This window comes from Rhinoderma darwinii, chromosome 2 (genome assembly GCF_050947455.1).
Source record: "Rhinoderma darwinii isolate aRhiDar2 chromosome 2, aRhiDar2.hap1, whole genome shotgun sequence".
NCBI classification, from domain to species: Eukaryota; Metazoa; Chordata; class Amphibia; order Anura; family Rhinodermatidae; genus Rhinoderma; species Rhinoderma darwinii.
Genome location: NC_134688.1, coordinates 77,837,291 through 77,909,379, shown reverse-complemented (window position 1 = coordinate 77,909,379; position 72,089 = coordinate 77,837,291). Strand labels below are relative to the sequence as shown.

General features: G+C 45.9%; 4 long non-coding RNA genes across 4 annotated transcripts; all 4 read left to right on the top strand.

Moving 5' to 3' along the window:
- Positions 1-9,301: 9,301 nt before the first annotated feature.
- On the top strand, positions 9,302-13,574 carry LOC142740647 (uncharacterized). Its single transcript, XR_012880834.1, has 6 exons — positions 9,302-9,348; positions 10,621-10,687; positions 11,504-11,568; positions 12,017-12,148; positions 12,981-13,047; positions 13,244-13,574. It is a non-coding gene; the product is annotated as an uncharacterized LOC142740647 (long non-coding RNA).
- An 11,850-nt stretch (positions 13,575-25,424) lies between these two features.
- On the top strand, positions 25,425-29,702 carry LOC142740646 (uncharacterized). The gene is made up of 6 exons (XR_012880833.1): positions 25,425-25,471; positions 26,746-26,812; positions 27,629-27,693; positions 28,145-28,276; positions 29,109-29,175; positions 29,372-29,702. It is a non-coding gene; the product is annotated as an uncharacterized LOC142740646 (long non-coding RNA).
- A 19,232-nt stretch (positions 29,703-48,934) lies between these two features.
- Positions 48,935-53,206, top strand: LOC142740645 (uncharacterized). Its single transcript, XR_012880832.1, has 6 exons — positions 48,935-48,981; positions 50,254-50,320; positions 51,137-51,201; positions 51,649-51,780; positions 52,613-52,679; positions 52,876-53,206. It is a non-coding gene; the product is annotated as an uncharacterized LOC142740645 (long non-coding RNA).
- An 11,851-nt stretch (positions 53,207-65,057) lies between these two features.
- Positions 65,058-69,335, top strand: LOC142740643 (uncharacterized). Its single transcript, XR_012880831.1, has 6 exons — positions 65,058-65,104; positions 66,379-66,445; positions 67,262-67,326; positions 67,778-67,909; positions 68,742-68,808; positions 69,005-69,335. It is a non-coding gene; the product is annotated as an uncharacterized LOC142740643 (long non-coding RNA).
- Positions 69,336-72,089: the final 2,754 nt, after the last annotated feature.

Genomic DNA, 72,089 nt, shown 5'->3' with positions numbered 1-72,089 from the left:
TTGCCTCATAATGCATCCTGGACATGGCCATACGGTACATTGGGGGTATGGTATAAGATGTCCATGCTCCAGTAGGTCCTAATGGATGGCTTTTTCAGAAGCCCCATGTTCAAGTGAAGTCCCCAGAACTTGCCCAACTCTGCTACATCTACAGGGGTCCACCTGTAGGATTGGGCATAAAATGATGTAGGGTTCTTAGTAATATACTGTTGGACATATAAATTTGTCTGGGAGACCATAAGATCTATAAAGTCATCAGTGAAGAAGAACTTGAAAAAGCCCATTTCACTGAGCCCTGCCGTATTAAATTTTAACTCTGGGATTTTGGGCTCATAAATGTCTGGTGTGGGGGTCCAAATGGGGGCTTGAACTGCGGCGGGGTCATTTCGCTCGGGGGCTTCAACTGCACTGGTGGTCAAGGGGCATCTCCTAGGAGGTTCCTCTTCTTCATCACTGGATGAGGAGGTGGATAAATAAAACAGAGTCTCACGATCCGACGACTCTGTGTCGGAGGCAAGAAATGAATATGCCTCTTCGGCACTAAATGTCCGTTGGGACATGTTTGATTGCTTTCCTAACTAGGAGCAATAGGCTGCTACCTAAACCAGCTCAAAAAATTGGTGTTTTTATAGAACGAGTGGGCTTCCCTGAGACTAAACCTAACAAGGGCGACGGTTCCTAACACTAAACCTAACTAGATTTTATTTGAACTTCCCTGAGACTAAATCTAACTACGGCGACTATTCTCTGACACTAAACCTAACTAGATTATTCTGAGCTTCCCTAACACTAAACCTAACTACGGTGACGGGTGCCTGACACTAAACCTATCTAGATTATTCCGAGCTTCCCTGACGCTAAACCTAACTACTGTGATGGACCCCTAACGCTAGATCCAACTATGGTGATGGATTCCTGACGCTATACCTAACTATGCTTTTTGACGGTTCCCTGACACTAACTAACACTAATACTAAACTAACTAGATAAATTGTCTAAATTAACAGGTTTTTTTTTTCGTTTTTTTTTTTTTTTAATATATATTTTTATTTTATATGTTTTATAAAGAAAAAAATAATCCCCAGGGACCAAGAAATTGGTCCTGAAGACTAAGAAGTGGTCAGTGATAGGAGATCACTGACCAAAAATGTGGGGGGAACACAAGGAGGAAGGGTAAAGGACTGGGTAGTGGATTGGGGAGGTGGGAAGCAGAAAAAAGTTTTCTTTTCTTTTCTTTTTTTCACTCTTTTTCTTCTCTCCCTCTACTCACAACCGCTCTGAACGCCTCGCTATCTCCATCTCAGGGCGGGTGCGGCAGGATGTGATGTCAGGGAGAGGAAGTGAAGAGACCGATCGCCACTATTGGACAGTTACTCACTGACTGACCAATAGTGGCGATTGTGGAGGCGGGACCATCGCAATAGGTCCCGGCGTATTGAGCTGTGATAGCCTGCTGTCGGAAACAGCAGCTGTCAAAGCTCGTGCACGCGCCGGTGGAAAATGGCGATGCATTTACCCTGCGACATAATATTCCGTCGCTGAGCGCGAACGGGGCGGTCAGCGCCACGGAATATTACGTTGCTGAGCTCGAAGGGGTTAAATACATTGAATACACAGTGTCAAGAAACTTTAATTTCACTTTTTCAATAGTTTTTAGTGACTTAAGTGATAAATTATCACGCTGCAGCAAGTTATCAGAGTCAGGATAAGGATTGCTATATCTGTACATGACTCCAAACAAAGAAACAAGAAGTTCATCTGCTCACCAGGCCGTCCATGTGTCCAATAAACTCTCGGTGGGCGGATAATTGTCCGGTAACTTTATCCATTAAAATGGAGACGATCCAGAACTTAGGCTACATTCACACGACAGTGAAAAAAAATGGCCATTAAAAACTGATCAACTGTCAGTTTTTCATGGCCGTTTTGCATCATTGTGTCTGCAAATTTTTATACACTTCCAGTCCGTCTGTCCGTTTTTAATGGCCGTTTGACATCCATTTTGCATCCGTTTTTCATGGCCGTTAAAAAAACTGATGAATTTCATTTGTCTGGCTTCTTTTGTCCCAACCCCCTGAAAACACCCAAACAAAGGTCATTGTCATGATTGTTTCACAGCCCCCCTGTAGATGATGCCACACAGCCCCCCTGTAGATGATGGCACACGGACCCCCTGTATATGATGCCACACAGACCCCCTGTAGATGATGAAACACAGACCCCCTGTAGATGATGGCACACAGACCCCCTGTAGATGATGGCACACAGACCCCCTGTAGATGATGGCACACAGACCCCCTGTAGATGATGGCTCACAGCCTCCCTGTAGATGATGTCACACAGCCCCCCTGTAGATGATGGCACACAGCCCCCCTGTAGATGATGGCACACAGCCCCCCTGTAGATGATGGCACACCGCCCCATGTAGATGATGGCACACAGCCCCCTTGCAGACGATGGCACACAGCCCCCTGTAGACGATGGCACACAGCCCCTGTAAAGGATCTGCCAGGCACTACGTCTGTGGAGACTCCCAGGGTTAATCAGTCGACACCTGAGGCCAGACCTCTTAGACTGACACCGGCTCCCACCAATCAGGGTGGCAGGCTCAGGAGTGGGAGAGCCTATCGCGGCCTGGTCAGTCAGAGTTAGCTCCGCCCCCTGTCCATTTATACCTGCAGTTTTCTCTTCCTCATTGCTTGTTATTCTTTTGGATTCCTGGCCCCACTGCTGCTTGCTCCAGCCTGCTTCTGCCGTGCTTCTGCCTTGCTGCAGTTCGACTTGACTTGACTTGCTTTGCTTTGCTTTGCCCCTGGCTTGCTTCTGTCTCCGTGCCCGCTCGGGTTACTCACTTCGTCCTGGTCCTGACTGTTCGTTCGCCGCTCCGTTTCCTCGTGGCGCTCCGTGGCTACTGCCCCTTCCCTTGCGTGTTCCCTGTTTGTTTTCCTGTGCACTTAGACAGCGTAGGGACCGCCGCCCAGTTGTACCTCGTCGCCTAGGGCGGGTCGTTGCAAGTAGGCAGGGACAGGGCGGTGGGTAGATTAGGGCTCACTTTCCCTTCACCTCCTTCCTGCCATCACAGAATAACAAGCCCTTACCTAGTCTACCATTTCTCCTACGCTGTCGCTATCATGGACCCCCTTGAGACCCTGACCCAGCAGATGCAGGGCCTCTCCCTACAGGTCCAGGCCCTGGCCCAAAGGGTTGGGCGCACCACCTCACCTCTAGAACCCGACCTCAAGTTACCTGACCGGTTTTCAGGGGACCGTAAGACGTTTCTCTCCTTCCGGGAGAGTTGCAGACTATATTTCCGCCTTAAGCCCCACTCCTCAGGTTCCGAGAACCAGCGGGTGGGTATCATCATATCCCGACTCCAGGAAGGGCCCCAAGAGTGGGCCTTCTCCTTGGCTCCTGACGCCCCTGAACTTTCCTCTGTTGATCGTTTTTTCTCTGCCCTCGGACTCATTTACGACGAGACTGACAGGACTGCTTTAGCCGAGAGTCAGTTGGTGACCTTACGTCAGGGTAGGAGACCGGTTGAGGAATACTGTTCTGATTTTAGGAAGTGGTGCGTAGCTTCTCAGTGGAACGATCCGGCCCTAAGGTGCCAGTTTAGGTTAGGATTATCTGACGCCCTGAAGGATCTGCTGGTTAGCTACCCCTCGTCTGACTCTCTTGACCAGGTTATGGCCCTAGCAGTACGACTTGACCGACGTCTCAGGGAACGTCAGCTAGAACGCTTCAGTGTGCTCCCCTCTGACTTTTCTGCGATCCCCCCCGAGGTCCCGCCTCCTCGCCCCTCCACGGAGGACTCGGAGGTACCTATGCAACTCGGGGCCTCCATGTCCCCTCGACAACGTAGGGAGTTTCGCAGAATGAACGGTCTCTGCTTCTACTGTGGGGACGACAAGCATCTACTGAACACCTGTCCCAGGCGCAAGAATAAGAAGCCGGAAAACTTCCGCGCCTAAGTGATCATCGGGGAGGTCACTTGGGCGCACAGGTATTTCCCGTTAATGTGAAACGCAATAAAATTTTGCTTCCCTTTCAGGTCTCGTTTGCTGGCCGGTCTGCCACGGGCAGTGCTTTCGTGGATTCTGGCTCATCTGCTAATATCATGTCTGTTGAATTTGCTATGTCTCTAAAGATGCCTTGTATTGATTTACCTTATCCTATCCCTGTAGTAGGAATCGACTCTACTCCCCTTGCTAATGGTTATTTTACTCAGCATACTCCTGTTTTTGAACTCCTGGTTGGCTCCATGCATTTTGAGCAGTGCTCTGTACTGGTAATGCAGGGATTATCGTCTGATCTGGTTTTAGGCCTTCCCTGGTTGCAGTTGCATAATCCCACGTTTGATTGGAATACTGGGGATCTCACCAAATGGGGTAATGAATGTCTTATGTCATGTCTTTCTGTTAACTCTATTTCTCCCCGGGAGGAGGTAAACACGCTTCCTGAGTTCGTTCAGGACTTCGCCGATGTGTTTTCTAAGGAGGCCTCCGAGGTGTTGCCCCCCCATAGAGATTACGATTGCGCTATCGATTTGGTGCCTGGTGCCAAGCTTCCTAAAGGTAGGATATTTAATCTTTCATGTCCTGAACGTGAAGCCATGAGGGTGTATATCCAGGAATGCCTGGCCAAGGGTTTCATTCGCCCCTCGACTTCTCCTGTAGGTGCTGGCTTCTTCTTCGTGGGGAAGAAGGATGGTGGTCTTAGGCCGTGCATTGATTATCGTAACCTGAATAAGGTCACTGTAAGGAACCAGTACCCACTTCCTTTGATTCCGGATCTTTTTAATCAGGTTCAGGGAGCCCAATGGTTTTCTAAGTTCGATCTACGGGGGGCATATAACCTTATCCGCATCAAAGAGGGGGATGAGTGGAAAACTGCGTTCAACACACCCGAGGGTCATTTCGAATACCTGGTCATGCCCTTTGGGTTGTGTAACGCCCCTGCTGTCTTCCAGAATTTTATTAATGAAATCCTGAGAGAGTACCTGGGTAATTTTCTTGTTGTGTACCTTGATGACATACTGGTGTTTTCCAAGGACTGGTCCTCTCACGTGGAGCATGTCAGGAAGGTGCTCCAGGTCCTTCGGGAGAATAATCTGTTTGCTAAGACTGAAAAATGTGTCTTTGGGGTACAGGAGATACCATTTTTAGGGCAAATCCTCACTCCTCATGAATTCCGCATGGACCCTGCCAAGGTTCAAGCTGTGGCGGAATGGGTCCAACCTGCCTCCCTTAAGGCGTTACAGTGTTTTTTAGGGTTCGCCAACTATTACAGGAGATTTATTGCCAACTTCTCGGTCGTCGCTAAGCCTCTTACGGACCTTACCCGCAAGGGTGCTGATGTCCTCCATTGGCCCCCTGAGGCCGTCCAGGCCTTTGAGACTCTCAAGAAGTGCTTTATCTCGGCCCCCGTGCTGATTCAGCCCAACCAAGAGGAGCCATTTATTGTGGAGGTTGACGCTTCCGAGGTGGGAGTGGGGGCCGTCTTGTCCCAGGGTACCAGCTCCCTCACCCATCTCCGCCCCTGTGCTTACTTCTCTAGGAAGTTTTCGCCCACGGAGAGTAACTATGATATTGGCAACCGCGAACTTCTAGCCATTAAATGGGCTTTTGAGGAGTGGCGGCACTTCCTGGAGGGGGCCAGACACCAGGTAACGGTCCTTACGGATCACAAGAATCTGGTTTTCCTAGAATCGGCCCGGAGGCTTAATCCTAGACAAGCTCGGTGGGCACTATTCTTTACCAGATTTAATTTCTTGGTTACCTATAGGGCTGGGTCCAAGAATATTAAGGCTGATGCTCTGTCACGTAGTTTCATGGCCAATCCTCCTTCCGAGAAGGATCCCGCTTGTATTTTACCCCCTGGTATAATCGTCTCTGCCACGGATTCTGATTTAGCTTCTGATATCGCGGCTGATCAGGGTGCAGCTCCCGGGAACGTCCCTGGGGACAAACTGTTTGTTCCCCTGCAATACCGGCTGAGGGTACTCAGGGAAAACCATGACTCCGCTCTATCTGGTCATCCTGGCATCTTGGGCACCAAACACCTCATTACCAGAAACTATTGGTGGCCTGGGTTGCCTAAAGATGTTAGGGCTTACGTCGCCGCTTGTGAGGTTTGCGCTAGGTCCAAAACCCCTAGGTCCCGACCTGCGGGCCTACTACGTCCCTTGCCCATTCCCCAGAGACCTTGGACCCATATCTCCATGGATTTTATCACCGATTTGCCTCCATCTCAGGGCAAGTCGGTGGTGTGGGTGGTAGTCGACCGCTTCAGCAAGATGTGCCACTTTGTGCCCCTTAAGAAGCTACCTAACGCCAAGACGTTAGCTTCTTTGTTTGTGAAACACATCCTGCGTCTCCATGGGGCCCCAGTCAATATCGTTTCGGACAGAGGGGTACAATTTGTTTCCTTATTTTGGAGAGCCTTTTGTAAAAAGTTGGAGATTGATCTGTCCTTCTCCTCCGCCTTCCATCCCGAAACTAACGGCCAAACGGAAAGGACCAACCAATCCCTGGAACAATATTTAAGGTGTTTCATCTCTGACTGTCAATTCGATTGGGTCTCATTCCTTCCCCTTGCTGAATTTTCCCTGAATAACCGGGTCAGTAACTCGTCAGGGGTCTCCCCGTTTTTCTGTAATTTCGGGTTTAACCCAAGGTTCTCCTCCGTCTCCCCTGGTTGTTCCAATAATCCTGAGGTAGAGGATGTTCATCGGGAACTGTGCACTGTCTGGGCCCAGGTTCAGAAGAACCTAGAGGCGTCCCAGAGCGCACAAAAGATTCAGGCGGATAGTAGACGTTCTGCTAACCCCCGGTTTGTCGTCGGGGATTTGGTCTGGTTGTCGTCCAGGAACTTGCGCCTTAAGGTCCCGTCCAGTAAGTTTGCTCCCCGATTTATTGGGCCTTATAAGGTCATTGAAGTCCTCAACCCTGTATCCTTCCGTCTGGAGCTGCCCCCATCCTTCCGCATACACGACGTCTTTCATGCTTCCCTCCTTAAACGCTGCTCCCCGTCCTGGTCCCCCTCTAGGAAACCTCCTGTTCCCGTTCTCACCCCTGAGGGGGTGGAATTCGAGGTGGCCAAGATTGTGGACAGTAGGATGATCCAGGGCTCCCTCCAGTACCTGGTCCATTGGAGAGGATACGGGCCGGAGGAGAGGACTTGGGTACCTGCTCGAGATGTTCACGCTGGGGTATTGGTCAGGAGGTTCCACCTTCTCTTCCCCACTAAACCGGGTCCTCTTAGTAAGGGTCCGGTGGCCCCTCATAAAAGGGGGAGTACTGTAAAGGATCTGCCAGGCACTACGTCTGTGGAGACTCCCAGGGTTAATCAGTCGACACCTGAGGCCAGACCTCTTAGACTGACACCGGCTCCCACCAATCAGGGTGGCAGGCTCAGGAGTGGGAGAGCCTATCGCGGCCTGGTCAGTCAGAGTTAGCTCCGCCCCCTGTCCATTTATACCTGCAGTTTTCTCTTCCTCATTGCTTGTTATTCTTTTGGATTCCTGGCCCCACTGCTGCTTGCTCCAGCCTGCTTCTGCCGTGCTTCTGCCTTGCTGCAGTTCGACTTGACTTGACTTGCTTTGCTTTGCTTTGCCCCTGGCTTGCTTCTGTCTCCGTGCCCGCTCGGGTTACTCACTTCGTCCTGGTCCTGACTGTTCGTTCGCCGCTCCGTTTCCTCGTGGCGTTCCGTGGCTACTGCCCCTTCCCTTGCGTGTTCCCTGTTTGTTTTCCTGTGCACTTAGACAGCGTAGGGACCGCCGCCCAGTTGTACCTCGTCGCCTAGGGCGGGTCGTTGCAAGTAGGCAGGGACAGGGCGGTGGGTAGATTAGGGCTCACTTTCCCTTCACCTCCTTCCTGCCATCACAGCCCCCCTGTAGATGATGACACAGACACCTCTCCGGAGAAAGCACCACACCCCCCCTCCCTGTGGTAATCTTTCGGGACTCTCTCTGTAAATTCAGGACCGTGCCGAAAAATTTGCTACAGTAGACAACAATGTCCCCTGTACTAGCGCCATGCTACCATAGTAGTGAGCGCAACAATATCCGTAATTTTTGTCCGCCTGAATGCCCTACATACTCACCGATGCATGACCGTCTACGTCACGAGTGATCTCTAGTCTCACTGGTTCTGCGAAGGCGACGCGAGGACGTCATCTCGTCACCTTCGCAGAACCCATGAGACTAGAGACCACACCTGTAGAGGACGGCGCTGCATCGGTGAGTATGTGTCATTGTGCCGCCGATTACCAGCAAGGGAGCCAATAGTTCCCTTGGCTCTTGAATCCCCAAATCACAGAACCGTTTTTAACGGCTGTTACATGTATTGACGGCCGTTAAAAAATGATCCATTGACTTCTATGGGGGCCGTCTGGCCGTGAAAGCGGCCAAAAATAGGACATGTTCTATTTTTTGACGGCCAATATTCACGGGTGGTTAAAAAAAGGCCGTGTGAATATACCCATAGAACATCATTGTTCTGAAAGCGGACGTTTTTTACTGTTGTGTGAATTTAGCCTAAAACGAAATTCAATAAAATGTATCCTTTATTAGTTCAGATGTTGCCGTCTTTACCTTCACTTTTAACGCATTAAATAAACAATCCCTTATCTTGACTTTTTCAATGGCTTTTGTTGTGTGATATCACGCTGCAACAAATGATATTTTATTTCACATATAGCGAAAAGTAGTAATCCAAAAATAGGTTTTTAACGTTTCGGTCTATACATTCAACCTTCTTTAGACACGGATATGCGGCGCTTGTGACCTCGGTCGCTGTTGGGTAATGGCGCCATTATTTTTGGATTACTACTTTTCGCTATATGTGAAATCAAATATCACTTATTGCATAATACCTTGGAGTGCTGAGTTCCCATTTTTTACACATTGGTGTGGAAGCCTACTCACGCACACTTGAAACACGGAGTGCTGCGGGATCAAGAAAGTATCACGCTGCAACAAGTTATCAGAGTCAAGTTAAAGATGGCTACATCTGTATTACAGTATAAAATCCATCTAGTAACAGATTACATGTTTCATACATTACATGTTCTTAGTCGTAGCCCCTATAACCACACATGTATCTTTCTTCCATGTTTATAAACAGCAGTCCCATGTAACGCCTATATCCAGTGTATGCACAGACAGTCTATCCAGGCAGTAGGAGATAATTAGATGATGTAACAGATACTGCAGCCGCTTATGATATCACTGATGATGTCATAGACAGTACTAGCCATTAGGTTCTCTGTGCAGCTGGATTACATATTTTTTACAATTTCTGCCAATGACGTCTGGACCGGGACTGTGATAGACTGTGTGATTGACAGGTAAGATGCAGCATTTTATCATTAATTCTACATGTTACTGGACACATGAAATATATATTGGACATTACTGCAGCAATTTCTAACCACACCAACAACTCACCACAACTATATGATTGTAGAAGGATTTTTTTCTGGTGATTGTCGGGGGTTGTTTTTTTTTTTTTAGACAAACAGTTCAAGTTCCAGTAAAATGTTTCTATTAATGCAAGTAACAACTGAACATTTTACATTCAGATTTCAATGTTTCATATTTTCTCATTAAAGTTACAACTCAGTACAACAGAGTATGTTCACACAGCCTATTTTCAGCGGTTTTCCTGGCCGTAAACACCCCGAAAAACAGCCGAAAATACGGAGGCTGGACACCTCCAAACATCTGCCCATTGATTTCAATGGGAAAAACTTTTTTTTTCCGATGGTGCATTTTACGTGGGCGTTTGATAAAGCGGCGCATAAAAAACACCCTGTAAAAAGAAGTGCATTTCACTCCTTCGGCCGTTTTTGGAGCCGTTTTTCATTGTCTCAATAGAAAAACAGCTCCAAGAACGTTGGTAAAAATGCCTTAAAAAACGTTTGTGGTTTAAAAAATGGCTGAAAATCAGAGGCTGTTTTCCCTTGAAAAGAGCTCTGTATTTTAGAGAAGTTTTTTAGTTAAGTGTGTGAACATACCCTTACCATTGTCTGAGAATTGCAGCTGTCAGTAATGTGGAATGTGACTTCTCAGTCGTTTTCAATATGATGTCTAATTTAATTTAATTAAATAGTCTTAAAAAGCTACCGTATATTATCCTAATAAGGCTCAGCAGTAGCCAGGGCCGGCCTTAGGGGTGTGCGACCTGTGCCATTACATAGGGCGCATCCCTCCAGCAGGTGGAACGGGGCGCTGCGCTGGCTCCCTTCCATTGCTTGTGTTTTAGAAGCGGCCGGGCAACTCAGCAGCTGCCTTTCTGCCTGGGTGCTTCTCTCACTGACATCGCGTTTCTAGCAGCGAAAATCGGGATTCCTCTAGGAGATGGGGGCATTGGGGATTGGCATTTGTAAATTGCCCACATTGTGACCCCCCCTAATGTCAGTCATGGACACCTGGGCCTGGGTGTGACTGCAACCTCTTCACCCCTATAGTTATGTTCCCTGGGTTTACACTAACATTACAAAATGTTTTCAATGTCTGACTCGTCCTGTGATAGAAAATGAAAGGTGTGAAAGTAAATATATTATTATTCATTCTAGATATGGGGTTATTTTATGTTTATTCCATTATGTATTTTACAGACATTTATGACATCTGAATATGTGGCACCAGTGACAGCCGACATGCTAGGACATACACTGTATATATGTAAGTATTATAGCAAATGACAACCTATAGAAATTCTATAATCTGATGTCATCCAGAATGTTCCTATAGAGACACATGACAAGACTGTGGGAACAAATTCCCCAATGTTGTTCATCCAGGGCCTGTCTTAGGGGTGTGCGACCTGTGCGGTTACACTGGGTGCATCACCTGTCACTAATGAATGGGGCGCCACTGGTCTTGATGTCTGGGGCACCCATTGCTTGAACACTCAATCCCACTCTTCATGTAAAAAAAGTAAAGGGCACTGCTCAGGATGCAGATACAATTCCTTGATAATGGATTACATTACAGTGTGGCAGACAATACTTGTCTGGCAGTGTTATTTGGACACTGTATGATTGCAGTATTTGAGTACTATATTCTACGCCATAAAGCTGAATTCAGACGCTGCAGATTTGCTGCGCGGCAAAATTCACGAGTGTTACAGGTGAATAGTTACAGTCTCAAAAACTCATCCACATGTAGCAAAAGTAAACGCTGGGAATTTTGCTGCAGCTTTATATTATTATTATTATAGAAATGCTCCATAAAGAAGATATTATGGTATTAGTAATATATAAGGGACTTGTTATTTATGTAATTTCCTAATACACATTTGGCTTATGGGGGAGCACACAGCGCACACAGAGTGTCTACATTACCAGTACTGCAGTCTATGCGCCACCATACAGGTCCGTCCACATGAAGTTGCTGTGTACATGAGCCCTAATGTACATTTCCTTCATTGTTGGGTGGTCTATACTGAGCACACGTCTGTCTGGAGAAATAAAACTACACAATTATTGTTTTTTCCAGAACACCTTAAGATCAGCTGCCTGCTGCCAGGGGGACTCTCTGAAGCAACATTTCATCTATGCAAGGTGCGTCTCTTATTAGTTACTATATGCAGTATCCACCAATACCCTCCACAGTTAGAATGACACTTTTTGTATGTCCTGGGTCAGAATGCCCCTTTTGTATGTCCCCACAGTAATGAAGCCCCCTTTTCTAAGCCCTGACTCAGTCCTTTTATCCCCCATATTAATAGTGTGCCCCCTTTGCTCCTATAAAATAAAAAATTATACTCACCTAATAGACGACCAACTGGGTCAGACATTTCGCTTCCTCCCTGCGCCGTTATTGTTTGTCCAATTTCAGGGGCGTATGGAGCCCCAGAGCTGTGGGCTACCCCAAATCCCTGGACCCCAGCCGGTCATCCTATTTACCCCTTTGGTAATTTTACACTGGTTGGGGACTGGACTCTGTTCTAGATAGAAATGTTGCCATTGATTGAGATTTGTCCTAATACATTGTCTTTCTTTCTCCTAGAATTAATTCCTCATAAGAGTTAATGATAACCACACGTCCCAGGAGGGCAGATCAAAGATTAAGCAGAGCCCTCCACCTCACATCACATAACGTTCTACATTCAGTCGGATGTATTCAGTAGGAGAGTCCAAGGTCAGTGTATTTTATTAACTGCATCTCTAAATGATCACATAGTGTGTATTACTGGTCAATACTGAAGAGGGCACTACCACCATAGATGGCCTGGGCACCCTCAACTTACACTGCCGATCCGGCATTTAGGGCCCAAACCTATAATATAAAAAAACAGAAAGATACAATCCCTAGTTTATTGACTGGGTGATGTTATTTGGGCACTGTATGATTAAATTATTTGGACACTACATGGTGCATCATAAGGGGGAGGACGTCACAGATACTGCACATGTCACCAATAAACCTAAGGCCGGCCCTGGATGTGACACAATAGCTGCCACGTGACATGCCATCCACACGGACATGACCGCTGTGGCCTAGCAACTAAAGACAACAGAACCACCAGCGCAGGAGCCACAGGGAATTTAAAAAATGAGTAGGGACAATTTGTTATTTTTAGCCATATGCGGCTTAGACTAAGGTTTATGAAACTGTCAGAAAACCCCTTTAATAATTATTTTGTCTGTTGAATCCAGAAATCCAATTTACCATTTTTTACTCTCTCTACTCCAGTCCAAAAGACTCCACAAAAGACAAATTTGCAGTTTTCCATTAAGGATAAGATTATATAGAAGAATAACAATAAGCTCCTGGTCCCTGATACAAAATCTATACCAGGGTCCTCCAACTGTTATGTGCCATTATACTGCTGGTGTTATTTGTGTGGCAGAGGGGCATTGGACTCGCCCTGTGATAGAAAATGAAATGTGTGAAAGTAAATATATTATTATTCATTATAGATATGGGGTTATTTTATGTATGTGCATTAAACCCATTATGTATTTTACAGACATTTATAACATCTGAATATGTGGCACCAGTGACAGCCGACATGCTGGAAGATCCACTGGATATATGTAAGTATTATAGCAAATAACAACCTATAGAAATTCTATAATGTGATGTCATCCAGAATGTTCCTATAGACACATGACAAGACTGTGGGAACAAATTCTCCAAGGTTATCAATAGGCAGATCATATATTTGTTGATATGATGAACCATACTAAGCGCACGTCATAATATCTTCACAGTTTATACTTTTTGTTCCAGAATTTCTTGAGATCGGCTGCCTGCTGCCAGGGGGACTCTCTGAAGTAATATTTCATCTATATGCGGTATGTCCATCATTAGTTACTATATACAGTATCCACCAGTAGCTCTGTACATTGAAAAAGTAATGAGCGGGCAAAATGCCAAGAAAGGCGTAGCAGTGGGGAACCTTGGATAGTTGGTAGGAATAGGCATAATGTAAGTTAGGGGTATCTTTGTCCAAAATGCTGGCCACATGGCTCGGTTTGGGACTGAACGTATGTGTAAGGTAATTGGGTGAGGGAGTGTAGGGGGATTTTAGACAGCTTTGGTCTGCCAAGAACATTTGTGATGTGTCAAGGCCTGGATGCAATAGACAAGGACTTAAGTGAGTTTCATTACACAGTCATAATCTGCAGGCATAGGTGATAATGGACACTGGCAGAATGTTTTTATATTTACAGCACTCAAGCGGAAAGCAATGGAAGGTGCCAGGATATTGCCACGTATAGAGCCCCCACAAGTCATGCAGCACAAGGACCTGGACTTGGGGTGTACTGGATTGTTTGGAGCAAATGGCATCAAGGAAGCAAGGCAGGTATCCTCAATGGTATCATTCTAGCAAAAATTTGAGGGAACATGGCACGATGATGGGCCAAGTGCCAGGATCCTTGCGCAGGGATCCAGCGTCGATGAAGGCAGCAATATCCCAGTAAGGCCTCATAATCTCAACATGGGAGAGGGACACCTTGAGGTTGCCAAAATGTTTAGAACACGGGGTACTGGCACAATGTTTGGAATTACAGGAGCAGCGCATCTGGATGTAAAGAGAAGCAGAAGAAGGCAACAGTAGCTGGTTGAGTCTGATTCTGATCTGTCAGATGATAATAAGTGGTCTAATGTTGGGAATAGATGGGCTAATGGGCAAGACGTTTAAGATGCTGAAAAAAATGTTTACGCAGGATAAAGTAAAAAGGTAAAAGCGAGGAGGCGTGATACCGAAAGCCAATCCTTTACTGGAAAGAGGGGGTAAAGTTTGGGGCCAGGAAACATGTTTGTTGATTTCTACCTACACACACTTGTCCCAGGAAATGTTGGGAAACATAAGGGAGGAAAGGCTTGTCTAGTTTTTGTGATGTCTATGGAAGATTTTGTTTAGTATTGCAGTGTAATGGTGGTGGAGCAAGGACCCCCTTATTGATCAGGTGCCAATAAGGGATGGTGCCTGTGAAGCAGGCTGGTAAGTATAAAAAAAATACATCTGTCGCATCTAAAAGAGGCATCAGTAAACGATGAAATAGACAAGGAGTTGAGTGAGTTGCATCATTAAAGCAGAATCTACAGGCACGGATGACAATGGATACTTGCAGAATGTTTTTTGTGCCTACAGGACTCAAGTGAGAAGCAGTGGAAAGGACACGGATATCGCCACGGATAGGGCGTCCACGAGTCATGCAGCACAAGGAACTGGACTTCTGATGTAATTGACTGTTTGGAGGAGATGGCGTACATTTGCGAAGAATGTAGTTGGCTTTCGAAGCGCGTAAGCAGTCTTGTATCATCACTTCAACATGCCGTGTGGTTTATAAAATGTTTTTCTAATAAAGTCATCACATTGTCATGAGGATTGCTGGACCGTATTTTCTTCTGTTTACTTTATATTTATTGGACAGTGCTAACACCATACAGCCCTCCCTGTAGAGAACGCCATACAGCCCTCCTGTAGAGAACGCCATACAGTCCCCCTGCAGAGAACGCCATACAGCCCCCCCTGTAGAGAACTCCATACAGCCCCCCCTGTAGAGAACGCCATACAGCCCCCCCTGTAGGGAACGCCATACATCCCCCCCTGTAGAGAACGCCATAGAGCCCCCCCCCCTGTAGGGAACGCCATACAGCCCCCCCCTGTAGGGAACACCATACAGCTCCCCCCTGTAGGGAACGCCATACAGCGTCTCCCCCCCCTGTAGGGAACGCCATACAGCGTCCCCCCTCCCAAAAAAATGCGACCTACAGTGTGTCCTACAAAATACATGTATCCCCTATCCACAGGATAGGGGATACATGTGTGATCGCTGGCAGCGAAAGCTGCTTCTATCCTCTCCTCAGGGTCCCCGGCAGTCACTGACAGCCGGAGACCCGATATTCAGCAGCCCGATCGCGCGGGCAGTAAGTTAAAACCGGAGTCGTAAAAAGTCTATGGTTCGGGTTTTAAGGACCCTGACCGCTGGCCGTAAAAATACAGCCAGCGGTCGGGAACCAGTTAATGGCAGAGCGGGGAGATACCTCCCTGCTCTGCCGTACTGTTCAGTGGCGTCCCGCTGTAGCAGCCATAGCGGCTGCCAGCGGAGCCTCCGGCCATGGTGGAGGCCCGTGCCGGCGGGCGACACGGGCCCCCTCATGCCGCGGGCCCCGTAGCAGCCGCTACGGCTGCTACGGCGGTAGTTACGCCACTGCTCAGTACATATATACAACACCCAAAAAAATCTCAGTGTTATGACTGCGGACCTCTGTCGCTCCCCCTGTGATGAACGACCACGACCGCAACTTCCTGGCCAACTCCCCAGAGACCACGGCTGGCGCGGCCTTCCCTTCCTGGATTGTGCGAGGAGTGCCTTAAAGGGCCAGCGTGCGCACTTCCTAAAAGTTTTCTATCCTACCCCAGTGCACCCTGGATTATAAAAAGGTCTCTGCCCTTCCACTCCTTGCTTGAGCGTTGTTTGTACTTTTCCCATGTTTGTATTGCAAAGGGTCCCTTAGTATTTTCCTGCTTAATCCCAGAGTTCCCGTTCCCTGCATCCTATTTCCTGTATCCCTTGCTGTTTCCTAACTGTGCCTGCCTTTTATCAGAGTCGTGTGGTACCGCCGGCCGGATATGCCACGTCTGTGTGTCATCTACCATTCCTGGTGCCATCCGCTTCCACTGGCACAACCTGCCACACCTAGCCCTATCTGAGCCGGAGCCCACGGCCTAGTGGGTCCACATACGGATGTAGCCATCTTTAACTTGACTCTGATAACTTGTTGCAGCGTGATATCACACAAAAATAACCATTGAGAAGTCATTGAAAAGGTCAAGATAAGGGATCTTTCCACTGTGTATTTAATGCGTTATTAGTCAAGCTAAAGTCAGCTACATATGTTCCCTAGATTGTGACAGTACGCTCAGGCCATGGAACCCGCTGGCCAGCCTAAGACCACAGTTCAGGTCATACAGACGGATATGCGTGACCTATATGCACGTCAGCAATTACTAAGGGGTGGACCCCAATAGTATATATTGTGTCTATATGCACGTCAGGAACAACTCGTCGTGGCTGTAAACTCCATCATCGCCCGACTGGATCAACTCCCTGTTCCTTCCCCAGAGACTGCTGCCGATCCACTGCCTAATACTCCTACTATCTGTTTTCCGGATCCACAGTTGCACTGCCTCTTTTTCCTCGCTATGACTGCGTGCTCACCATTTCTCCTCTGATGAGGCCAAGGTAGCGTTCATTATTTCCCTCCTCGCTGGCAAGTCCCTCGCATGGGCGAACCCCATCCTGGAATGACAGGGGCCCAAATTTTCGGACTTAGCCCTGTTCTTACAGACTTTTTGTGACGTGTTCAAGAAGCCGGGTCGAACATCCTTAGCAGCAGCCACTCTGCTAACCCTCAAGCAAGGGGGTCCACAGCAGGAGAGTATGCCATCTCCTTCCGTACCCTGGCAGCAGAGTTGTCATGGAACAATGAAGCATTGGTGGCGACCTATGGCATGGACTGTCCTCACACACCATGGACGAGCTGGCAGCCCGCGACCTCCCACCTACCTTGGATGCCCATATCCTGTTGGCTACCCGGGTCAACATGAGGATCCAGGAACGCGATGAGGAGGTTCGGTGGAGAGACGTTTTCACAGATTAGCACCATCGTTCCAGAGACCACTACTGCCCCCTCTTGTTGCTCTACCTGAGGAACCAATGCAGGTAGACAGAGTCAAGTTGTCCGAGCAGGAGAAACAGCGCTGACGCTCTTCAGGTCTGTGTTTGTATTGCGGCCTTAAAGGCCCTTTCGTGCGCCAATGTCCACAAAAGCCGGGAAACTCCAGTTCCTAGAGAGGCAACTCTAGGTGGGATGATGCCAAACATCAAAACCTCTTCCAAATTATCTATTCCTGTGACCATCATCTCGGGAGAGACATCACACTTCTCCTCTGCCTATTTTGACTCCAGGGCAGCTGCAGATTTCATCCAGCAGGATTTAGTAGACCGACTACATCTACCCACAGTTCTTCTAGAGAGATCCCTTGCTGTTGCTTCTGTAAATGGACTACCATTGCCCGATCCTATTGTGGCTATCATGAAACCACTTACGTTACAAATCGGAGTCCTTCACTCAGAACAGATCAACTTCCTCGTCCTGCCTAAAGCCATCAACCCGGTTCTGCTGGGTCTGCCTTGGCTTCGTCTACACGCCCAGGTCCTTCACTGGAGTTCTGGAGAGGTCCCCCAATGGGGGCCAAGATGCCTTAGCCGCTGCCTGCAACAGGTCCGCCCTGTTTTGCCTCCACTGCCTCAGTCACTCTCCGATCTACCATCTCATTAAGCCAGTTTTGAGGACATCTTCAGTAAGAGCAGGTAGATAAAAACAGTGGGAACCAGGTGGGATCCACTGTAAAAAAGAGACACCATACAGGCGCAATACTTTTTTGAGAAAAAATATATATATAATTAATTGTCTAAAACAATAGATCATAATAAAACATACATAAAAAAGAGAGATAGAGGGTCTCTTGAGGTACAACGCGTTTAGTGGAAAGAGAACCACTTTATCAAGTAAACATGAGACCATAAAGTTTTTTCCAGAGAACCCCTTTAATGACCACCGTGAAAAGGCGTATTGTCATTAAGGGGTTAAATTCGCAGTGTTGGACGGTCATCTCCAGTTTACTGTTGTATCATTATTATACCGAAATTTATATTATATAATATAATATAATAATATATTATATAATATATATATTATTATATTATACCTGTTAGGAGATGATGTCACCCCCAGATGAAGGCTGTGCCGAAACGTGCGTCGTGGTTGGCGCCATCCCGGTTGTGTCATATAGATGGGTATATATTGAGGCATGTTATTTCATATGCTGTACTCTTTTGAACATGTGTTGCACCTATCCTAGGACCATCACTACTTGTATTTAGCTTCTTGTCCATGTCCTTGTCCATCCTGCAGTATTGTAAAGACAATTTATATTATATATGGTATATATATCCTTATTTCATATATTGCTTAGCACTATACACTTTATAAATAAGATGTATCCATATTGTTATGGGCATGTGTTCACCCTGTGTATTTCACTCCGGAGATGTTGCTATATCTATTGTGTGACACTTTTTATTCATTTGTCCTCTATATTTAATAACGTTTTTTGATATTTTTCAAAAGCATCACTATTGGTGCTTGGTGCCATTATTGTTTAGGTCAGGTTTGCCCCCTGCCGCTAGGGGCTGTGGGGTAACACAGCAGGAGGCGTGTGCAGATGCCTGAGGGACTCAGTGGTGTGCCTGCTGAACATGGTGGGCGGTTCCCTGGTGAAGGGTGCGGGTCCATCCCAGGTTTTCGCGTGGGCGGTCCTGTAAAACATTTTCCCTTGTTAACCCTCTTCCGGTGAGTTATGAGGTGGTTGCGGTCTCAGTCCAGACTGAGACACCTAATTAGGTAAACAGGGATAACTTGGCTGTGTATGTCTGCTTCGAGGGATCGGTGCCCATCTTAAGCAGGAGGTCAGGAAACAAATAGGAGAAGTTCTATCTGGATCAGGGGAAGAGGGGTTAGAGCATAAAAGAAGGAGGAGGAGAAAAGGCGTTATCTCCTGATTCCGCAAATGTTTACCAATAGGTTAATATGGTGAACGTTTTCATTTCGATTCTAGCTAGAGTGATTTGCGAAAAGACCCCGGAGCACTGCTCGGCCCTTTTATGTTTTATGGATTCTATTGGGGAAGCATATAGGGTGTATAAGGGCCTGGTATGGCTCCGTTATGATAAAGAAGTCACAGTACAGCTGACACTAAGCTTTATGCAGAACATAATGGAATGTCAAAAACAGCAAAAAAAATCAAGAGAATCAAAAGAAATATAATAAAACAACACCAGTCCCAAGTGAATATAATTCGTAATGTTGTAGGGGGGTAAGGGAATGATAATGCTGGGAACTCTCTCTGTTATACTCTACTTAAACCCTATACACACACAAGAAACAGAGTATAGAGCCAAGTATATATGAAAAGAATAACAAATTTTATTAAATACATATAAAAACATACATGTTAAAAAGGTACATGAGTGGAGAGACTCTATATGATATGAACACAGGTAAGTAGGAAAACCAAGTGTATGGTGTGTTTAAAGTCCTTATATTAAGGACATATGAATAGGGCAGTGTGCTATCGTATATAACGTTAGTTGTTTGAGTGTGAGCTGTTTTGTTAAGGACAGAAGTGTCCAAAGGGTGTTTTCTAGAGTAAAATACTCCCAACATTAATAACTCAGATAGCCTTACCCATAATAGTAGTCCTGGTAGCCTGGATACCTGTGTGTAGAACAATAAGATGTAATTTTTTATCAAAATTTCTTATTTTCACAGGAAACAAAATACCCCATTTTGTTGCCCAATTTGTCCTTGGTGCGGCAATACCCCATTTGTGGTGATAAACTGCCGTTTGGGCCCATGGGAGGGCTCAGAAGGAAAGGACCACCATTTGGCCTACTGGAGTTTTTCTGGTGCTAAGTCATGTATGCAGAAGCCCCTGAGGTACCAGTACAGTTGGAAACACTGAGAAGTGACCCCATTTTAAAAACTACACCCCTTAAGACATTCATCTAGAGGTGTAGTGAGCCTTTTGACCCCACAGGTACTGTGTAAAAGATAATGCGCAGCAGATGGGGCAGAGTGAGATTTGCAATTTTCTATATAAATATGGCATGTCCGTGCCCAATATAGTGTGCCCAGCATGTGCCACTGGAGATATACACACCATAAGATGTAATGTGGGTTCTCCCGGGTACGGCAATACCCTACATGTGGCTGTTATTAGCTGCCTGGGCACACGGCAGGGCTCAGAAGGGAAAGATGAGGGGCATAAGCTGTGCGGAGTGTATCAGGGTAAATTAAAAATTAAGGGATGTATGATAAATTCGAAAACAATCTTTCATACAGAGCCCTGGTTTTTCGGGACACGTGTCGCATTCGTATATTGTTTACCTCCTTATCCCCCTCTTTGAGCAGACTCTGCACCTCTTTTGACTTTTTCCCTTCTTGCCAGTTTGGGGAACTTCTCCTGGAAAGTGTTGCCCTGGTACGATGCGTGTGGCCTCGCTTCCGGAAGTACTGGATGCTCCCTATTCTTGGTCCTAAAGATTAGGTTCTTGATAATCACCTCTTGAAATTCCAGGAAAGTTCCCCTCTGGCCTGCACATCGACGTAGCACATACGCATTGCACAATGCCATCTGTATGATGTGCACGGCCAGCTTCTTATACCACACCCTCGATTTCCGCATGGCGCTGTAGGGCTTCAGGACTTGATCTGACAAGTCAACCCCTCCCATGTACCTATTGTAGTCCAGGATGCAGTCTGGTTTGGGGGTCTCTATACTGGTACCTCATACAGGTACATGGGTACTGGTGTGGCCATGTATTGTTGTTAATACAAGGACATCTCTCTTGTACTTGACACACAATATGTTCCTGCTAGATTGTGCCCTGCTCTCACCCCTTCTGAGTGTTTGCCCAAGCAGAATCTTAGGAAGGCCTCTCAGATTTTTTCTAGCAGTGCCGCATGCCGCATGCCGCAGGACTTCTGGAAGCGAGGCACTTGAAGAGTGGGACGATGGTATAAAAATTATCCAAGTAGAGGTGGTAACCCTGGTCCAGCAGTGGGTGCACCAAATCCCACACAATTTTTGCATTAATTCCCAGTAAGGGGGGGGGGGCATTCTGGGGGCTGAATACTGCTGTCCTTCCCTTCATACAGCCTAAATTTGTAGGTATACCCTGATGCACTCTCGCACAGCTTATACATCTTTACGCCATACCTTGCCCTCTTACTCGGCAGGTACTGGCGGAATTGAAGCCTCCCTTTAAAATGTACCAGGGACTCATCAATAGAAATACACTTCTCGGGGGTGTATGCTTGGGAAAACCGAGCACTGAAATGGTCTAATAGGGGTCTCAGTTTGTACAAACGGTCAAAACTGGGGTCATCTCGGGGTGGGCACTGCTCATTATCCTTATAATTTAAGAAGCGAAATATTGCCTCATAATGCATCCTGGACATGGCCATACGGTACATTGGGGGTATGGTATAAGATGTCCATGCTCCAGTAGGTCCTAATGGATGGCTTTTTCAGAAGCCCCATGTTCAAGTGAAGTCCCCAGAACTTGCCCAACTCTGCTACATCTACAGGGGTCCACCTGTAGGATTGGGCATAAAATGATGTAGGGTTCTTAGTAATATACTGTTGGACATATAAATTTGTCTGGGAGACCATAAGATCTATAAAATCATCAGTGAAGAAGAACTTGAAAAAGCCCATTTCACTGAGCCCTGCCGTATTAAATTTTAACTCTGGAATTTTGGGCTCATAAATGTCTGGTGTGGGGGTCCAAATGGGGGCTTGAACTGCGGCGGGGTCATTTCGCTCGGGGGCTTCAACTGCACTGGTGGTCAAGGGGCATCTCCTAGGAGGTTCCTCTTCTTCATCACTGGATGAGGAGGTGGATAAATAAAACAGAGTCTCACCATCCGACGACTCTGTGTCGGAGGCAAGAAATGAATATGCCTCTTCGGCACTAAATGTCCGTTGGGACATGTTTGATTGCTTTCCTAACTAGGAGCAATAGGCTGCTACCTAAACCAGCTCAAAAAATTGGTGTTTTTATAGAACGAGTGGGCTTCCCTGAGACTAAACCTAACAAGGGCGACGATTCCTAACACTAAACCTAACTAGATTTTATTTGAACTTCCCTGAGACTAAATCTAACTACGGCGACTATTCTCTGACACTAAACCTAACTAGATTATTCTGAGCTTCCCTAACACTAAACCTAACTACGGTGACGGGTGCCTGACACTAAACCTATCTAGATTATTCCGAGCTTCCCTGACGCTAAACCTAACTACTGTGATGGACCCCTAACGCTAGATCCAACTATGGTGATGGATTCCTGACGCTATACCTAACTATGCTTTTTGACGGTTCCCTGACACTAACTAACACTAATACTAAACTAACTAGATAAATTGTCTAAATTAACAGGTTTTTTTTTTCGTTTTTTTTTTTTTTTTATATATATTTTTATTTTATATGTTTTATAAAGAAAAAAATAATCCCCAGGGACCAAGAAATTGGTCCTGAAGACTAAGAAGTGGTCAGTGATAGGAGATCACTGACCAAAAATGTGGGGGGAACACAAGGAGGAAGGGTAAAGGACTGGGTAGTGGATTGGGGAGGTGGGAAGCAGAAAAAAGTTTTCTTTTTTTCACTCTTTTTCTTCTCTCCCTCTACTCACAACCGCTCTGAACGCCTCGCTATCTCCATCTCAGGGCGGGTGCGGCAGGATGTGATGTCAGGGAGAGGAAGTGAAGAGACCGATCGCCACTATTGGACAGTTACTCACTGACTGACCAATAGTGGCGATTGTGGAGGTGGGACCATCGCAATAGGTCCCGGCGTATTGAGCTGTGATAGCCTGCTGTCGGAAACAGCAGCTGTCAAAGCTCGTGCACGCGCCGGTGGAAAATGGCGATGCATTTACCCTGCGACATAATATTCCGTCGCTGAGCGCGAACGGGGCGGTCAGCGCCACGGAATATTACGTTGCTGAGCTCGAAGGGGTTAAATACATTGAATACACAGTGTCAAGAAACTTTAATTTCACTTTTTCAATAGTTTTTAGTGACTTAAGTGATAAATTATCACGCTGCAGCAAGTTATCAGAGTCAGGATAAGGATTGCTATATCTGTACATGACCCCAAACAAAGAAACAAGAAGTTCATCTGCTCACCAGGCCGTCCATGTGTCCAATAAACTCTCGGTGGGCGGATAATTGTCCGGTAACTTTATCCATTAAAATGGAGACGATCCAGAACTTAGGCTACATTCACACGACAGTGAAAAAAAATGGCCATTAAAAACTGATCAACTGTCAGTTTTTCATGGCCGTTTTGCATCATTGTGTCTGCAAATTTTTATACACTTCCAGTCCGTCTGTCCGTTTTTAATGGCCGTTTGACATCCATTTTGCATCCGTTTTTCATGGCCGTTAAAAAAACTGATGAATTTCATTTGTCTGGCTTCTTTTGTCCCAACCCCCTGAAAACACCCAAACAAAGGTCATTGTCATGATTGTTTCACAGCCCCCCTGTAGATGATGCCACACAGCCCCCCTGTAGATGATGGCACACGGACCCCCTGTATATGATGCCACACAGACCCCCTGTAGATGATGAAACACAGACCCCCTGTAGATGATGGCACACAGACCCCCTGTAGATGATGGCACACAGACCCCCTGTAGATGATGGCACACAGACCCCCTGTAGATGATGGCTCACAGCCTCCCTGTAGATGATGTCACACAGCCCCCCTGTAGATGATGGCACACAGCCCCCCTGTAGATGATGGCACACAGCCCCCCTGTAGATGATGGCACACCGCCCCATGTAGATGATGGCACACAGCCCCCTTGCAGACGATGGCACACAGCCCCCTGTAGACGATGGCACACAGCCCCCCTGTAGATGATGACACAGACACCTCTCCGGAGAAAGCACCACACCCCCCCTCCCTGTGGTAATCTTTCGGGACTCTCTCTGTAAATTCAGGACCGTGCCGAAAAATTTGCTACAGTAGACAACAATGTCCCCTGTACTAGCGCCTTGCTACCATAGTAGTGAGCGCAACAATATCCGTAATTTTTGTCCGCCTGAATGCCCTACATACTCACCGATGCATGACCGTCTACGTCACGAGTGATCTCTAGTCTCACTGGTTCTGCGAAGGCGACGCGAGGACGTCATCTCGTCACCTTCGCAGAACCCATGAGACTAGAGACCACACCTGTAGAGGACGGCGCTGCATCGGTGAGTATGTGTCATTGTGCCGCCGATTACCAGCAAGGGAGCCAATAGTTCCCTTGGCTCTTGAATCCCCAAATCACAGAACCGTTTTTAACGGCTGTTACATGTATTGACGGCCGTTAAAAAATGATCCATTGACTTCTATGGGGGCCGTCTGGCCGTGAAAGCGGCCAAAAATAGGACATGTTCTATTTTTTGACGGCCAATATTCACGGGTGGTTAAAAAAAGGCCGTGTGAATATACCCATAGAACATCATTGTTCTGAAAGCGGACGTTTTTTACTGTTGTGTGAATTTAGCCTAAAACGAAATTCAATAAAATGTATCCTTTATTAGTTCAGATGTTGCCGTCTTTACCTTCACTTTTAACGCATTAAATAAACAATCCCTTATCTTGACTTTTTCAATGGCTTTTGTTGTGTGATATCACGCTGCAACAAATGATATTTTATTTCACATATAGCGAAAAGTAGTAATCCAAAAATAGGTTTTTAACGTTTCGGTCTATACATTCAACCTTCTTTAGACACGGATATGCGGCGCTTGTGACCTCGGTCGCTGTTGGGTAATGGCGCCATTATTTTTGGATTACTACGTTTCGCTATATGTGAAATCAAATATCACTTATTGCATAATACCTTGGAGTGCTGAGTTCCCATTTTTTACACATTGGTGTGGAAGCCTACTCACGCACACTTGAAACACGGAGTGCTGCGGGATCAAGAAAGTATCACGCTGCAACAAGTTATCAGAGTCAAGTTAAAGATGGCTACATCTGTATTACAGTATAAAATCCATCTAGTAACAGATTACATGTTTCATACATTACATGTTCTTAGTCGTAGCCCCTATAACCACACATGTATCTTTCTTCCATGTTTATAAACAGCAGTCCCATGTAACGCCTATATCCAGTGTATGCACAGACAGTCTATCCAGGCAGTAGGAGATAATTAGATGATGTAACAGATACTGCAGCCGCTTATGATATCACTGATGATGTCATAGACAGTACTAGCCATTAGGTTCTCTGTGCAGCTGGATTACATATTTTTTACAATTTCTGCCAATGACGTCTGGACCGGGACTGTGATAGACTGTGTGATTGACAGGTAAGATGCAGCATTTTATCATTAATTCTACATGTTACTGGACACATGAAATATATATTGGACATTACTGCAGCAATTTCTAACCACACCAACAACTCACCACAACTATATGATTGTAGAAGGATTTTTTTCTGGTGATTGTCGGGGGTTGTTTTTTTTTTTTTAGACAAACAGTTCAAGTTCCAGTAAAATGTTTCTATTAATGCAAGTAACAACTGAACATTTTACATTCAGATTTCAATGTTTCATATTTTCTCATTAAAGTTACAACTCAGTACAACAGAGTATGTTCACACAGCCTATTTTCAGCGGTTTTCCTGGCCGTAAACACCCCGAAAAACAGCCGAAAATACGGAGGCTGGACGCCTCCAAACATCTGCCCATTGATTTCAATGGGAAAAACTGTTTTTTTTTCCGATGGTGCATTTTACGTGGGCGTTTGATAAAGCGGCGCATAAAAAACACCCTGTAAAAAGAAGTGCATTTCACTCCTTCGGCCGTTTTTGGAGGCGTTTTTCATTGTCTCAATAGAAAAACAGCTCCAAGAACGTTGGTAAAAATGCCTTAAAAAACGTTTGTGGTTTAAAAAATGGCTGAAAATCAGAGGCTGTTTTCCCTTGAAAAGAGCTCTGTATTTTAGAGACGTTTTTTAGTTAAGTGTGTGAACATACCCTTACCATTGTCTGAGAATTGCAGCTGTCAGTAATGTGGAATGTGACTTCTCAGTCGTTTTCAATATGATGTCTAATTTAATTTAATTAAATAGTCTTAAAAAGCTACCGTATATTATCCTAATAAGGCTCAGCAGTAGCCAGGGCCGGCCTTAGGGGTGTGCGACCTGTGCCATTACATAGGGCGCATCCCTCCAGCAGGTGGAACGGGGCGCTGCGCTGGCTCCCTTCCATTGCTTGTGTTTTAGAAGCGGCCGGGCAAATCAGCAGCTGCCTTTCTGCCTGGGTGCTTCTCTCACTGACATCGCGTTTCTAGCAGCGAAAATCGGGATTCCTCTAGGAGATGGGGGCATTGGGGATTGGCATTTGTAAATTGCCCACATTGTGACCCCCCCTAATGTCAGTCATGGACACCTGGGCCTGGGTGTGACTGCAACCTCTTCACCCCTATAGTTATGTTCCCTGGGTTTACACTAACATTACAAAATGTTTTCAATGTCTGACTCGTCCTGTGATAGAAAATGAAAGGTGTGAAAGTAAATATATTATTATTCATTCTAGATATGGGGTTATTTTATGTTTATTCCATTATGTATTTTACAGACATTTATGACATCTGAATATGTGGCACCAGTGACAGCCGACATGCTAGGACATACACTGTATATATGTAAGTATTATAGCAAATGACAACCTATAGAAATTCTATAATCTGATGTCATCCAGAATGTTCCTATAGAGACACATGACAAGACTGTGGGAACAAATTCCCCAATGTTGTTCATCCAGGGCCTGTCTTAGGGGTGTGCGACCTGTGCGGTTACACTGGGTGCATCACCTGTCACTAATGAATGGGGCGCCACTGGTCTTGATGTCTGGGGCACCCATTGCTTGAACACTCAATCCCACTCTTCATGTAAAAAAAGTAAAGGGCACTGCTCAGGATGCAGATACAATTCCTTGATAATGGATTACATTACAGTGTGGCAGACAATACTTGTCTGGCAGTGTTATTTGGACACTGTATGATTGCAGTATTTGAGTACTATATTCTACGCCATAAAGCTGAATTCAGACGCTGCAGATTTGCTGCGCGGCAAAATTCACGAGTGTTACAGGTGAATAGTTACAGTCTCAAAAACTCATCCACATGTAGCAAAAGTAAACGCTGGGAATTTTGCTGCAGCTTTATATTATTATTATTATAGAAATGCTCCATAAAGAAGATATTATGGTATTAGTAATATATAAGGGACTTGTTATTTATGTAATTTCCTAATACACATTTGGCTTATGGGGGAGCACACAGCGCACACAGAGTGTCTACATTACCAGTACTGCAGTCTATGCGCCACCATACAGGTCCGTCCACATGAAGTTGCTGTGTACATGAGCCCTAATGTACATTTCCTTCATTGTTGGGTGGTCTATACTGAGCACACATCTGTCTGGAGAAATAAAACTACACAATTATTGTTTTTTCCAGAACACCTTAAGATCAGCTGCCTGCTGCCAGGGGGACTCTCTGAAGCAACATTTCATCTATGCAAGGTGCGTCTCTTATTAGTTACTATATGCAGTATCCACCAATACCCTCCACAGTTAGAATGACACTTTTTGTATGTCCTGGGTCAGAATGCCCCTTTTGTATGTCCCCACAGTAATGAAGCCCCCTTTTCTAAGCCCTGACTCAGTCCTTTTATCCCCCATATTAATAGTGTGCCCCCTTTGCTCCTATAAAATAAAAAATTATACTCACCTAATAGACGACCAACTGGGTCAGACATTTCGCTTCCTCCCTGCGCCGTTATTGTTTGTCCAATTTCAGGGGCGTATGGAGCCCCAGAGCTGTGGGCTACCCCAAATCCCTGGACCCCAGCCGGTCATCCTATGTATTACCCCTTTGGTAATTTTACACTGGTTGGGGACTGGACTCTGTTCTAGATAGAAATGTTGCCATTGATTGAGATTTGTCCTAATACATTGTCTTTCTTTCTCCTAGAATTAATTCCTCATAAGAGTTAATGATAACCACACGTCCCAGGAGGGCAGATCAAAGATTAAGCAGAGCCCTCCACCTCACATCACATAACGTTCTACATTCAGTCGGATGTATTCAGTAGGAGAGTCCAAGGTCAGTGTATTTTATTAACTGCATCTCTAAATGATCACATAGTGTGTATTACTGGTCAATACTGAGGAGGGCACTACCACCATAGATGGCCTGGGCACCCTCAACTTACACTGCCGATCCGGCATTTAGGGCCCAAACCTATAATATAAAAAAACAGAAAGATACAATCCCTAGTTTATTGACTGGGTGATGTTATTTGGGCACTGTATGATTAAATTATTTGGACACTACATGGTGCATCATAAGGGGGAGGACGTCACAGATACTGCACATGTCACCAATAAACCTAAGGCCGGCCCTGGATGTGACACAATAGCTGCCACGTGACATGCCATCCACACGGACATGACCGCTGTGGCCTAGCAACTAAAGACAACAGAACCACCAGCGCAGGAGCCACAGGGAATTTAAAAAATGAGTAGGGACAATTTGTTATTTTTAGCCATATGCGGCTTAGACTAAGGTTTATGAAACTGTCAGAAAACCCCTTTAATAATTATTTTGTCTGTTGAATCCAGAAATCCAATTTACCATTTTTTACTCTCTCTACTCCAGTCCAAAAGACTCCACAAAAGACAAATTTGCAGTTTTCCATTAAGGATAAGATTATATAGAAGAATAACAATAAGCTCCTGGTCCCTGATACAAAATCTATACCAGGGTCCTCCAACTGTTATGTGCCATTATACTGCTGGTGTTATTTGTGTGGCAGAGGGGCATTGGACTCGCCCTGTGATAGAAAATGAAATGTGTGAAAGTAAATATATTATTATTCATTATAGATATGGGGTTATTTTATGTATGTGCATTAAACCCATTATGTATTTTACAGACATTTATAACATCTGAATATGTGGCACCAGTGACAGCCGACATGCTGGAAGATCCACTGGATATATGTAAGTATTATAGCAAATAACAACCTATAGAAATTCTATAATGTGATGTCATCCAGAATGTTCCTATAGACACATGACAAGACTGTGGGAACAAATTCTCCAAGGTTATCAATAGGCAGATCATATATTTGTTGATATGATGAACCATACTAAGCGCACGTCATAATATCTTCACAGTTTATACTTTTTGTTCCAGAATTTCTTGAGATCGGCTGCCTGCTGCCAGGGGGACTCTCTGAAGTAATATTTCATCTATATGCGGTATGTCCATCATTAGTTACTATATACAGTATCCACCAGTAGCTCTGTACATTGAAAAAGTAATGAGCGGGCAAAATGCCAAGAAAGGCGTAGCAGTGGGGAACCTTGGATAGTTGGTAGGAATAGGCATAATGTAAGTTAGGGGTATCTTTGTCCAAAATGCTGGCCACATGGCTCGGTTTGGGACTGAACGTATGTGTAAGGTAATTGGGTGAGGGAGTGTAGGGGGATTTTAGACAGCTTTGGTCTGCCAAGAACATTTGTGATGTGTCAAGGCCTGGATGCAATAGACAAGGACTTAAGTGAGTTTCATTACACAGTCATAATCTGCAGGCATAGGTGATAATGGACACTGGCAGAATGTTTTTATATTTACAGCACTCAAGCGGAAAGCAATGGAAGGTGCCAGGATATTGCCACGTATAGAGCCCCCACAAGTCATGCAGCACAAGGACCTGGACTTGGGGTGTACTGGATTGTTTGGAGCAAATGGCATCAAGGAAGCAAGGCAGGTATCCTCAATGGTATCATTCTAGCAAAAATTTGAGGGAACATGGCACGATGATGGGCCAAGTGCCAGGATCCTTGCGCAGGGATCCAGCGTCGATGAAGGCAGCAATATCCCAGTAGGGCCTCATAATCTCAACATGGGAGAGGGACACCTTGAGGTTGCCAAAATGTTTAGAACACGGGGTACTGGCACAATGTTTGGAATTACAGGAGCAGCACATCTGGATGTAAAGAGAAGCAGAAGAAGGCAACAGTAGCTGGTTGAGTCTGATTCTGATCTGTCAGATGATAATAAGTGGTCTAATGTTGGGAATAGATGGGCTAATGGGCAAGACGTTTAAGATGCTGAAAAAAATGTTTACGCAGGATAAAGTAAAAAGGTAAAAGCGAGGAGGCGTGATACCGAAAGCCAATCCTTTACTGGAAAGAGGGGGTAAAGTTTGGGGCCAGGAAACATGTTTGTTGATTTCTACCTACACACACTTGTCCCAGGAAATGTTGGGAAACATAAGGGAGGAAAGGCTTGTCTAGTTTTTGTGATGTCTATGGAAGATTTTGTTTAGTATTGCAGTGTAATGGTGGTGGAGCAAGGACCCCCTTATTGATCAGGTGCCAATAAGGGATGGTGCCTGTGAAGCAGGCTGGTAAGTATAAAAAAAATACATCTGTCGCATCTAAAAGAGGCATCAGTAAACGATGAAATAGACAAGGAGTTGAGTGAGTTGCATCATTAAAGCAGAATCTACAGGCACGGATGACAATGGATACTTGCAGAATGTTTTTTGTGCCTACAGGACTCAAGTGAGAAGCAGTGGAAAGGACACGGATATCGCCACGGATAGGGCGTCCACGAGTCATGCAGCACAAGGAACTGGACTTCTGATGTAATTGACTGTTTGGAGGAGATGGCGTACATTTGCGAAGAATGTAGTTGGCTTTCGAAGCGCGTAAGCAGTCTTGTATCATCACTTCAACATGCCGTGTGGTTTATAAAATGTTTTTCTAATAAAGTCATCACATTGTCATGAGGATTGCTGGACCGTATTTTCTTCTGTTTTCTTTATATTTATTGGACAGTGCTAACACCATACAGCCCTCCCTGTAGAGAACGCCATACAGCCCTCCTGTAGAGAACGCCATACAGTCCCCCTGCAGAGAACGCCATACAGCCCCCCCTGTAGAGAACTCCATACAGCCCCCCCTGTAGAGAACGCCATACAGCCCCCCCTGTAGGGAACGCCATACATCCCCCCCTGTAGAGAACGCCATAGAGCCCCCCCCCCCTGTAGGGAACGCCATACAGCCCCCCCCCTGTAGGGAACACCATACAGCCCCCCCCTGTAGGGAACGCCATACAGCGTCTCCCCCCCCTGTAGGGAACGCCATACAGCGTCCCCCCTCCCAAAAAAATGCGACCTACAGTGTGTCCTACAAAATACATGTATCCCCTATCCACAGGATAGGGGATACATGTGTGATCGCTGGCAGCGAAAGCTGCTTCTATCCTCTCCTCAGGGTCCCCGGCAGTCACTGACAGCCGGAGACCCGATATTCAGCAGCCCGATCGCGCGGGCAGTAAGTTAAAACCGGAGTCGTAAAAAGTCTATGGCTCGGGTTTTAAGGACCCTGACCGCTGGCCGTAAAAATACAGCCAGCGGTCGGGAACCAGTTAATGGCAGAGCGGGGAGATACCTCCCTGCTCTGCCGTACTGTTCAGTGGCGTCCCGCTGTAGCAGCCATAGCGGCTGCCAGCGAAGCCTCTGGCCATGGTGGAGGCCCGTGCCGGCGGGCGACACGGGCCCCCTCATGCCGCGGGCCCCGTAGCAGCCGCTACGGCTGCTACGGCGGTAGTTACGCCACTGCTCAGTACATATATACAACACCCAAAAAAATCTCAGTGTTATGACTGCGGACCTCTGTCGCTCCCCCTGTGATGAACGGCCACGACCGCAACTTCCTGGCCAACTCCCCAGAGACCACGGCTGGCGCGGCCTTCCCTTCCTGGATTGTGCGAGGAGTGCCTTAAAGGGCCAGCGTGCGCACTTCCTAAAAGTTTTCTATCCTACCCCAGTGCACCCTGGATTATAAAAAGGTCTCTGCCCTTCCACTCCTTGCTTGAGCGTTGTTTGTACTTTTCCCATGTTTGTATTGCAAAGGGTCCCTTAGTATTTTCCTGCTTAATCCCAGAGTTCCCGTTCCCTGCATCCTATTTCCTGTATCCCTTGCTGTTTCCTAACTGTGCCTGCCTTTTATCAGAGTCGTGTGGTACCGCCGGCCGGATATGCCACGTCTGTGTGTCATCTACCATTCCTGGTGCCATCCGCTTCCACTGGCACAACCTGCCACACCTAGCCCTATCTGAGCCGGAGCCCACGGCCTAGTGGGTCCACATACGGATGTAGCCATCTTTAACTTGACTCTGATAACTTGTTGCAGCGTGATATCACACAAAAATAACCATTGAGAAGTCATTGAAAAGGTCAAGATAAGGGATCTTTCCACTGTGTATTTAATGCGTTATTAGTCAAGCTAAAGTCAGCTACATATGTTCCCTAGATTGTGACAGTACGCTCAGGCCATGGAACCCGCTGGCCAGCCTAAGACCACAGTTCAGGTCATACAGACGGATATGCGTGACCTATATGCACGTCAGCAATTACTAAGGGGTGGACCCCAATAGTATATATTGTGTCTATATGCACGTCAGGAACAACTCGTCGTGGCTGTAAACTCCATCATCGCCCGACTGGATCAACTCCCTGTTCCTTCCCCAGAGACTGCTGCCGATCCACTGCCTAATACTCCTACTGTCTGTTTTCCGGATCCACAGTTGCACTGCCTCTTTTTCCTCGCTATGACTGCGTGCTCACCATTTCTCCTCTGATGAGGCCAAGGTAGCGTTCATTATTTCCCTCCTCGCTGGCAAGTCCCTCGCATGGGCGAACCCCATCCTGGAATGACAGGGGCCCAAATTTTCGGACTTAGCCCTGTTCTTACAGACTTTTTGTGACGTGTTCAAGAAGCCGGGTCGAACATCCTTAGCAGCAGCCACTCTGCTAACCCTCAAGCAAGGGGGTCCACAGCAGGAGAGTATGCCATCTCCTTCCGTACCCTGGCAGCAGAGTTGTCATGGAACAATGAAGCATTGGTGGCGACCTATGGCATGGACTGTCCTCACACACCATGGACGAGCTGGCAGCCCGCGACCTCCCACCTACCTTGGATGCCCATATCCTGTTGGCTACCCGGGTCAACATGAGGATCCAGGAACGCGATGAGGAGGTTCGGTGGAGAGACGTTTTCACAGATTAGCACCATCGTTCCAGAGACCACTACTGCCCCCTCTTGTTGCTCTACCTGAGGAACCAATGCAGGTAGACAGAGTCAAGTTGTCCGAGCAGGAGAAACAGCGCTGACGCTCTTCAGGTCTGTGTTTGTATTGCGGCCTTAAAGGCCCTTTCGTGCGCCAATGTCCACAAAAGCCGGGAAACTCCAGTTCCTAGAGAGGCAACTCTAGGTGGGATGATGCCAAACATCAAAACCTCTTCCAAATTATCTATTCCTGTGACCATCATCTCGGGAGAGACATCACACTTCTCCTCTGCCTATTTTGACTCCAGGGCAGCTGCAGATTTCATCCAGCAGGATTTAGTAGACCGACTACATCTACCCACAGTTCTTCTAGAGAGATCCCTTGCTGTTGCTTCTGTAAATGGACTACCATTGCCCGATCCTATTGTGGCTATCATGAAACCACTTACGTTACAAATCGGAGTCCTTCACTCAGAACAGATCAACTTCCTCGTCCTGCCTAAAGCCATCAACCCGGTTCTGCTGGGTCTGCCTTGGCTTCGTCTACACGCCCAGGTCCTTCACTGGAGTTCTGGAGAGGTCCCCCAATGGGGGCCAAGATGCCTTAGCCGCTGCCTGCAACAGGTCCGCCCTGTTTTGCCTCCACTGCCTCAGTCACTCTCCGATCTACCATCTCATTAAGCCAGTTTTGAGGACATCTTCAGTAAGAGCAGGTAGATAAAAACAGTGGGAACCAGGTGGGATCCACTGTAAAAAAGAGACACCATACAGGCACAATACTTTTTTGAGAAAAAATATATATATAATTAATTGTCTAAAACAATAGATCATAATAAAACATACATAAAAAAGAGAGATAGAGGGTCTCTTGAGGTACAACGCGTTTAGTGGAAAGAGAACCACTTTATCAAGTAAACATGAGACCATAAAGTTTTTTCCAGAGAACCCCTTTAATGACCACCGTGAAAAGGCGTATTGTCATTAAGGGGTTAAATTCGCAGTGTTGGACGGTCATCTCCAGTTTACTGTTGTATCATTATTATACCGAAATTTATATTATATAATATAATATAATAATATATTATATAATATATATATTATTTTATTATACCTGTTAGGAGATGATGTCACCCCCAGATGAAGGCTGTGCCGAAACGTGCGTCGTGGTTGGCGCCATCCCGGTTGTGTCATATAGATGGGTATATATTGAGGCATGTTATTTCATATGCTGTACTCTTTTGAACATGTGTTGCACCTATCCTAGGACCATCACTACTTGTATTTAGCTTCTTGTCCATGTCCTTGTCCATCCTGCAGTATTGTAAAGACAATTTATATTATATATGGTATATATATCCTTATTTCATATATTGCTTAGCACTATACACTTTATAAATAAGATGTATCCGTATTGTTATGGGCATGTGTTCACCCTGTGTATTTCACTCCGGAGATGTTGCTATATCTATTGTGTGACACTTTTTATTCATTTGTCCTCTATATTTAATAACGTTTTTTGATATTTTTCAAAAGCATCACTATTGGTGCTTGGTGCCATTATTGTTTAGGTCAGGTTTGCCCCCTGCCGCTAGGGGCTGTGGGGTAACACAGCAGGAGGCGTGTGCAGATGCCTGAGGGACTCAGTGGTGTGCCTGCTGAACATGGTGGGCGGTTCCCTGGTGAAGGGTGCGGGTCCATCCCAGGTTTTCGCGTGGGCGGTCCTGTAAAACATTTTCCCTTGTTAACCCTCTTCCGGTGAGTTATGAGGTGGTTGCGGTCTCAGTCCAGACTGAGACACCTAATTAGGTAAACAGGGATAACTTGGCTGTGTATGTCTGCTTCGAGGGATCGGTGCCCATCTTAAGCAGGAGGTCAGGAAACAAATAGGAGAAGTTCTATCTGGATCAGGGGAAGAGGGGTTAGAGCATAAAAGAAGGAGGAGGAGAAAAGGCGTTATCTCCTGATTCCGCAAATGTTTACCAATAGGTTAATATGGTGAACGTTTTCATTTCGATTCTAGCTAGAGTGATTTGCGAAAAGACCCCGGAGCACTGCTCGGCCCTTTTATGTTTTATGGATTCTATTGGGGAAGCATATAGGGTGTATAAGGGCCTGGTATGGCTCCGTTATGATAAAGAAGTCACAGTACAGCTGACACTAAGCTTTATGCAGAACATAATGGAATGTCAAAAACAGCAAAAAAAATCAAGAGAATCAAAAGAAATGTAATAAAACAACACCAGTCCCAAGTGAATATAATTCGTAATGTTGTAGGGGGGTAAGGGAATGATAATGCTGGGAACTCTCTCTGTTATACTCTACTTAAACCCTATACACACACAAGAAACAGAGTATAGAGCCAAGTATATATGAAAAGAATAACAAATTTTATTAAATACATATAAAAACATACATGTTAAAAAGGTACATGAGTGGAGAGACTCTATATGATATGAACACAGGTAAGTAGGAAAACCAAGTGTATGGTGTGTTTAAAGTCCTTATATTAAGGACATATGAATAGGGCAGTGTGCTATCGTATATAACGTTAGTTGTTTGAGTGTGAGCTGTTTTGTTAAGGACAGAAGTGTCCAAAGGGTGTTTTCTAGAGTAAAATACTCCCAACATTAATAACTCAGATAGCCTTACCCATAATAGTAGTCCTGGTAGCCTGGATACCTGTGTGTAGAACAATAAGATGTCATTTTTTATCAAAATTTCTTATTTTCACAGGAAACAAAATACCCCATTTTGTTGCCCAATTTGTCCTTGGTGCGGCAATACCCCATTTGTGGTGATAAACTGCCGTTTGGGCCCATGGGAGGGCTCAGAAGGAAAGGACCACCATTTGGCCTACTGGAGTTTTTCTGGTGCTAAGTCATGTATGCAGAAGCCCCTGAGGTACCAGTACAGTTGGAAACACTGAGAAGTGACCCCATTTTAAAAACTACACCCCTTAAGACATTCATCTAGAGGTGTAGTGAGCCTTTTGACCCCACAGGTACTGTGTAAAAGATAATGCGCAGCAGATGGGGCAGAGTGAGATTTGCAATTTTCTATATAAATATGGCATGTCCGTGCCCAATATAGTGTGCCCAGCATGTGCCACTGGAGATATACACACCATAAGATGTAATGTGGGTTCTCCCGGGTACGGCAATACCCTACATGTGGCTGTTATTAGCTGCCTGGGCACACGGCAGGGCTCAGAAGGGAAAGATGAGGGGCATAAGCTGTGCGGAGTGTATCAGGGTAAATTAAAAATTAAGGGATGTATGATAAATTCGAAAACAATCTTTCATACAGAGCCCTGGTTTTTCGGGACACGTGTCGCATTCGTATATTGTTTACCTCCTTATCCCCCTCTTTGAGCAGACTCTGCACCTCTTTTGACTTTTTCCCTTCTTGCCAGTTTGGGGAACTTCTCCTGGAAAGTGTTGCCCTGGTACGATGCGTGTGGCCTCGCTTCCGGAAGTACTGGATGCTCCCTATTCTTGGTCCTAAAGATTAGGTTCTTGATAATCACCTCTTGAAATTCCAGGAAAGTTCCCCTCTGGCCTGCACATCGACGTAGCACATACGCATTGTACAATGCCATCTGTATGATGTGCACGGCCAGCTTCTTATACCACACCCTCGATTTCCGCATGGCGCTGTAGGGCTTCAGGACTTGATCTGACAAGTCAACCCCTCCCATGTACCTATTGTAGTCCAGGATGCAGTCTGGTTTGGGGGTCTCTATACTGGTACCTCATACAGGTACATGGGTACTGGTGTGGCCATGTATTGTTGTTAATACAAGGACATCTCTCTTGTACTTGACACACAATATGTTGCTGCTAGATTGTGCCCTGCTCTCACCCCTTCTGAGTGTTTGCCCAAGCAGAATCTTAGGAAGGCCTCTCAGATTTTTTCTAGCAGTGCCGCATGCCGCATGCCGCAGGACTTCTGGAAGCGAGGCACTTGAAGAGTGGGACGATGGTATAAAAATTATCTAAGTAGAGGTGGTAACCCTGGTCCAGCAGTGGGTGCACCAAATCCCACACAATTTTTGCATTAATTCCCAGTAAGGGGGGGGGGGGGCATTCTGGGGGCTGAATACTGCTGTCCTTCCCTTCATACAGCCTAAATTTGTAGGTATACCCTGATGCACTCTCGCACAGCTTATACATCTTTACGCCATACCTTGCCCTCTTACTCGGCAGGTACTGGCGGAATTGAAGCCTCCCTTTAAAATGTACCAGGGACTCATCAATAGAAATACACTTCTCGGGGGTGTATGCTTGGGAAAACCGAGCACTGAAATGGTCTAATAGGGGTCTCAGTTTGTACAAACGGTCAAAACTGGGGTCATCTCGGGGTGGGCACTGCTCATTATCCTTATAATTTAAGAAGCGAAATATTGCCTCATAATGCATCCTGGACATGGCCATACGGTACATTGGGGGTATGGTATAAGATGTCCATGCTCCAGTAGGTCCTAATGGATGGCTTTTTCAGAAGCCCCATGTTCAAGTGAAGTCCCCAGAACTTGCCCAACTCTGCTACATCTACAGGGGTCCACCTGTAGGATTGGGCATAAAATGATGTAGGGTTCTTAGTAATATACTGTTGGACATATAAATTTGTCTGGGAGACCATAAGATCTATAAAATCATCAGTGAAGAAGAACTTGAAAAAGCCCATTTCACTGAGCCCTGCCGTATTAAATTTTAACTCTGGGATTTTGGGCTCATAAATGTCTGGTGTGGGGGTCCAAATGGGGGCTTGAACTGCGGCGGGGTCATTTCGCTCGGGGGCTTCAACTGCACTGGTGGTCAAGGGGCATCTCCTAGGAGGTTCCTCTTCTTCATCACTGGATGAGGAGGTGGATAAATAAAACAGAGTCTCACCATCCGACGACTCTGTGTCGGAGGCAAGAAATGAATATGCCTCTTCGGCACTAAATGTCCGTTGGGACATGTTTGATTGCTTTCCTAACTAGGAGCAATAGGCTGCTACCTAAACCAGCTCAAAAAATTGGTGTTTTTATAGAACGAGTGGGCTTCCCTGAGACTAAACCTAACAAGGGCGACGGTTCCTAACACTAAACCTAACTAGATTTTATTTGAACTTCCCTGAGACTAAATCTAACTACGGCGACTATTCTCTGACACTAAACCTAACTAGATTATTCTGAGCTTCCCTAACACTAAACCTAACTACGGTGACGGGTGCCTGACACTAAACCTATCTAGATTATTCCGAGCTTCCCTGACGCTAAACCTAACTACTGTGATGGACCCCTAACGCTAGATCCAACTATGGTGATGGATTCCTGACGCTATACCTAACTATGCTTTTTGACGGTTCCCTGACACTAACTAACACTAATACTAAACTAACTAGATAAATTGTCTAAATTAACAGGTTTTTTTTTTCGTTTTTTTTTTTTTTTTATATATATTTTTATTTTATATGTTTTATAAAGAAAAAAATAATCCCCAGGGACCAAGAAATTGGTCCTGAAGACTAAGAAGTGGTCAGTGATAGGAGATCACTGACCAAAAATGTGGGGGGAACACAAGGAGGAAGGGTAAAGGACTGGGTAGTGGATTGGGGAGGTGGGAAGCAGAAAAAAGTTTTCTTTTCTTTTCTTTTTTTCACTCTTTTTCTTCTCTCCCTCTACTCACAACCGCTCTGAACGCCTCGCTATCTCCATCTCAGGGCGGGTGCGGCAGGATGTGATGTCAGGGAGAGGAAGTGAAGAGACCGATCGCCACTATTGGACAGTTACTCACTGACTGACCAATAGTGGCGATTGTGGAGGCGGGACCATCGCAATAGGTCCCGGCGTATTGAGCTGTGATAGCCTGCTGTCGGAAACAGCAGCTGTCAAAGCTCGTGCACGCGCCGGTGGAAAATGGCGATGCATTTACCCTGCGACATAATATTCCGTCGCTGAGCGCGAACGGGGCGGTCAGCGCCACGGAATATTACGTTGCTGAGCTCGAAGGGGTTAAATACATTGAATACACAGTGTCAAGAAACTTTAATTTCACTTTTTCAATAGTTTTTAGTGACTTAAGTGATAAATTATCACGCTGCAGCAAGTTATCAGAGTCAGGATAAGGATTGCTATATCTGTACATGACTCCAAACAAAGAAACAAGAAGTTCATCTGCTCACCAGGCCGTCCATGTGTCCAATAAACTCTCGGTGGGCGGATAATTGTCCGGTAACTTTATCCATTAAAATGGAGACGATCCAGAACTTAGGCTACATTCACACGACAGTGAAAAAAAATGGCCATTAAAAACTGATCAACTGTCAGTTTTTCATGGCCGTTTTGCATCATTGTGTCTGCAAATTTTTATACACTTCCAGTCCGTCTGTCCGTTTTTAATGGCCGTTTGACATCCATTTTGCATCCGTTTTTCATGGCCGTTAAAAAAACTGATGAATTTCATTTGTCTGGCTTCTTTTGTCCCAACCCCCTGAAAACACCCAAACAAAGGTCATTGTCATGATTGTTTCACAGCCCCCCTGTAGATGATGCCACACAGCCCCCCTGTAGATGATGGCACACGGACCCCCTGTATATGATGCCACACAGACCCCCTGTAGATGATGGCACACAGACCCCCTGTAGATGATGGCTCACAGCCTCCCTGTAGATGATGTCACACAGCCCCCCTGTAGATGATGGCACACAGCCCCCCTGTAGATGATGGCACACAGCCCCCCTGTAGATGATGGCACACCGCCCCATGTAGATGATGGCACACAGCCCCCTTGCAGACGATGGCACACAGCCCCCTGTAGACGATGGCACACAGCCCCCCTGTAGATGATGACACAGACACCTCTCCGGAGAAAGCACCACACCCCCCCTCCCTGTGGTAATCTTTCGGGACTCTCTCTGTAAATTCAGGACCGTGCCGAAAAATTTGCTACAGTAGACAACAATGTCCCCTGTACTAGCGCCATGCTACCATAGTAGTGAGCGCAACAATATCCGTAATTTTTGTCCGCCTGAATGCCCTACATACTCACCGATGCATGACCGTCTACGTCACGAGTGATCTCTAGTCTCACTGGTTCTGCGAAGGCGACGCGAGGACGTCATCTCGTCACCTTCGCAGAACCCATGAGACTAGAGACCACACCTGTAGAGGACGGCGCTGCATCGGTGAGTATGTGTCATTGTGCCGCCGATTACCAGCAAGGGAGCCAATAGTTCCCTTGGCTCTTGAATCCCCAAATCACAGAACCGTTTTTAACGGCTGTTACATGTATTGACGGCCGTTAAAAAATGATCCATTGACTTCTATGGGGGCCGTCTGGCCGTGAAAGCGGCCAAAAATAGGACATGTTCTATTTTTTGACGGCCAATATTCACGGGTGGTTAAAAAAAGGCCGTGTGAATATACCCATAGAACATCATTGTTCTGAAAGCGGACGTTTTTTACTGTTGTGTGAATTTAGCCTAAAACGAAATTCAATAAAATGTATCCTTTATTAGTTCAGATGTTGCCGTCTTTACCTTGACTTTTAACGCATTAAATAAACAATCCCTTATCTTGACTTTTTCAATGGCTTTTGTTGTGTGATATCACGCTGCAACAAATGATATTTTATTTCACATATAGCGAAAAGTAGTAATCCAAAAATAGGTTTTTAACGTTTCGGTCTATACATTCAACCTTCTTTAGACACGGATATGCGGCGCTTGTGACCTCGGTCGCTGTTGGGTAATGGCGCCATTATCTATTCCTGTGACCCTGGTATCCGGCGACAGGACGCATCAAGTCTCTGCATATCTTGACTCTGGCTCTGCTGCAAATTTCATCCAGAAAGAGCTTGTGGATCATCTTCAGCTGCCCACAGTTCCCCTGGAGACATCTTTGGCTGTTGCCTCAGTTAATGGACTGCCTCTGCCTGATCCCATTACCTCTAGAACCAAGCCGTTGAAGCTCCAGGTTGGAGTACTTCATTCTGAATTTATTTCGTTCCTTGTTTTGCCCAAAGCCATCAATCCTGTTCTGCTGGGCCTGCCTTGGCTTCGACTACATGCCCCAGTCCTGGACTGGAATTCTGGAGAGGTTCTCCAATGGGGCACCAAGTGCCATGGTCGTTGTCTGCTGCAGATCCATCCTGTCAAGCCTTCTCTGCCTCAGTCGCTGTCGGGACTGCCTCCCCATTTTGCTCAGTATGCAGATGTTTTCAGCAAAAAGGAGGCTGAGACGCTGCCTCCACATCGCACCTATGACTGCCCCATTGAACTGGTTCCTAATGCCTCTCTTCCCCGTGGACGGGTATATCCTCTCTCCCTGCCTGAGTCTCTATCCATGTCGGCTTATATAAAGGAGAATCTGGAGAGGGGTTTTATACGAAAATCTTCCTCCCTGGCCGGGGCTGGATTCTTCTTCGTTAAAAAGAAGGATGGATCCCTTCGTCCCTGCATTGACTACAGGGGCCTCAACCTAATCACAGTCAAGAACAAATACCCGTTGCCACTCATCTCTGAGCTATTTGATCGCATACGAGGGGCCAACATTTTTTCTAAGCTAGACCTGCGTGGGGCTTACAATCTAGTCCGGATTCGCCGGGGTGACGAATGGAAGATGGCATTTAACACCCGGGACGGGCACTACGAATACCTGGTGATGCCCTTCGGACTGTGTAACGCTCCCGCAGTGTTTCAGGAGTTCGTTAACGACATCTTCCGAGATCTACTCTATGTCTGTGTTGTTTTTTATCTCGATGATATTTAAATTTTCTCCCCAGATCAAACGACTCATCGAAGGCATGTTCGTCAGGTTCTACTACGATTGAGGGAGAATCATTTATACGCCAAGCTGGAGAAGTGCGTCTTTGAGAAGAGTTCTCTGCCCTTCCTGGGCTACATCATCTCGGATCAAGGCCTCAAGATGGATCCTGAGAAAGTGAAGGCTGTCCTGGAGTGGCCACGTCCCCAAGGCTTAAGGGCCATACAGCGGTTCCTGGGATTCGCCAATTTCTACCGGCAGTTTATTCCTAACTTCTCTTCTCTGACGTCTCCCATCTCGACCCTTACCAAGAAGGGTGTGATCACCAAAGTGTGGACTCCAGAGGCAGAGTCTGCATTTAATAGCCTGAAGAGTGCCTTCACTTCAGCCTCGATCCTCCATCATCCTGACGTATCTCGGCAGTTCTCACTGGAAGTGGACGCTTCCTCTGTTGGTGCAGGCGCACTTCTGTTCCAGAGGAGCTCCAAAGGAAAGGCTGTAGTGTGTGGCTACTACTCTAGACTGTTTTCCTCTGCTGAGCGCAATTACTCCATTGGAGATCGGGAGCTGCTGGCCATCAAATTGGCTCTGGAGGAGTGGAGACATCTTCTGGAGGGTGCTGCTCACCCCATCCTGATCTTCACCGACCACAAGAACCTCACTTACCTTCAGTCCGCTCAAAGACTTAATCCTCGTCAAGCCAGGTGGTCGCTGTTCTTCACCCGTTTTCTGTTTGCGCTCCACTACCGTCCCGCGGACAAGAATGTGAGGGCCGATACCCTGTCCAGATCGTTTGAGACGGAAGACACGGTGGAGTCCCTCCAGACCATCATAGACCCGTCCTGCATCGTCTCTGCTAATCCTCTGCAGGTTAGAGACATCCCTCCTGGGAGGACTTTTGTTCGGTTGGCGGACAGGAGTAGAATTCTCCGCTGGGGACATAGTTCGAAACTTGCTGGGCACGCCGGTGTCCGTAAAACCCGAGACCTAATTGCTCGTCACTTTTAGTGGTCCACGCTGCCTAAGGATGTTCTGGACTTTGTCTCTGCTTGCACGGTGTGTGCCTCTAACAAAGTGACTCACTCCAAGCCTGCCGGCCTGCTTCAACCTCTGCCTGTATCCAATGCCCCCTGGCAGCACATTGCGATGGACTTCGTCACTGACCTTCCCCCCTCAGCAGGATGTAACACTGTCTGGATGGTGGTGGACCGGTTCTCTAAGATGTCTCATTTTATCCCGCTGACCGGCCTACCTTCTGCTCCTCGTCTGGCAAGTCTCTTCATTCAGCACATCTTCCGCTTGCATGGCTTGCCTCTTCACATTGTGTCCGACCGGGGGGTTCAGTTTACCTCCAAGTTCTGGAGAGCCCTCTGTAAACTCCTGGATGTGAGATTGGACTTTTCCTCTGCCTATCACCCCCAATCCAATGGGCAAGTTGAGAGGATCAACCAGATCATGGAAAATTATCTCCGCCATTTCATCTCTTCACAGCACGATAACTGGGTACAGCTTCTACCATGGGCCGAATTTTCTTACAACAACCACACAAGTGAGTCCACCACTTCCACTCCGTTTCACATCGTGTACAGTCAACATCCCAGAGTTCCTCTCCCTGTGTCGACTTCATCTCAGGTTTCCGCTGCTGACTCTGCATATGGGGACTTCCTGCAAATCTGGAAACAGACCCGGTCCTCTATTTTGCTGGCAGTAGATCGCATTAAGCGAAAGGCATATATTAAGAGAAAAGAGCCGCCTCAGTATCTTCCGGGGACTAAAGTCTGGCTGTCCTCTCGGAACATTCGCTTGAAGGTGCCTTCATACAAATTCGCTCCCAGGTTCCTTGGACCATTCGAGGTCCTGCAGCAGATCAACCCTGTCGCCTACAAGCTTCGGCTGCCTCCTACCCTCAGGATTCCCAACTCCTTCCACGTCTCCCTCCTGAAGCCTGTGATCCTAAACCGTTATTCCAAGACTCCCAGCCCTGCGGTTGCTCCCAGCGGCTCCTCGGACATCTTTGAGGTAAAGGAGATCTTGGACACCAAGAGAGGAAAGACCTTGTATTTGGTGGATTGGAGGGGGTTTGGTCCCGAAGAGAGGTCCTGGGAGCCAGAGGAGAACCTCAATGCCCCCTACTCTTCTAAAGAAGTTTCTCTCTCGCTCCGGTCCCAAGAAGAGGGGGCGTAAGAGGGGGGATACTGTAACGTCCGTGGCTGCGGGCTGTCAGCTCCAACCTCCCGCTGACAGCCGCAGCCACGAGTCGGCAAGCGCTGGCCCCAGCCTCCTCCTCAGGAGACGCCAGCGCTTGCATCCACTCACCTTCGCTCGTCCCCGCTCTTAAAGGGACAGCGCGCGCACCGGACATCTTGAACGACCTTTGACCCGTGAGTACCCTGGGCTATAAGAGGGGTCCAGCCCCCTAGTTCGATGCCTGAGCGTTGTTAGTTTTCCCAGTCTGTCTTGCAAATGGTCCCTTAGTGTTTCCCGTTCCTGTTGTTACCCGTACCTTGTTCCCCGTTCTTGTTTCCCATGCTTTGCCCTAGTATCTAGTCGTGCCACGTCCAGAGGAATCTGCCACGTCCTGTGTCATCTGCCACGTCCAGAGGAATCTGCCACGTCCTGTGTCATCTGCCACGTCCAGAGGAATCTGCCACGTCCTGTGTCATCTGCCACGTCCAGAGGAATCTGCCACGTCTGGAGGAATCCGCCACGTCCTGTGTCATCTGCCACGTCTGGAGGAGTCTGCCACGTCTGGAGGAATCCGCCACGTCTGGAGGAACTTGCGGCTCCTGTGTCATCCGCCACGTTTGGCGCCATCTGCTGCACCCATCTCATCTGTGCCAGAGCTGCGGCCACCATCTGGACTATTCAGGTACCCTTGTGCGGGACATTGTATTTCTGGGGTGTCCTGTTTAGCCAGCTGCCTCCCCGCTGCGGCGGTACGGCCTAGTGGGTCCACTAACCCGCTTCGTGACATGGGGTCATATCGGGGTGGGCACTGCTCATTATCCTTATAATTTAAGAAGCAAAATATTGCCTCATAATGCATCCTGGACATGGCCATACGGTACATTGGGGGTATGGTATAAGATGTCCATGCTCCAGTAGGTCCTAATGGATGGCTTTTTCAGAAGCCCCATGTTCAAGTGAAGTCCCCAGAACTTGCCCAACTCTGCTACATCTACAGGGGTCCACCTGTAGGATTGGGCATAAAATGATGTAGGGTTCTTAGTAATATACTGTTGGACATATAAATTTGTCTGGGAGACCATAAGATCTATAAAGTCATCAGTGAAGAAGAACTTGAAAAAGCCCATTTCACTGAGCCCTGCCGTATTAAATTTTAACTCTGGGATTTTGGGCTCATAAATGTCTGGTGTGGGGGTCCAAATGGGGGCTTGAACTGCGGCGGGGTCATTTCGCTCGGGGGCTTCAACTGCACTGGTGGTCAAGGGGCATCTCCTAGGAGGTTCCTCTTCTTCATCACTGGATGAGGAGGTGGATAAATAAAACAGAGTCTCACGATCCGACGACTCTGTGTCGGAGGCAAGAAATGAATATGCCTCTTCGGCACTAAATGTCCGTTGGGACATGTTTGATTGCTTTCCTAACTAGGAGCAATAGGCTGCTACCTAAACCAGCTCAAAAAATTGGTGTTTTTATAGAACGAGTGGGCTTCCCTGAGACTAAACCTAACAAGGGCGACGGTTCCTAACACTAAACCTAACTAGATTTTATTTGAACTTCCCTGAGACTAAATCTAACTACGGCGACTATTCTCTGACACTAAACCTAACTAGATTATTCTGAGCTTCCCTAACACTAAACCTAACTACGGTGACGGGTGCCTGACACTAAACCTATCTAGATTATTCCGAGCTTCCCTGACGCTAAACCTAACTACTGTGATGGACCCCTAACGCTAGATCCAACTATGGTGATGGATTCCTGACGCTATACCTAACTATGCTTTTTGACGGTTCCCTGACACTAACTAACACTAATACTAAACTAACTAGATAAATTGTCTAAATTAACAGGTTTTTTTTTTCGTTTTTTTTTTTTTTTTATATATATTTTTATTTTATATGTTTTATAAAGAAAAAAATAATCCCCAGGGACCAAGAAATTGGTCCTGAAGACTAAGAAGTGGTCAGTGATAGGAGATCACTGACCAAAAATGTGGGGGGAACACAAGGAGGAAGGGTAAAGGACTGGGTAGTGGATTGGGGAGGTGGGAAGCAGAAAAAAGTTTTCTTTTTTTCACTCTTTTTCTTCTCTCCCTCTACTCACAACCGCTCTGAACGCCTCGCTATCTCCATCTCAGGGCGGGTGCGGCAGGATGTGATGTCAGGGAGAGGAAGTGAAGAGACCGATCGCCACTATTGGACAGTTACTCACTGACTGACCAATAGTGGCGATTGTGGAGGCGGGACCATCGCAATAGGTCCCGGCGTATTGAGCTGTGATAGCCTGCTGTCGGAAACAGCAGCTGTCAAAGCTCGTGCACGCGCCGGTGGAAAATGGCGATGCATTTACCCTGCGACATAATATTCCGTCGCTGAGCGCGAACGGGGCGGTCAGCGCCACGGAATATTACGTTGCTGAGCTCGAAGGGGTTAAATACATTGAATACACAGTGTCAAGAAACTTTAATTTCACTTTTTCAATAGTTTTTAGTGACTTAAGTGATAAATTATCACGCTGCAGCAAGTTATCAGAGTCAGGATAAGGATTGCTATATCTGTACATGACTCCAAACAAAGAAACAAGAAGTTCATCTGCTCACCAGGCCGTCCATGTGTCCAATAAACTCTCGGTGGGCGGATAATTGTCCGGTAACTTTATCCATTAAAATGGAGACGATCCAGAACTTAGGCTACATTCACACGACAGTGAAAAAAAATGGCCATTAAAAACTGATCAACTGTCAGTTTTTCATGGCCGTTTTGCATCATTGTGTCTGCAAATTTTTATACACTTCCAGTCCGTCTGTCCGTTTTTAATGGCCGTTTGACATCCATTTTGCATCCGTTTTTCATGGCCGTTAAAAAAACTGATGAATTTCATTTGTCTGGCTTCTTTTGTCCCAACCCCCTGAAAACACCCAAACAAAGGTCATTGTCATGATTGTTTCACAGCCCCCCTGTAGATGATGCCACACAGCCCCCCTGTAGATGATGGCACACGGACCCCCTGTATATGATGCCACACAGACCCCCTGTAGATGATGAAACACAGACCCCCTGTAGATGATGGCACACAGACCCCCTGTAGATGATGGCACACAGACCCCCTGTAGATGATGGCACACAGACCCCCTGTAGATGATGGCTCACAGCCTCCCTGTAGATGATGTCACACAGCCCCCCTGTAGATGATGGCACACAGCCCCCCTGTAGATGATGGCACACAGCCCCCCTGTAGATGATGGCACACCGCCCCATGTAGATGATGGCACACAGCCCCCTTGCAGACGATGGCACACAGCCCCCTGTAGACGATGGCACACAGCCCCCCTGTAGATGATGACACAGACACCTCTCCGGAGAAAGCACCACACCCCCCCTCCCTGTGGTAATCTTTCGGGACTCTCTCTGTAAATTCAGGACCGTGCCGAAAAATTTGCTACAGTAGACAACAATGTCCCCTGTACTAGCGCCATGCTACCATAGTAGTGAGCGCAACAATATCCGTAATTTTTGTCCGCCTGAATGCCCTACATACTCACCGATGCATGACCGTCTACGTCACGAGTGATCTCTAGTCTCACTGGTTCTGCGAAGGCGACGCGAGGACGTCATCTCGTCACCTTCGCAGAACCCATGAGACTAGAGACCACACCTGTAGAGGACGGCGCTGCATCGGTGAGTATGTGTCATTGTGCCGCCGATTACCAGCAAGGGAGCCAATAGTTCCCTTGGCTCTTGAATCCCCAAATCACAGAACCGTTTTTAACGGCTGTTACATGTATTGACGGCCGTTAAAAAATGATCCATTGACTTCTATGGGGGCCGTCTGGCCGTGAAAGCGGCCAAAAATAGGACATGTTCTATTTTTTGACGGCCAATATTCACGGGTGGTTAAAAAAAGGCCGTGTGAATATACCCATAGAACATCATTGTTCTGAAAGCGGACGTTTTTTACTGTTGTGTGAATTTAGCCTAAAACGAAATTCAATAAAATGTATCCTTTATTAGTTCAGATGTTGCCGTCTTTACCTTCACTTTTAACGCATTAAATAAACAATCCCTTATCTTGACTTTTTCAATGGCTTTTGTTGTGTGATATCACGCTGCAACAAATGATATTTTATTTCACATATAGCGAAAAGTAGTAATCCAAAAATAGGTTTTTAACGTTTCGGTCTATACATTCAACCTTCTTTAGACACGGATATGCGGCGCTTGTGACCTCGGTCGCTGTTGGGTAATGGCACCATTATTTTTGGATTACTACTTTTCGCTATATGTGAAATCAAATATCACTTATTGCATAATACCTTGGAGTGCTGAGTTCCCATTTTTTACACATTGGTGTGGAAGCCTACTCACGCACACTTGAAACACGGAGTGCTGCGGGATCAAGAAAGTATCACGCTGCAACAAGTTATCAGAGTCAAGTTAAAGATGGCTACATCTGTATTACAGTATAAAATCCATCTAGTAACAGATTACATGTTTCATACATTACATGTTCTTAGTCGTAGCCCCTATAACCACACATGTATCTTTCTTCCATGTTTATAAACAGCAGTCCCATGTAACGCCTATATCCAGTGTATGCACAGACAGTCTATCCAGGCAGTAGGAGATAATTAGATGATGTAACAGATACTGCAGCCGCTTATGATATCACTGATGATGTCATAGACAGTACTAGCCATTAGGTTCTCTGTGCAGCTGGATTACATATTTTTTACAATTTCTGCCAATGACGTCTGGACCGGGACTGTGATAGACTGTGTGATTGACAGGTAAGATGCAGCATTTTATCATTAATTCTACATGTTACTGGACACATGAAATATATATTGGACATTACTGCAGCAATTTCTAACCACACCAACAACTCACCACAACTATATGATTGTAGAAGGATTTTTTTCTGGTGATTGTCGGGGGTTGTTTTTTTTTTTTTAGACAAACAGTTCAAGTTCCAGTAAAATGTTTCTATTAATGCAAGTAACAACTGAACATTTTACATTCAGATTTCAATGTTTCATATTTTCTCATTAAAGTTACAACTCAGTACAACAGAGTATGTTCACACAGCCTATTTTCAGCGGTTTTCCTGGCCGTAAACACCCCGAAAAACAGCCGAAAATACGGAGGCTGGACGCCTCCAAACATCTGCCCATTGATTTCAATGGGAAAAACTTTTTTTTTCCGATGGTGCATTTTACGTGGGCGTTTGATAAAGCGGCGCATAAAAAACACCCTGTAAAAAGAAGTGCATTTCACTCCTTCGGCCGTTTTTGGAGCCGTTTTTCATTGTCTCAATAGAAAAACAGCTCCAAGAACGTTGGTAAAAATGCCTTAAAAAACGTTTGTGGTTTAAAAAATGGCTGAAAATCAGAGGCTGTTTTCCCTTGAAAAGAGCTCTGTATTTTAGAGAAGTTTTTTAGTTAAGTGTGTGAACATACCCTTACCATTGTCTGAGAATTGCAGCTGTCAGTAATGTGGAATGTGACTTCTCAGTCGTTTTCAATATGATGTCTAATTTAATTTAATTAAATAGTCTTAAAAAGCTACCGTATATTATCCTAATAAGGCTCAGCAGTAGCCAGGGCCGGCCTTAGGGGTGTGCGACCTGTGCCATTACATAGGGCGCATCCCTCCAGCAGGTGGAACGGGGCGCTGCGCTGGCTCCCTTCCATTGCTTGTGTTTTAGAAGCGGCCGGGCAACTCAGCAGCTGCCTTTCTGCCTGGGTGCTTCTCTCACTGACATCGCGTTTCTAGCAGCGAAAATCGGGATTCCTCTAGGAGATGGGGGCATTGGGGATTGGCATTTGTAAATTGCCCACATTGTGACCCCCCCTAATGTCAGTCATGGACACCTGGGCCTGGGTGTGACTGCAACCTCTTCACCCCTATAGTTATGTTCCCTGGGTTTACACTAACATTACAAAATGTTTTCAATGTCTGACTCGTCCTGTGATAGAAAATGAAAGGTGTGAAAGTAAATATATTATTATTCATTCTAGATATGGGGTTATTTTATGTTTATTCCATTATGTATTTTACAGACATTTATGACATCTGAATATGTGGCACCAGTGACAGCCGACATGCTAGGACATACACTGTATATATGTAAGTATTATAGCAAATGACAACCTATAGAAATTCTATAATCTGATGTCATCCAGAATGTTCCTATAGAGACACATGACAAGACTGTGGGAACAAATTCCCCAATGTTGTTCATCCAGGGCCTGTCTTAGGGGTGTGCGACCTGTGCGGTTACACTGGGTGCATCACCTGTCACTAATGAATGGGGCGCCACTGGTCTTGATGTCTGGGGCACCCATTGCTTGAACACTCAATCCCACTCTTCATGTAAAAAAAGTAAAGGGCACTGCTCAGGATGCAGATACAATTCCTTGATAATGGATTACATTACAGTGTGGCAGACAATACTTGTCTGGCAGTGTTATTTGGACACTGTATGATTGCAGTATTTGAGTACTATATTCTACGCCATAAAGCTGAATTCAGACGCTGCAGATTTGCTGCGCGGCAAAATTCACGAGTGTTACAGGTGAATAGTTACAGTCTCAAAAACTCATCCACATGTAGCAAAAGTAAACGCTGGGAATTTTGCTGCAGCTTTATATTATTATTATTATAGAAATGCTCCATAAAGAAGATATTATGGTATTAGTAATATATAAGGGACTTGTTATTTATGTAATTTCCTAATACACATTTGGCTTATGGGGGAGCACACAGCGCACACAGAGTGTCTACATTACCAGTACTGCAGTCTATGCGCCACCATACAGGTCCGTCCACATGAAGTTGCTGTGTACATGAGCCCTAATGTACATTTCCTTCATTGTTGGGTGGTCTATACTGAGCACACGTCTGTCTGGAGAAATAAAACTACACAATTATTGTTTTTTCCAGAACACCTTAAGATCAGCTGCCTGCTGCCAGGGGGACTCTCTGAAGCAACATTTCATCTATGCAAGGTGCGTCTCTTATTAGTTACTATATGCAGTATCCACCAATACCCTCCACAGTTAGAATGACACTTTTTGTATGTCCTGGGTCAGAATGCCCCTTTTGTATGTCCCCACAGTAATGAAGCCCCCTTTTCTAAGCCCTGACTCAGTCCTTTTATCCCCCATATTAATAGTGTGCCCCCTTTGCTCCTATAAAATAAAAAATTATACTCACCTAATAGACGACCAACTGGGTCAGACATTTCGCTTCCTCCCTGCGCCGTTATTGTTTGTCCAATTTCAGGGGCGTATGGAGCCCCAGAGCTGTGGGCTACCCCAAACCCTGGACCCCAGCCGGTCATCCTATTTACCCCTTTGGTAATTTTACACTGGTTGGGGACTGGACTCTGTTCTAGATAGAAATGTTGCCATTGATTGAGATTTGTCCTAATACATTGTCTTTCTTTCTCCTAGAATTAATTCCTCATAAGAGTTAATGATAACCACACGTCCAAGGAGGGCAGATCAAAGATTAAGCAGAGCCCTCCACCTCACATCACATAACGTTCTACATTCAGTCGGATGTATTCAGTAGGAGAGTCCAAGGTCAGTGTATTTTATTAACTGCATCTCTAAATGATCACATAGTGTGTATTACTGGTCAATACTGAAGAGGGCACTACCACCATAGATGGCCTGGGCACCCTCAACTTACACTGCCGATCCGGCATTTAGGGCCCAAACCTATAATATAAAAAAACAGAAAGATACAATCCCTAGTTTATTGACTGGGTGATGTTATTTGGGCACTGTATGATTAAATTATTTGGACACTACATGGTGCATCATAAGGGGGAGGACGTCACAGATACTGCACATGTCACCAATAAACCTAAGGCCGGCCCTGGATGTGACACAATAGCTGCCACGTGACATGCCATCCACACGGACATGACCGCTGTGGCCTAGCAACTAAAGACAACAGAACCACCAGCGCAGGAGCCACAGGGAATTTAAAAAATGAGTAGGGACAATTTGTTATTTTTAGCCATATGCGGCTTAGACTAAGGTTTATGAAACTGTCAGAAAACCCCTTTAATAATTATTTTGTCTGTTGAATCCAGAAATCCAATTTACCATTTTTTACTCTCTCTACTCCAGTCCAAAAGACTCCACAAAAGACAAATTTGCAGTTTTCCATTAAGGATAAGATTATATAGAAGAATAACAATAAGCTCCTGGTCCCTGATACAAAATCTATACCAGGGTCCTCCAACTGTTATGTGCCATTATACTGCTGGTGTTATTTGTGTGGCAGAGGGGCATTGGACTCGCCCTGTGATAGAAAATGAAATGTGTGAAAGTAAATATATTATTATTCATTATAGATATGGGGTTATTTTATGTATGTGCATTAAACCCATTATGTATTTTACAGACATTTATAACATCTGAATATGTGGCACCAGTGACAGCCGACATGCTGGAAGATCCACTGGATATATGTAAGTATTATAGCAAATAACAACCTATAGAAATTCTATAATGTGATGTCATCCAGAATGTTCCTATAGACACATGACAAGACTGTGGGAACAAATTCTCCAAGGTTATCAATAGGCAGATCATATATTTGTTGATATGATGAACCATACTAAGCGCACGTCATAATATCTTCACAGTTTATACTTTTTGTTCCAGAATTTCTTGAGATCGGCTGCCTGCTGCCAGGGGGACTCTCTGAAGTAATATTTCATCTATATGCGGTATGTCCATCATTAGTTACTATATACAGTATCCACCAGTAGCTCTGTACATTGAAAAAGTAATGAGCGGGCAAAATGCCAAGAAAGGCGTAGCAGTGGGGAACCTTGGATAGTTGGTAGGAATAGGCATAATGTAAGTTAGGGGTATCTTTGTCCAAAATGCTGGCCACATGGCTCGGTTTGGGACTGAACGTATGTGTAAGGTAATTGGGTGAGGGAGTGTAGGGGGATTTTAGACAGCTTTGGTCTGCCAAGAACATTTGTGATGTGTCAAGGCCTGGATGCAATAGACAAGGACTTAAGTGAGTTTCATTACACAGTCATAATCTGCAGGCATAGGTGATAATGGACACTGGCAGAATGTTTTTATATTTACAGCACTCAAGCGGAAAGCAATGGAAGGTGCCAGGATATTGCCACGTATAGAGCCCCCACAAGTCATGCAGCACAAGGACCTGGACTTGGGGTGTACTGGATTGTTTGGAGCAAATGGCATCAAGGAAGCAAGGCAGGTATCCTCAATGGTATCATTCTAGCAAAAATTTGAGGGAACATGGCACGATGATGGGCCAAGTGCCAGGATCCTTGCGCAGGGATCCAGCGTCGATGAAGGCAGCAATATCCCAGTAAGGCCTCATAATCTCAACATGGGAGAGGGACACCTTGAGGTTGCCAAAATGTTTAGAACACGGGGTACTGGCACAATGTTTGGAATTACAGGAGCAGCGCATCTGGATGTAAAGAGAAGCAGAAGAAGGCAACAGTAGCTGGTTGAGTCTGATTCTGATCTGTCAGATGATAATAAGTGGTCTAATGTTGGGAATAGATGGGCTAATGGGCAAGACGTTTAAGATGCTGAAAAAAATGTTTACGCAGGATAAAGTAAAAAGGTAAAAGCGAGGAGGCGTGATACCGAAAGCCAATCCTTTACTGGAAAGAGGGGGTAAAGTTTGGGGCCAGGAAACATGTTTGTTGATTTCTACCTACACACACTTGTCCCAGGAAATGTTGGGAAACATAAGGGAGGAAAGGCTTGTCTAGTTTTTGTGATGTCTATGGAAGATTTTGTTTAGTATTGCAGTGTAATGGTGGTGGAGCAAGGACCCCCTTATTGATCAGGTGCCAATAAGGGATGGTGCCTGTGAAGCAGGCTGGTAAGTATAAAAAAAATACATCTGTCGCATCTAAAAGAGGCATCAGTAAACGATGAAATAGACAAGGAGTTGAGTGAGTTGCATCATTAAAGCAGAATCTACAGGCACGGATGACAATGGATACTTGCAGAATGTTTTTTGTGCCTACAGGACTCAAGTGAGAAGCAGTGGAAAGGACACGGATATCGCCACGGATAGGGCGTCCACGAGTCATGCAGCACAAGGAACTGGACTTCTGATGTAATTGACTGTTTGGAGGAGATGGCGTACATTTGCGAAGAATGTAGTTGGCTTTCGAAGCGCGTAAGCAGTCTTGTATCATCACTTCAACATGCCGTGTGGTTTATAAAATGTTTTTCTAATAAAGTCATCACATTGTCATGAGGATTGCTGGACCGTATTTTCTTCTGTTTACTTTATATTTATTGGACAGTGCTAACACCATACAGCCCTCCCTGTAGAGAACGCCATACAGCCCTCCTGTAGAGAACGCCATACAGTCCCCCTGCAGAGAACGCCATACAGCCCCCCCTGTAGAGAACTCCATACAGCCCCCCCTGTAGAGAACGCCATACAGCCCCCCCTGTAGGGAACGCCATACATCCCCCCCTGTAGAGAACGCCATAGAGCCCCCCCCCCTGTAGGGAACGCCATACAGCCCCCCCCTGTAGGGAACACCATACAGCTCCCCCCTGTAGGGAACGCCATACAGCGTCTCCCCCCCCTGTAGGGAACGCCATACAGCGTCCCCCCTCCCAAAAAAATGCGACCTACAGTGTGTCCTACAAAATACATGTATCCCCTATCCACAGGATAGGGGATACATGTGTGATCGCTGGCAGCGAAAGCTGCTTCTATCCTCTCCTCAGGGTCCCCGGCAGTCACTGACAGCCGGAGACCCGATATTCAGCAGCCCGATCGTGCGGGCAGTAAGTTAAAACCGGAGTCGTAAAAAGTCTATGGTTCGGGTTTTAAGGACCCTGACCGCTGGCCGTAAAAATACAGCCAGCGGTCGGGAACCAGTTAATGGCAGAGCGGGGAGATACCTCCCTGCTCTGCCGTACTGTTCAGTGGCGTCCCGCTGTAGCAGCCATAGCGGCTGCCAGCGGAGCCTCCGGCCATGGTGGAGGCCCATGCCGGCGGGCGACACGGGCCCCCTCATGCCGCGGGCCCCGTAGCAGCCGCTACGGCTGCTACGGCGGTAGTTACGCCACTGCTCAGTACATATATACAACACCCAAAAAAATCTCAGTGTTATGACTGCGGACCTCTGTCGCTCCCCCTGTGATGAACGACCACGACCGCAACTTCCTGGCCAACTCCCCAGAGACCACGGCTGGCGCGGCCTTCCCTTCCTGGATTGTGCGAGGAGTGCCTTAAAGGGCCAGCGTGCGCACTTCCTAAAAGTTTTCTATCCTACCCCAGTGCACCCTGGATTATAAAAAGGTCTCTGCCCTTCCACTCCTTGCTTGAGCGTTGTTTGTACTTTTCCCATGTTTGTATTGCAAAGGGTCCCTTAGTATTTTCCTGCTTAATCCCAGAGTTCCCGTTCCCTGCATCCTATTTCCTGTATCCCTTGCTGTTTCCTAACTGTGCCTGCCTTTTATCAGAGTCGTGTGGTACCGCCGGCCGGATATGCCACGTCTGTGTGTCATCTACCATTCCTGGTGCCATCCGCTTCCACTGGCACAACCTGCCACACCTAGCCCTATCTGAGCCGGAGCCCACGGCCTAGTGGGTCCACATACGGATGTAGCCATCTTTAACTTGACTCTGATAACTTGTTGCAGCGTGATATCACACAAAAATAACCATTGAGAAGTCATTGAAAAGGTCAAGATAAGGGATCTTTCCACTGTGTATTTAATGCGTTATTAGTCAAGCTAAAGTCAGCTACATATGTTCCCTAGATTGTGACAGTACGCTCAGGCCATGGAACCCGCTGGCCAGCCTAAGACCACAGTTCAGGTCATACAGACGGATATGCGTGACCTATATGCACGTCAGCAATTACTAAGGGGTGGACCCCAATAGTATATATTGTGTCTATATGCACGTCAGGAACAACTCGTCGTGGCTGTAAACTCCATCATCGCCCGACTGGATCAACTCCCTGTTCCTTCCCCAGAGACTGCTGCCGATCCACTGCCTAATACTCCTACTATCTGTTTTCCGGATCCACAGTTGCACTGCCTCTTTTTCCTCGCTATGACTGCGTGCTCACCATTTCTCCTCTGATGAGGCCAAGGTAGCGTTCATTATTTCCCTCCTCGCTGGCAAGTCCCTCGCATGGGCGAACCCCATCCTGGAATGACAGGGGCCCAAATTTTCGGACTTAGCCCTGTTCTTACAGACTTTTTGTGACGTGTTCAAGAAGCCGGGTCGAACATCCTTAGCAGCAGCCACTCTGCTAACCCTCAAGCAAGGGGGTCCACAGCAGGAGAGTATGCCATCTCCTTCCGTACCCTGGCAGCAGAGTTGTCATGGAACAATGAAGCATTGGTGGCGACCTATGGCATGGACTGTCCTCACACACCATGGACGAGCTGGCAGCCCGCGACCTCCCACCTACCTTGGATGCCCATATCCTGTTGGCTACCCGGGTCAACATGAGGATCCAGGAACGCGATGAGGAGGTTCGGTGGAGAGACGTTTTCACAGATTAGCACCATCGTTCCAGAGACCACTACTGCCCCCTCTTGTTGCTCTACCTGAGGAACCAATGCAGGTAGACAGAGTCAAGTTGTCCGAGCAGGAGAAACAGCGCTGACGCTCTTCAGGTCTGTGTTTGTATTGCGGCCTTAAAGGCCCTTTCGTGCGCCAATGTCCACAAAAGCCGGGAAACTCCAGTTCCTAGAGAGGCAACTCTAGGTGGGATGATGCCAAACATCAAAACCTCTTCCAAATTATCTATTCCTGTGACCATCATCTCGGGAGAGACATCACACTTCTCCTCTGCCTATTTTGACTCCAGGGCAGCTGCAGATTTCATCCAGCAGGATTTAGTAGACCGACTACATCTACCCACAGTTCTTCTAGAGAGATCCCTTGCTGTTGCTTCTGTAAATGGACTACCATTGCCCGATCCTATTGTGGCTATCATGAAACCACTTACGTTACAAATCGGAGTCCTTCACTCAGAACAGATCAACTTCCTCGTCCTGCCTAAAGCCATCAACCCGGTTCTGCTGGGTCTGCCTTGGCTTCGTCTACACGCCCAGGTCCTTCACTGGAGTTCTGGAGAGGTCCCCCAATGGGGGCCAAGATGCCTTAGCCGCTGCCTGCAACAGGTCCGCCCTGTTTTGCCTCCACTGCCTCAGTCACTCTCCGATCTACCATCTCATTAAGCCAGTTTTGAGGACATCTTCAGTAAGAGCAGGTAGATAAAAACAGTGGGAACCAGGTGGGATCCACTGTAAAAAAGAGACACCATACAGGCGCAATACTTTTTTGAGAAAAAATATATATATAATTAATTGTCTAAAACAATAGATCATAATAAAACATACATAAAAAAGAGAGATAGAGGGTCTCTTGAGGTACAACGCGTTTAGTGGAAAGAGAACCACTTTATCAAGTAAACATGAGACCATAAAGTTTTTTCCAGAGAACCCCTTTAATGACCACCGTGAAAAGGCGTATTGTCATTAAGGGGTTAAATTCGCAGTGTTGGACGGTCATCTCCAGTTTACTGTTGTATCATTATTATACCGAAATTTATATTATATAATATAATATAATAATATATTATATAATATATATATTATTATATTATACCTGTTAGGAGATGATGTCACCCCCAGATGAAGGCTGTGCCGAAACGTGCGTCGTGGTTGGCGCCATCCCGGTTGTGTCATATAGATGGGTATATATTGAGGCATGTTATTTCATATGCTGTACTCTTTTGAACATGTGTTGCACCTATCCTAGGACCATCACTACTTGTATTTAGCTTCTTGTCCATGTCCTTGTCCATCCTGCAGTATTGTAAAGACAATTTATATTATATATGGTATATATATCCTTATTTCATATATTGCTTAGCACTATACACTTTATAAATAAGATGTATCCGTATTGTTATGGGCATGTGTTCACCCTGTGTATTTCACTCCGGAGATGTTGCTATATCTATTGTGTGACACTTTTTATTCATTTGTCCTCTATATTTAATAACGTTTTTTGATATTTTTCAAAAGCATCACTATTGGTGCTTGGTGCCATTATTGTTTAGGTCAGGTTTGCCCCCTGCCGCTAGGGGCTGTGGGGTAACACAGCAGGAGGCGTGTGCAGATGCCTGAGGGACTCAGTGGTGTGCCTGCTGAACATGGTGGGCGGTTCCCTGGTGAAGGGTGCGGGTCCATCCCAGGTTTTCGCGTGGGCGGTCCTGTAAAACATTTTCCCTTGTTAACCCTCTTCCGGTGAGTTATGAGGTGGTTGCGGTCTCAGTCCAGACTGAGACACCTAATTAGGTAAACAGGGATAACTTGGCTGTGTATGTCTGCTTCGAGGGATCGGTGCCCATCTTAAGCAGGAGGTCAGGAAACAAATAGGAGAAGTTCTATCTGGATCAGGGGAAGAGGGGTTAGAGCATAAAAGAAGGAGGAGGAGAAAAGGCGTTATCTCCTGATTCCGCAAATGTTTACCAATAGGTTAATATGGTGAACGTTTTCATTTCGATTCTAGCTAGAGTGATTTGCGAAAAGACCCCGGAGCACTGCTCGGCCCTTTTATGTTTTATGGATTCTATTGGGGAAGCATATAGGGTGTATAAGGGCCTGGTATGGCTCCGTTATGATAAAGAAGTCACAGTACAGCTGACACTAAGCTTTATGCAGAACATAATGGAATGTCAAAAACAGCAAAAAAAATCAAGAGAATCAAAAGAAATATAATAAAGCAACACCAGTCCCAAGTGAATATAATTCGTAATGTTGTAGGGGGGTAAGGGAATGATAATGCTGGGAACTCTCTCTGTTATACTCTACTTAAACCCTATACACACACAAGAAACAGAGTATAGAGCCAAGTATATATGAAAAGAATAACAAATTTTATTAAATACATATAAAAACATACATGTTAAAAAGGTACATGAGTGGAGAGACTCTATATGATATGAACACAGGTAAGTAGGAAAACCAAGTGTATGGTGTGTTTAAAGTCCTTATATTAAGGACATATGAATAGGGCAGTGTGCTATCGTATATAACGTTAGTTGTTTGAGTGTGAGCTGTTTTGTTAAGGACAGAAGTGTCCAAAGGGTGTTTTCTAGAGTAAAATACTCCCAACATTAATAACTCAGATAGCCTTACCCATAATAGTAGTCCTGGTAGCCTGGATACCTGTGTGTAGAACAATAAGATGTAATTTTTTATCAAAATTTCTTATTTTCACAGGAAACAAAATACCCCATTTTGTTGCCCAATTTGTCCTTGGTGCGGCAATACCCCATTTGTGGTGATAAACTGCCGTTTGGGCCCATGGGAGGGCTCAGAAGGAAAGGACCACCATTTGGCCTACTGGAGTTTTTCTGGTGCTAAGTCATGTATGCAGAAGCCCCTGAGGTACCAGTACAGTTGGAAACACTGAGAAGTGACCCCATTTTAAAAACTACACCCCTTAAGACATTCATCTAGAGGTGTAGTGAGCCTTTTGACCCCACAGGTACTGTGTAAAAGATAATGCGCAGCAGATGGGGCAGAGTGAGATTTGCAATTTTCTATATAAATATGGCATGTCCGTGCCCAATATAGTGTGCCCAGCATGTGCCACTGGAGATATACACACCATAAGATGTAATGTGGGTTCTCCCGGGTACGGCAATACCCTACATGTGGCTGTTATTAGCTGCCTGGGCACACGGCAGGGCTCAGAAGGGAAAGATGAGGGGCATAAGCTGTGCGGAGTGTATCAGGGTAAATTAAAAATTAAGGGATGTATGATAAATTCGAAAACAATCTTTCATACAGAGCCCTGGTTTTTCGGGACACGTGTCGCATTCGTATATTGTTTACCTCCTTATCCCCCTCTTTGAGCAGACTCTGCACCTCTTTTGACTTTTTCCCTTCTTGCCAGTTTGGGGAACTTCTCCTGGAAAGTGTTGCCCTGGTACGATGCGTGTGGCCTCGCTTCCGGAAGTACTGGATGCTCCCTATTCTTGGTCCTAAAGATTAGGTTCTTGATAATCACCTCTTGAAATTCCAGGAAAGTTCCCCTCTGGCCTGCACATCGACGTAGCACATACGCATTGCACAATGCCATCTGTATGATGTGCACGGCCAGCTTCTTATACCACACCCTCGATTTCCGCATGGCGCTGTAGGGCTTCAGGACTTGATCTGACAAGTCAACCCCTCCCATGTACCTATTGTAGTCCAGGATGCAGTCTGGTTTGGGGGTCTCTATACTGGTACCTCATACAGGTACATGGGTACTGGTGTGGCCATGTATTGTTGTTAATACAAGGACATCTCTCTTGTACTTGACACACAATATGTTCCTGCTAGATTGTGCCCTGCTCTCACCCCTTCTGAGTGTTTGCCCAAGCAGAATCTTAGGAAGGCCTCTCAGATTTTTTCTAGCAGTGCCGCATGCCGCATGCCGCAGGACTTCTGGAAGCGAGGCACTTGAAGAGTGGGACGATGGTATAAAAATTATCCAAGTAGAGGTGGTAACCCTGGTCCAGCAGTGGGTGCACCAAATCCCACACAATTTTTGCATTAATTCCCAGTAAGGGGGGGGGGGGCATTCTGGGGGCTGAATACTGCTGTCCTTCCCTTCATACAGCCTAAATTTGTAGGTATACCCTGATGCACTCTCGCACAGCTTATACATCTTTACGCCATACCTTGCCCTCTTACTCGGCAGGTACTGGCGGAATTGAAGCCTCCCTTTAAAATGTACCAGGGACTCATCAATAGAAATACACTTCTCGGGGGTGTATGCTTGGGAAAACCGAGCACTGAAATGGTCTAATAGGGGTCTCAGTTTGTACAAACGGTCAAAACTGGGGTCATCTCGGGGTGGGCACTGCTCATTATCCTTATAATTTAAGAAGCGAAATATTGCCTCATAATGCATCCTGGACATGGCCATACGGTACATTGGGGGTATGGTATAAGATGTCCATGCTCCAGTAGGTCCTAATGGATGGCTTTTTCAGAAGCCCCATGTTCAAGTGAAGTCCCCAGAACTTGCCCAACTCTGCTACATCTACAGGGGTCCACCTGTAGGATTGGGCATAAAATGATGTAGGGTTCTTAGTAATATACTGTTGGACATATAAATTTGTCTGGGAGACCATAAGATCTATAAAATCATCAGTGAAGAAGAACTTGAAAAAGCCCATTTCACTGAGCCCTGCCGTATTAAATTTTAACTCTGGAATTTTGGGCTCATAAATGTCTGGTGTGGGGGTCCAAATGGGGGCTTGAACTGCGGCGGGGTCATTTCGCTCGGGGGCTTCAACTGCACTGGTGGTCAAGGGGCATCTCCTAGGAGGTTCCTCTTCTTCATCACTGGATGAGGAGGTGGATAAATAAAACAGAGTCTCACCATCCGACGACTCTGTGTCGGAGGCAAGAAATGAATATGCCTCTTCGGCACTAAATGTCCGTTGGGACATGTTTGATTGCTTTCCTAACTAGGAGCAATAGGCTGCTACCTAAACCAGCTCAAAAAATTGGTGTTTTTATAGAACGAGTGGGCTTCCCTGAGACTAAACCTAACAAGGGCGACGGTTCCTAACACTAAACCTAACTAGATTTTATTTGAACTTCCCTGAGACTAAATCTAACTACGGCGACTATTCTCTGACACTAAACCTAACTAGATTATTCTGAGCTTCCCTAACACTAAACCTAACTACGGTGACGGGTGCCTGACACTAAACCTATCTAGATTATTCCGAGCTTCCCTGACGCTAAACCTAACTACTGTGATGGACCCCTAACGCTAGATCCAACTATGGTGATGGATTCCTGACGCTATACCTAACTATGCTTTTTGACGGTTCCCTGACACTAACTAACACTAATACTAAACTAACTAGATAAATTGTCTAAATTAACAGGTTTTTTTTTTCGTTTTTTTTTTTTTTTTATATATATTTTTATTTTATATGTTTTATAAAGAAAAAAATAATCCCCAGGGACCAAGAAATTGGTCCTGAAGACTAAGAAGTGGTCAGTGATAGGAGATCACTGACCAAAAATGTGGGGGGAACACAAGGAGGAAGGGTAAAGGACTGGGTAGTGGATTGGGGAGGTGGGAAGCAGAAAAAAGTTTTCTTTTTTTCACTCTTTTTCTTCTCTCCCTCTACTCACAACCGCTCTGAACGCCTCGCTATCTCCATCTCAGGGCGGGTGCGGCAGGATGTGATGTCAGGGAGAGGAAGTGAAGAGACCGATCGCCACTATTGGACAGTTACTCACTGACTGACCAATAGTGGCGATTGTGGAGGTGGGACCATCGCAATAGGTCCCGGCGTATTGAGCTGTGATAGCCTGCTGTCGGAAACAGCAGCTGTCAAAGCTCGTGCACGCGCCGGTGGAAAATGGCGATGCATTTACCCTGCGACATAATATTCCGTCGCTGAGCGCGAACGGGGCGGTCAGCGCCACGGAATATTACGTTGCTGAGCTCGAAGGGGTTAAATACATTGAATACACAGTGTCAAGAAACTTTAATTTCACTTTTTCAATAGTTTTTAGTGACTTAAGTGATAAATTATCACGCTGCAGCAAGTTATCAGAGTCAGGATAAGGATTGCTATATCTGTACATGACCCCAAACAAAGAAACAAGAAGTTCATCTGCTCACCAGGCCGTCCATGTGTCCAATAAACTCTCGGTGGGCGGATAATTGTCCGGTAACTTTATCCATTAAAATGGAGACGATCCAGAACTTAGGCTACATTCACACGACAGTGAAAAAAAATGGCCATTAAAAACTGATCAACTGTCAGTTTTTCATGGCCGTTTTGCATCATTGTGTCTGCAAATTTTTATACACTTCCAGTCCGTCTGTCCGTTTTTAATGGCCGTTTGACATCCATTTTGCATCCGTTTTTCATGGCCGTTAAAAAAACTGATGAATTTCATTTGTCTGGCTTCTTTTGTCCCAACCCCCTGAAAACACCCAAACAAAGGTCATTGTCATGATTGTTTCACAGCCCCCCTGTAGATGATGCCACACAGCCCCCCTGTAGATGATGGCACACGGACCCCCTGTATATGATGCCACACAGACCCCCTGTAGATGATGAAACACAGACCCCCTGTAGATGATGGCACACAGACCCCCTGTAGATGATGGCACACAGACCCCCTGTAGATGATGGCACACAGACCCCCTGTAGATGATGGCTCACAGCCTCCCTGTAGATGATGTCACACAGCCCCCCTGTAGATGATGGCACACAGCCCCCCTGTAGATGATGGCACACAGCCCCCCTGTAGATGATGGCACACCGCCCCATGTAGATGATGGCACACAGCCCCCTTGCAGACGATGGCACACAGCCCCCTGTAGACGATGGCACACAGCCCCCCTGTAGATGATGACACAGACACCTCTCCGGAGAAAGCACCACACCCCCCCTCCCTGTGGTAATCTTTCGGGACTCTCTCTGTAAATTCAGGACCGTGCCGAAAAATTTGCTACAGTAGACAACAATGTCCCCTGTACTAGCGCCTTGCTACCATAGTAGTGAGCGCAACAATATCCGTAATTTTTGTCCGCCTGAATGCCCTACATACTCACCGATGCATGACCGTCTACGTCACGAGTGATCTCTAGTCTCACTGGTTCTGCGAAGGCGACGCGAGGACGTCATCTCGTCACCTTCGCAGAACCCATGAGACTAGAGACCACACCTGTAGAGGACGGCGCTGCATCGGTGAGTATGTGTCATTGTGCCGCCGATTACCAGCAAGGGAGCCAATAGTTCCCTTGGCTCTTGAATCCCCAAATCACAGAACCGTTTTTAACGGCTGTTACATGTATTGACGGCCGTTAAAAAATGATCCATTGACTTCTATGGGGGCCGTCTGGCCGTGAAAGCGGCCAAAAATAGGACATGTTCTATTTTTTGACGGCCAATATTCACGGGTGGTTAAAAAAAGGCCGTGTGAATATACCCATAGAACATCATTGTTCTGAAAGCGGACGTTTTTTACTGTTGTGTGAATTTAGCCTAAAACGAAATTCAATAAAATGTATCCTTTATTAGTTCAGATGTTGCCGTCTTTACCTTCACTTTTAACGCATTAAATAAACAATCCCTTATCTTGACTTTTTCAATGGCTTTTGTTGTGTGATATCACGCTGCAACAAATGATATTTTATTTCACATATAGCGAAAAGTAGTAATCCAAAAATAGGTTTTTAACGTTTCGGTCTATACATTCAACCTTCTTTAGACACGGATATGCGGCGCTTGTGACCTCGGTCGCTGTTGGGTAATGGCGCCATTATTTTTGGATTACTACTTTTCGCTATATGTGAAATCAAATATCACTTATTGCATAATACCTTGGAGTGCTGAGTTCCCATTTTTTACACATTGGTGTGGAAGCCTACTCATGCACACTTGAAACACGGAGTGCTGCGGGATCAAGAAAGTATCACGCTGCAACAAGTTATCAGAGTCAAGTTAAAGATGGCTACATCTGTATTACAGTATAAAATCCATCTAGTAACAGATTACATGTTTCATACATTACATGTTCTTAGTCGTAGCCCCTATAACCACACATGTATCTTTCTTCCATGTTTATAAACAGCAGTCCCATGTAACGCCTATATCCAGTGTATGCACAGACAGTCTATCCAGGCAGTAGGAGATAATTAGATGATGTAACAGATACTGCAGCCGCTTATGATATCACTGATGATGTCATAGACAGTACTAGCCATTAGGTTCTCTGTGCAGCTGGATTACATATTTTTTACAATTTCTGCCAATGACGTCTGGACCGGGACTGTGATAGACTGTGTGATTGACAGGTAAGATGCAGCATTTTATCATTAATTCTACATGTTACTGGACACATGAAATATATATTGGACATTACTGCAGCAATTTCTAACCACACCAACAACTCACCACAACTATATGATTGTAGAAGGATTTTTTTCTGGTGATTGTCGGGGGTTGTTTTTTTTTTTTTAGACAAACAGTTCAAGTTCCAGTAAAATGTTTCTATTAATGCAAGTAACAACTGAACATTTTACATTCAGATTTCAATGTTTCATATTTTCTCATTAAAGTTACAACTCAGTACAACAGAGTATGTTCACACAGCCTATTTTCAGCGGTTTTCCTGGCCGTAAACACCCCGAAAAACAGCCGAAAATACGGAGGCTGGACGCCTCCAAACATCTGCCCATTGATTTCAATGGGAAAAACTGTTTTTTTTTCCGATGGTGCATTTTACGTGGGCGTTTGATAAAGCGGCGCATAAAAAACACCCTGTAAAAAGAAGTGCATTTCACTCCTTCGGCCGTTTTTGGAGGCGTTTTTCATTGTCTCAATAGAAAAACAGCTCCAAGAACGTTGGTAAAAATGCCTTAAAAAACGTTTGTGGTTTAAAAAATGGCTGAAAATCAGAGGCTGTTTTCCCTTGAAAAGAGCTCTGTATTTTAGAGACGTTTTTTAGTTAAGTGTGTGAACATACCCTTACCATTGTCTGAGAATTGCAGCTGTCAGTAATGTGGAATGTGACTTCTCAGTCGTTTTCAATATGATGTCTAATTTAATTTAATTAAATAGTCTTAAAAAGCTACCGTATATTATCCTAATAAGGCTCAGCAGTAGCCAGGGCCGGCCTTAGGGGTGTGCGACCTGTGCCATTACATAGGGCGCATCCCTCCAGCAGGTGGAACGGGGCGCTGCGCTGGCTCCCTTCCATTGCTTGTGTTTTAGAAGCGGCCGGGCAAATCAGCAGCTGCCTTTCTGCCTGGGTGCTTCTCTCACTGACATCGCGTTTCTAGCAGCGAAAATCGGGATTCCTCTAGGAGATGGGGGCATTGGGGATTGGCATTTGTAAATTGCCCACATTGTGACCCCCCCTAATGTCAGTCATGGACACCTGGGCCTGGGTGTGACTGCAACCTCTTCACCCCTATAGTTATGTTCCCTGGGTTTACACTAACATTACAAAATGTTTTCAATGTCTGACTCGTCCTGTGATAGAAAATGAAAGGTGTGAAAGTAAATATATTATTATTCATTCTAGATATGGGGTTATTTTATGTTTATTCCATTATGTATTTTACAGACATTTATGACATCTGAATATGTGGCACCAGTGACAGCCGACATGCTAGGACATACACTGTATATATGTAAGTATTATAGCAAATGACAACCTATAGAAATTCTATAATCTGATGTCATCCAGAATGTTCCTATAGAGACACATGACAAGACTGTGGGAACAAATTCCCCAATGTTGTTCATCCAGGGCCTGTCTTAGGGGTGTGCGACCTGTGCGGTTACACTGGGTGCATCACCTGTCACTAATGAATGGGGCGCCACTGGTCTTGATGTCTGGGGCACCCATTGCTTGAACACTCAATCCCACTCTTCATGTAAAAAAAGTAAAGGGCACTGCTCAGGATGCAGATACAATTCCTTGATAATGGATTACATTACAGTGTGGCAGACAATACTTGTCTGGCAGTGTTATTTGGACACTGTATGATTGCAGTATTTGAGTACTATATTCTACGCCATAAAGCTGAATTCAGACGCTGCAGATTTGCTGCGCGGCAAAATTCACGAGTGTTACAGGTGAATAGTTACAGTCTCAAAAACTCATCCACATGTAGCAAAAGTAAACGCTGGGAATTTTGCTGCAGCTTTATATTATTATTATTATAGAAATGCTCCATAAAGAAGATATTATGGTATTAGTAATATATAAGGGACTTGTTATTTATGTAATTTCCTAATACACATTTGGCTTATGGGGGAGCACACAGCGCACACAGAGTGTCTACATTACCAGTACTGCAGTCTATGCGCCACCATACAGGTCCGTCCACATGAAGTTGCTGTGTACATGAGCCCTAATGTACATTTCCTTCATTGTTGGGTGGTCTATACTGAGCACACGTCTGTCTGGAGAAATAAAACTACACAATTATTGTTTTTTCCAGAACACCTTAAGATCAGCTGCCTGCTGCCAGGGGGACTCTCTGAAGCAACATTTCATCTATGCAAGGTGCGTCTCTTATTAGTTACTATATGCAGTATCCACCAATACCCTCCACAGTTAGAATGACACTTTTTGTATGTCCTGGGTCAGAATGCCCCTTTTGTATGTCCCCACAGTAATGAAGCCCCCTTTTCTAAGCCCTGACTCAGTCCTTTTATCCCCCATATTAATAGTGTGCCCCCTTTGCTCCTATAAAATAAAAAATTATACTCACCTAATAGACGACCAACTGGGTCAGACATTTCGCTTCCTCCCTGCGCCGTTATTGTTTGTCCAATTTCAGGGGCGTATGGAGCCCCAGAGCTGTGGGCTACCCCAAATCCCTGGACCCCAGCCGGTCATCCTATGTATTACCCCTTTGGTAATTTTACACTGGTTGGGGACTGGACTCTGTTCTAGATAGAAATGTTGCCATTGATTGAGATTTGTCCTAATACATTGTCTTTCTTTCTCCTAGAATTAATTCCTCATAAGAGTTAATGATAACCACACGTCCCAGGAGGGCAGATCAAAGATTAAGCAGAGCCCTCCACCTCACATCACATAACGTTCTACATTCAGTCGGATGTATTCAGTAGGAGAGTCCAAGGTCAGTGTATTTTATTAACTGCATCTCTAAATGATCACATAGTGTGTATTACTGGTCAATACTGAGGAGGGCACTACCACCATAGATGGCCTGGGCACCCTCAACTTACACTGCCGATCCGGCATTTAGGGCCCAAACCTATAATATAAAAAAACAGAAAGATACAATCCCTAGTTTATTGACTGGGTGATGTTATTTGGGCACTGTATGATTAAATTATTTGGACACTACATGGTGCATCATAAGGGGGAGGACGTCACAGATACTGCACATGTCACCAATAAACCTAAGGCCGGCCCTGGATGTGACACAATAGCTGCCACGTGACATGCCATCCACACGGACATGACCGCTGTGGCCTAGCAACTAAAGACAACAGAACCACCAGCGCAGGAGCCACAGGGAATTTAAAAAATGAGTAGGGACAATTTGTTATTTTTAGCCATATGCGGCTTAGACTAAGGTTTATGAAACTGTCAGAAAACCCCTTTAATAATTATTTTGTCTGTTGAATCCAGAAATCCAATTTACCATTTTTTACTCTCTCTACTCCAGTCCAAAAGACTCCACAAAAGACAAATTTGCAGTTTTCCATTAAGGATAAGATTATATAGAAGAATAACAATAAGCTCCTGGTCCCTGATACAAAATCTATACCAGGGTCCTCCAACTGTTATGTGCCATTATACTGCTGGTGTTATTTGTGTGGCAGAGGGGCATTGGACTCGCCCTGTGATAGAAAATGAAATGTGTGAAAGTAAATATATTATTATTCATTATAGATATGGGGTTATTTTATGTATGTGCATTAAACCCATTATGTATTTTACAGACATTTATAACATCTGAATATGTGGCACCAGTGACAGCCGACATGCTGGAAGATCCACTGGATATATGTAAGTATTATAGCAAATAACAACCTATAGAAATTCTATAATGTGATGTCATCCAGAATGTTCCTATAGACACATGACAAGACTGTGGGAACAAATTCTCCAAGGTTATCAATAGGCAGATCATATATTTGTTGATATGATGAACCATACTAAGCGCACGTCATAATATCTTCACAGTTTATACTTTTTGTTCCAGAATTTCTTGAGATCGGCTGCCTGCTGCCAGGGGGACTCTCTGAAGTAATATTTCATCTATATGCGGTATGTCCATCATTAGTTACTATATACAGTATCCACCAGTAGCTCTGTACATTGAAAAAGTAATGAGCGGGCAAAATGCCAAGAAAGGCGTAGCAGTGGGGAACCTTGGATAGTTGGTAGGAATAGGCATAATGTAAGTTAGGGGTATCTTTGTCCAAAATGCTGGCCACATGGCTCGGTTTGGGACTGAACGTATGTGTAAGGTAATTGGGTGAGGGAGTGTAGGGGGATTTTAGACAGCTTTGGTCTGCCAAGAACATTTGTGATGTGTCAAGGCCTGGATGCAATAGACAAGGACTTAAGTGAGTTTCATTACACAGTCATAATCTGCAGGCATAGGTGATAATGGACACTGGCAGAATGTTTTTATATTTACAGCACTCAAGCGGAAAGCAATGGAAGGTGCCAGGATATTGCCACGTATAGAGCCCCCACAAGTCATGCAGCACAAGGACCTGGACTTGGGGTGTACTGGATTGTTTGGAGCAAATGGCATCAAGGAAGCAAGGCAGGTATCCTCAATGGTATCATTCTAGCAAAAATTTGAGGGAACATGGCACGATGATGGGCCAAGTGCCAGGATCCTTGCGCAGGGATCCAGCGTCGATGAAGGCAGCAATATCCCAGTAGGGCCTCATAATCTCAACATGGGAGAGGGACACCTTGAGGTTGCCAAAATGTTTAGAACACGGGGTACTGGCACAATGTTTGGAATTACAGGAGCAGCACATCTGGATGTAAAGAGAAGCAGAAGAAGGCAACAGTAGCTGGTTGAGTCTGATTCTGATCTGTCAGATGATAATAAGTGGTCTAATGTTGGGAATAGATGGGCTAATGGGCAAGACGTTTAAGATGCTGAAAAAAATGTTTACGCAGGATAAAGTAAAAAGGTAAAAGCGAGGAGGCGTGATACCGAAAGCCAATCCTTTACTGGAAAGAGGGGGTAAAGTTTGGGGCCAGGAAACATGTTTGTTGATTTCTACCTACACACACTTGTCCCAGGAAATGTTGGGAAACATAAGGGAGGAAAGGCTTGTCTAGTTTTTGTGATGTCTATGGAAGATTTTGTTTAGTATTGCAGTGTAATGGTGGTGGAGCAAGGACCCCCTTATTGATCAGGTGCCAATAAGGGATGGTGCCTGTGAAGCAGGCTGGTAAGTATAAAAAAAATACATCTGTCGCATCTAAAAGAGGCATCAGTAAACGATGAAATAGACAAGGAGTTGAGTGAGTTGCATCATTAAAGCAGAATCTACAGGCACGGATGACAATGGATACTTGCAGAATGTTTTTTGTGCCTACAGGACTCAAGTGAGAAGCAGTGGAAAGGACACGGATATCGCCACGGATAGGGCGTCCACGAGTCATGCAGCACAAGGAACTGGACTTCTGATGTAATTGACTGTTTGGAGGAGATGGCGTACATTTGCGAAGAATGTAGTTGGCTTTCGAAGCGCGTAAGCAGTCTTGTATCATCACTTCAACATGCCGTGTGGTTTATAAAATGTTTTTCTAATAAAGTCATCACATTGTCATGAGGATTGCTGGACCGTATTTTCTTCTGTTTTCTTTATATTTATTGGACAGTGCTAACACCATACAGCCCTCCCTGTAGAGAACGCCATACAGCCCTCCTGTAGAGAACGCCATACAGTCCCCCTGCAGAGAACGCCATACAGCCCCCCCTGTAGAGAACTCCATACAGCCCCCCCTGTAGAGAACGCCATACAGCCCCCCCTGTAGGGAACGCCATACATCCCCCCCTGTAGAGAACGCCATAGAGCCCCCCCCCCCTGTAGGGAACGCCATACAGCCCCCCCCCTGTAGGGAACACCATACAGCCCCCCCCTGTAGGGAACGCCATACAGCGTCTCCCCCCCCTGTAGGGAACGCCATACAGCGTCCCCCCTCCCAAAAAAATGCGACCTACAGTGTGTCCTACAAAATACATGTATCCCCTATCCACAGGATAGGGGATACATGTGTGATCGCTGGCAGCGAAAGCTGCTTCTATCCTCTCCTCAGGGTCCCCGGCAGTCACTGACAGCCGGAGACCCGATATTCAGCAGCCCGATCGCGCGGGCAGTAAGTTAAAACCGGAGTCGTAAAAAGTCTATGGCTCGGGTTTTAAGGACCCTGACCGCTGGCCGTAAAAATACAGCCAGCGGTCGGGAACCAGTTAATGGCAGAGCGGGGAGATACCTCCCTGCTCTGCCGTACTGTTCAGTGGCGTCCCGCTGTAGCAGCCATAGCGGCTGCCAGCGAAGCCTCCGGCCATGGTGGAGGCCCGTGCCGGCGGGCGACACGGGCCCCCTCATGCCGCGGGCCCCGTAGCAGCCGCTACGGCTGCTACGGGGGTAGTTACGCCACTGCTCAGTACATATATACAACACCCAAAAAAATCTCAGTGTTATGACTGCGGACCTCTGTCGCTCCCCCTGTGATGAACGGCCACGACCGCAACTTCCTGGCCAACTCCCCAGAGACCACGGCTGGCGCGGCCTTCCCTTCCTGGATTGTGCGAGGAGTGCCTTAAAGGGCCAGCGTGCGCACTTCCTAAAAGTTTTCTATCCTACCCCAGTGCACCCTGGATTATAAAAAGGTCTCTGCCCTTCCACTCCTTGCTTGAGCGTTGTTTGTACTTTTCCCATGTTTGTATTGCAAAGGGTCCCTTAGTATTTTCCTGCTTAATCCCAGAGTTCCCGTTCCCTGCATCCTATTTCCTGTATCCCTTGCTGTTTCCTAACTGTGCCTGCCTTTTATCAGAGTCGTGTGGTACCGCCGGCCGGATATGCCACGTCTGTGTGTCATCTACCATTCCTGGTGCCATCCGCTTCCACTGGCACAACCTGCCACACCTAGCCCTATCTGAGCCGGAGCCCACGGCCTAGTGGGTCCACATACGGATGTAGCCATCTTTAACTTGACTCTGATAACTTGTTGCAGCGTGATATCACACAAAAATAACCATTGAGAAGTCATTGAAAAGGTCAAGATAAGGGATCTTTCCACTGTGTATT